The 72,089-nt window shown below is 42.7% G+C and overlaps 2 protein-coding genes across 7 annotated transcripts; one reads left to right on the top strand and one right to left on the bottom strand.

The window, feature by feature from the left end:
• Positions 1–154: 154 nt before the first annotated feature.
• On the top strand, positions 155–1,340 carry LOC147622024 (uncharacterized). Its single transcript, XM_086823087.1, has 3 exons — positions 155–312; positions 566–720; positions 943–1,340. The coding sequence occupies exons 1-3, from the start codon at positions 228–230 to the stop codon at positions 958–960; spliced, it is 258 nt and encodes an 85-aa protein (XP_086679213.1). The 5' UTR covers positions 155–227; the 3' UTR covers positions 961–1,340.
• Positions 1,341–38,298: 36,958 nt separating this feature from the next.
• LOC147622023 (eukaryotic translation initiation factor 3 subunit F-like) lies at positions 38,299–69,739 on the bottom strand. Of its 6 annotated transcripts, none has more exons than XM_086823083.1 (8): positions 69,593–69,739; positions 41,352–41,634; positions 39,995–40,074; positions 39,677–39,906; positions 39,454–39,575; positions 39,231–39,344; positions 38,987–39,081; positions 38,299–38,906 (listed from the first exon to the last, which is right to left on the bottom strand). In XM_086823083.1, exons 2-7 carry the CDS (start codon positions 41,568–41,570, stop codon positions 38,992–38,994), a joined length of 855 nt encoding a protein of 284 aa, XP_086679209.1. In that variant the 5' UTR covers positions 41,571–41,634; positions 69,593–69,739; the 3' UTR covers positions 38,299–38,906; positions 38,987–38,991. The 6 variants fall into 6 exon arrangements, with proteins under 6 accessions (XP_086679209.1, XP_086679210.1, XP_086679208.1 ...); XM_086823084.1 differs by having other exon boundaries at positions 38,299–38,879; XM_086823082.1 differs by having other exon boundaries at positions 38,299–38,813.
• Between the last annotated feature and the right edge of the window lie 2,350 nt (positions 69,740–72,089).

The following is a 72,089-nucleotide window of genomic DNA, read 5'->3' as shown; positions in this document are numbered from 1 at the left end:
AGTCAAGAATGACACTCGTGTACCTAGATTCCATATGATCTTGAGGCCTCCGAATTTACATATCTAAAAATCAAAATAATAATTATAATAGCTTTAATAATACGAAAAAAGGCTAACCTTATTGTGTGGTCTTGAGGCCACCGAATTTACATATCTAAAAATCAAAATAATAATTATAATAGCTTTAAGAAAGGCTAAGCTTAGTGAGAGAGAGAGAGAGAGAGAGGATGGGTGCCACGCAGCAGATCGCCAAGCGCATCCCCAGAATCAAGTTCCCCGTCCGTCGACCGTCTGCATCTTCACCCGCACCAGGTAACACATCTGTAACATCTGCTGTCGTAGGAAATGGGCGAGTTTAATTAGGGTTTGTCTTGCTAACCCTAGATTCTTTACAATTTCCCTCACTTCGGCTCGCTAAATTTTGTTTTAGGTTTTGCCTCCCTAACCCTAGTTTCTGAACACTCCTAAATACGACATTATTTGTTATTATGGGTTAGGTTTAGGGTTAGAGTTAACCCTGTTTCAGGGTTTGGGTAAGTCTAAACCTATTTTAGGGTTCCGATAGGTCAAGCGCAGGCGGCCGAGATCAATGCCTCAGCAGCAGCAGCACAACATGTATCCGATGTGCCCGCATCCCCTCAGCATCAAGGATCTGGTGGGAGTGCTTCCAGCCAACCCCACCGCACCCCTGTCACTGACAGAGAGATTGAAGCCGTTATGGTAAGGCTTCCCTCTTTTGTTTTTTCATTACTGTTCATCCATGCCCTCACCACAAGGTCACCATACATCACACAAACTTGCCAGAGGCAAACCCTCTACCACTCCCTATGTTGGATATGAGGCCGGCCTATGTGCATGTCTTCGGTCCATTGTATACTAGTGATGGCCAGGATATGCAAGTTTGGACATACTGTTTGATTGTTGCAATGTATGTTTGTGTAGCTTGGTGGCGTTTTCTGACGACGCAGGGCAATCGACCGATCAGGAGTTTTCTGCCCGAGAGGCAATGCTATCGACCAATGAGGATCAGAGGATGGTAGTGTGCTTGCAAGGTTTGATTTGTGCGAAAGGAACAAGAAAGGAATGGTTTTATCTGAAAAATCCACCCAGCTTTTCAACTCTGGATTATTATTATGGTAGCAAAGCCAATATATAAAAGCTTGCTATCAAAACTTGTGCGTGCCTTAATAATATTGTGTGTGGCATGCACTCATCTGTTTTGATTAAGTCACAAGGTCACTGGAAGGTGTTAAGTCACAAGGTCACTGAAAGGTGGTGTTTTATATAGAATGAAATGAAGCACTAGTCCAACTTAGATGGGCCTGAATTCTACTTGAAAAGGTTTTGCAAATCCAACTAGAGGACGACAAGGGTGCATGACACTAAAGTAGTTCAAAAGCAATTACTGCCATCATGCATGTATGCGTTTTTGTATGCAACTTGATTTTTCGACTCGCGATCTTTGAAGTGAAAGTTGAACACATGGCTTATAAATCACAATAGGTCAACTTTTGGTTCTCATATTGAAAGAGTAGTGGAAGCACCCTCTGATTTTGTAGTATGGCATGCTGTTCAGTCTCAACCTCTTGTGTGTGTGTGTGTGAGAGAGAGAGAGAGAGAGAGAGAGAGAGAGAGAGAGAGCTTAATATCATTGGGAGGCCATAGTGGCCTTTGAGATCAAAGTGGTACAACTTGTAATATGTGTGCAAACTGAATGCAAATTGAGATCAATTATGATTAAGGATCAAAATCAAGTGAAATGTGAGGCCAGATGATTCATGATTGGTCTTGGCTATATACTCCTCACAAGGAGAGTTTTTCAACACAAGGTTACAAAGATGCTTGAGAAACCTTGTCTTGTAAGGAGTCGTGACAGGGGTTTGCTTGGTCCACCCCATCAAAGATCTCGTAAACACATACCTAATCCATGATTAGTCCTAACTAAGTGTCGCAAAGAAAAGCTAACCACATGACCAAAGGCTCTACTCCCTAGAGCATCCTCGAGCCTAGGGTCTAAGGCTCTAGTCCTCATAGATCCATGCTAGTCAACCTTAGCATCGTATACCATGAGGGTTTGCCAAAAGCTTACCTTGACAGGTCTCTAGGGGCTTGTATGGCTGGCCAGCAGGGTCTATGCCCTCCTAGAGTTGGTTAACTAGGGTCAATGGTCATTGTTGGCTCCTTTTGTGGTCCCTTTGGTGGCCCATGGGACATGTGCAACCTATGCTAGGATGACCTACATGGATTGATTGTCCTCCAAGTGGGGGAAGTGATAAGACTCTGATAACTAAGTCTTGGAAAGACCTATATAGCTCGTGCTTGGCATGTCTTATGACAAGTAATCCTCTAATTTCATACAAGTATAGCATTGATGATGAGCTAGTGTCACATGGCACTCTAGTGCATGGGTGCATGTGACAACATCAACAAGTTCTTGAGATCATATCCTTGTTGCTTTGTTTCTCTAGGAATCTACTCACGTAGAAAGGGGGGATGAAAACTCACATTTGGAGACAACTCTAGTTTAGAAACAACCTCACCAAATTTTTTTAGAACCATGAGAACTTTCGGTGAACGCTTACTATAACCTTAAAGTTGAACCCTATCATGAGTTTTCTTGATAGTATCTCTAGCACAAATTAGCATTTCTTGTATGTTAACCAAGCATCAATCTAAATACCCTTAAGATCTAAGGTCAATTGATATCCATACATATGCATAAAATAGATTGTAACCAATAGTTGAATGTTTAGTATTGTTGTAGGTAAATTGCTTCTCAGTTGACCTAGTCAATAAAAAACCAATCTCCTTGGTTAGTTAATCAATAACTACCTAAATAGAATCATGTCCTTTGTTGGTTCAAGGTACTCCCACTACAAAGGAAGCACTCCCTACTTATTAGATAGGATTTTCAAAGGATGTAATAATCCTCAACTCTTAGACACCTAGAGCGCAATCTTATTTACTTGACACTAAGGACATTTTAGCGCACAATCTTGGATTTTTTTATATATCTTAGCTAAATATAGCATACGTTTTTCCAATTCATAAGTTTGTTGTATCCTTAGATGATCCACTGCAAGAGCGTTATGACACTCGAACAATATCTACCTCCTAATCTCAACACTATCCGATACACAAACATTCTCATCTTGGAATAGCAACTTATTCCAAAAGGCTATCAATCACTCTAATTGAGGTATATTCTGTAAGTAATGGTCTACATTAATAGAGCTAGCCCATTATACACACCTAGGAAACCTTATATGTGGATATAGTTATCGTGTTGGATGCTTAAACAAGATTACACATGGCCACTTTCCTTCCTTATGCTAGGATTGTGGGCATGGTCACACATATACAAAGATTATCCTTTGAGGATAATTGTAGCTAGTAGTGTCACACCATCTACACATGCAGGGACATGTACTTCTACCTTACTCAAGTTGTTTAGAGTGCACATCAAAGCAATTCCAAGTTGCCAATGATTGAAGAGATAGAGGAGCCCAAGAAGAAAGAAGAGTTAAAGAAAGAACTGAAGTTGCTTTTGAAAATCATTCCCCAACTTGGACATGTTGACAATACTAAAATGCGAGTTGTCACATTGCCTTGTGAGGGAACTTCTCCTCAATCGTTTGCTACAACTAAAGGCTTTGGTAATCAATTAAGTTTTTCTTCATCCCCGTTGACACTCTCATACTCTTAAGATTTTGGATCTTTAATAATTCATATTCTTACGTCAAAATCATCACACCAGTTTCAAAGATTACGTTATCATTGACTTAAAGGGATGCAATTTCAGAAGGGAGACTAGGTCTATTTGCAGCTCAGTGCGATTGGACCCCATCGAGTTCAACATCAAGATGTGGTTGAGCACCATTGGAAGAGGAATCTAATAGGTTTGAAGGAATCAAGGCATGATGGGTTGGTGTCCCTTGTACAACATGTGTACTCAGCAGTAGATATTTCATTGTGGCTCGAACGACACACTCCTCTTTTTCCTTGTAATTGTATGGATTTCTCTCTAGTAGGTTGGTTTACATGGGCTCTTGTTTTTAACCTCATTTTGATGGGTTTGTTTGTTTTCATATATTTTTCCTTCCAACTTCATTAAGGAGAGCAGCTTGTACAAAGCTTAACAAGGACATTCTATGTCGTTCATGCTCATATAGGGGATGGAATACTCTCCAACATTGTCTCTTCTTCTAACCTTGCTCGTCAGAAAGTTTTCTTCTACATACACAACTATGTAGTGCTCACACAGACCAACGGGTTTGGTAAGCTTGAAGAAATCCCCTCCCCTCCTCTCTCTAGCACTGAATGGCCAACACTTGATGTTTGGACTATGACTGCTCTTAAGGAAAAGATGGCTAGTGATATACAAGCCTCTTTGAAGTACACCAACGTCTCAAGAGATCAGTGGGTCTTACCTCTGGGAATGCCCTATGCATGTGTATGCCCACATGTTTCAGGCCTCTGAGTGCACACAAACGCCCACCATGTACATGTGCAAGGTTGTGGGTGTTGAAGAGATGGTCAATTTACTTAGCCAAGGGTGGAACTTGTGGAGGGGGAGCACAAAAGGGGAGCACAAAAGGGGAGAATTCAAAGTGCAATGTAGTACAGTCCAGTGTCTCCTTTCGATTGCGAGCACGTGCCACTTTGTGCATTCGATTTTGTTATGAGCAGTGGATAAGAAAGAAGGGAGCATGAATTCCCTTATAAGCTCAAGAGGAGGTTGCAGAGCCCATAGCTCTCTCTGCATTGTGGATCACGCAAAAGAGCTTGGGGGTGGCTTAAAAAACTTGCTCTTATGGCGGTAGTGTTCCAGAGGTGACTCTGGCCGTTTGGGCTCTTTGGGAGTCTCAGTGACCTCTGACCACCGAGGAGAGATACGACCTCTAGGAAGAGTCTTCAAGGCTACAACGGTGTGTACTGGAATCTCTATGTGAGCCCATGTGGACTCCCCCATCGGCATGTCGTCCTCTAACTCAGTCCTCTCCAAAAATCAAAGTCACTCCTTAACATGGTGTCAATGCTGTTGTTTTCGGTGTCGTCGCTCATAATCCACAAGCACCCTCCTTTTATTTTTACTAATGGAGGCGTTAAATTCCTCCATGATGTCCTTGGCAGCTGCTTCCCTCCTTCTCATCTCCTCTTCTGTGACTTTCTTCACAATCTGCTTAGTACGCACACCATGGTCTCAAATGTATAAAATGGCTCAAAGAGGAAAATCTCTTTATACAAAGCTCAAAAAAAACATCATCATTGCAAGAAACCCTAATTTTAGGAGGCATTTCACACGGGCCAGAAGGGTGCAAAAATTTCTAGTCCAGGCACCTCGCATAAGGCATTTTCGCACCCTTTTGGCCCACTTTTTTTTGTCCAAAAACTCAATTCTATAATACTTGACAATCTCCCTCGCTTGATAATCCACAATTTTGACATTAAATAACACTTGGAAAAATAAAAAACAAAAATTATAGCAAAATGACACCTGAATCCATATATGGCAAAAAACAAAATTCTCATTTATTGGTATCGTGTTGCATAGAGGGTAGAAGTGAGTATTACAAGCCAAAATTTGGCATCAAAATTCCATCCCTTACAAGATCCTAACTAGGGAAATAGATCATTCGGAACAAGCTTAGAGCTACATTTTGTATTTAATTGTTCTTAAAATAGCAAGGAACTCCAGTACTTGGACAATGTTATGCACCATAGCTTCTTGGTGTTGTACAATGTTTGTGGCAAAGCGCAAGGCCAAGGCTTGGTCTTCTTTTTGCAGCACTGCCGGGGGGGGGGGGGGGTGGGGGTCAATGGGGGCTCTACCACTTGTGAAGTGGCAAAATGCACTTTGGTTTACATTGCAAACCTGCAAAACAAGTTTTTCAATCATCAAAAATTTACACCATGAAACAAATGATGCTCTAAAGCTCTTGCACATTACTTACCCAAGAAGTATGGCCAATGCAGCCACCAAGGTTTTGCAAATCCTGGATGTGGGAAGGCAATCTCCCTCTCTCCAAGCGTGCTTCCTGGAATAGGGAGGCGGCCTCCTCTTCAGTTAGAATGTGTAGCTATAGGTCAAGCAAATATTGTGCAAGCTCCTCAATGCTCTCGTGGTATTTATAAGCATTGGAAGAGCCAACCCTATAACCTAATTCCTAGACCCTAGACCATATAACCAAAACCCTAGACGTCAATAGGGGTCCAAACTTTTCCAACTCTCCTTCGTGTTATCCTCCATGTAGCATGGTGTGTGTGGGTCATGTCCCCGCCCTCCACCGTGGTGCTTTCTTCCCTTTCCTTGTCCTCTTGGCAAGCTGTGCCAATTCGGACCTTTGAGCCCTCTCCCTTTAAATATTTCTACCAAAGGTGTATCGAAAGAACCAATCAAACATTTCCTTGAGATAGTTTGTGCGAGTTTTACCGCCTCCATGTCATGTGTTCTTGAAGTACACTCCTCTTGCACAGTAACGACTCTTCTCCATTTCTTGGGTACTCCACAATCAAGGGAGCCATATGTGTTCATTGGGTACTCCATATGTCAAGGGAGCTATATGTGTTCATGAACCATGCACCATGAGCGTACAATATGTGCTGTAGCCAGAGAACAAAACCACATTTCTGTAAAATGCATTAATAGAAGATATCCTTAGTGCAAAAACCTTAGAAATCTATGGAATACCATGTAATGCACGATATTCAATTCACCCCATGTGTTAACCACCACTTTAATGAAGCTTTGCAACTCCTCTGAAATTGTTTGCGTTGTTCCTTAGTTGTGCTGCTTAGATTCATCAACCGCACAACCTTGTTGAAATCTTCCCACACCTGCTCATGCAAGACAATAATATTTACATCCAAGAAGTATAAGGTAGTGCAAGAACAAAGGTCTTTCCATAGCTCCCATCTCTTTGGAGCTATGCTTTTCACACCTTCCCTGTGTGCATTTGCTAGAACCTTCTTGCCTGCATTTGCAGACACTGGGGAAACCTTCTGGCCTTTGTGCCACTCATTGAAACCTTTTGCACAACCATAAGAGAAGCTCCTAAGGTCTTTTGGTTCACTCGAATCTCCATGTTACCACCATGACAACCAATATCATACTTTTGTAATCGCCTCATCTTGTTGAGCTTTGCCAAGCATAGTGAAAGCACATTTTATGTGATACTTTAAGAAGCGGTCAAAGATATGCATGAAAGCATGCAAAGTATAAAAGTGAACATTCTTGAAAGGAAAGGAAGAATGGGGTTCCAACTATTATCTCGCAAATCCCTCGTTTGGAGGCGCCAACATAGGTGATGAAAGTACACCACCATCCCATTCACCGTCGCTGCCCATTTTGTCATATTCCTCTTCACCAACGTCCCTCCCCTTTCCTTTCTTCTTGCCTTTTTGTTTCACTCCACGCATGCGCACCAAGGGCATGGATGAGCAGTATTTTCACCTTGAGTGCAACCAAGCATACACTTGATTGTCTTCAAGTCCCCACCCAGATCCCAATCAATGGCAAAACGTCCTAGACCCTAAACATCGAAGTGCTCCCCCTATATTTGTGCCTTGTAATCTCTCAAAGACCCATGCTAACACCTTGTGCATCTCCTTGGGAACCTCAAAGGCTCCCAACCACCAGATTTCTTTCTCTAATTGAACACTAGATGAAAGGTTAGTGTTTTTTCTACTCTTATTACCAGCTTCATCCAGTAGCTTCATCACTAGCTCCATTAATATCCCCATCACCGGCTCCATTACTCTCTAGCTCCTCTCACGACCGTCGCCAGCTTTAAAGGCTTCTACCACAGCGCAATTCATGAGTGTAATACTCACTCTCTCTAGCCTCCTTCCCTTCACTATTTGTTGACACTCATCCAACTTCAAAACGAATGAGACTATTTAACCTATGAAATCTACAAAAAAAAAACACAATGTTACGCTCTTAGCGAAAACGTGCACACGAACAAAAACATTATAATGTTACAAACCCCACTTACATCCTACAGGCAATCCATAGAATAATATCATAGCCTTTTGTAACATCTGCAAGTCCACAAATATGTTGTTGAATTCGTTATAAGAGAACGAAACCATATCATGTGTGGTCTTCTTTTTCCCCCATGCTGTATGGAGAGGGTGTCGTGGATGTGATAGTACTCTCACCAATCCTGCATTTGATTCATTGCTCACTCCCTTAGCTAATGATACCCTCTTCTTAGGCGGCGGGAAAAGGTTGTGCGTGATACCTTTCTTGGGGCGAAGGTTGTCACCTAGCAACTGATGAAGTGCCTTATAGTCCTTGGTGCTAATGCCTATCTCATCACACACATTAACAACTTCAACACTGCTAATAGTTTGAGCTGCTTCATGCATGATATCATTGGCCACCGACGAATGTAACATCTTGGAGGAATACCCTACAAACCAAAAAGATAGCATTGACATTTCAAACTTGAAAGTACACTAACAATGCATCGACATTACGAGTGGAATGGTTAAGAGCCATACCACCACACTACATGAACTCTTTGCTTATTATGAGCCTCCCCTCCCACAGCAAGTGTTTCAATGTGGTTGAGTGGCCACTTACGCTCCTCCCTAGCTCCAACAAGGGTTCTCTTCATGTGGTCGATGGTTTGCCTTAGCTTTTCAATGCATGTTGCACCCTCTCAATTTGCATCCTCGAGCTCCTTAACCTTGGCATGAGACTAAAGTAGGGCTTGGTGCAAACCACCTATCGTACCTTGAAGAGCATGGAATTGCGACGACAAGTAGAATACTCTACCAGCGTCACTTGTTGATAATCTCTTGCAATACCCGAGCATCCCATTGTTACCATCTCCCACATAGTGAATAAATAAGGGCAAGTCTTTGAGAGTTGGTGGGTATCATGCAAAAGGGTCCGTTGGGTATAGATTTCCATCAACCCATAGATCACATTCGTGTGACCACCTTGTCTCTGTGCATTCTTCTCTTGTTCTAAGAGATGACCCTTGCCCAAAGATGTATACTCTTCCAACACTCGAACATGCAAATCCACCTTACATCGTTGTGATGGCACATTCGTATTGGTGATTTCACGCAAGGCCATGATTCTACTTAGGTGACAAGTCGCACAATCGGACGAGCTCCAAAGTGGAGAAAAGAATTAATAGGCCAAGTAATGTTGGATTAACAACTCTATGTTGATGTTAAGCCATGAAAGCACAGTTGAGAGAGAGAGAGAGAGAGAGAGAGAGAGAGAGAGAGAGAGAGAGAGAGAGAGAGAGAGGGAAAGTGAGTATGCATGCCATAAGCTCACAATAGAGAGAGAGAGAGAGAGAGAGAGAGAGAGAGAGAGAGAGAGAGAGAGTTGATAGTAGAGAGAGGGAATGTGTGTATGTAGGCCATTAGCTCACAGTAGAGAGAGAGAGAGAGAGAGAGAGAGAGAGAGAGAGAGAGAGAGAGAGGGGGGGGGGGGAGGGAGGGAGGAAGTTGATAGTAGAGAGAGAGACTATGTGTAGGTAGGCCATTAGCTCACAGTAGAGAGAGAGAGAGAGAGAGAGAGAGAGAGAGAGAGGGGGGGGGGAGAGAGAGAGAGAGAGAGAGAGAGAGAGAGAGAGAGAGAGAGAGAGAAAGAGAGGGGAGGCTGATTTGGAGGAAAAAAGGTAGGGTAGAGATGGTTTAAAGTAGGAGAATTCAAAAAAGATGAAAAAAATCACTATTTTTGGCCCCCACACCTAGTTGCAAGAATGATGATGTGGAAAGTGACAGGATAATTTGGAGGCATTAAATGAGGGTGATTTGGTGGGAAAGTGAAGGCAATAAATGAGGGAGAAAAAGATGTCACGTTTAAGGGGATAGACGAGGTTTTGGGAGAAAATGGAGGTTAAAATTTGATTTATATATATATATATATTTTTATATATTTATATTTATATTTATATTTATATTTATATTTATATTTATATGGGTCTCGGATAAGTTTCAAAGCCAAAAAATTTGCTAAATGAAAAAAAAACTATTTTCGCCCCCCCCCCCCCCTTAGTTACGAGCTTGGTGATGTGGAAAGTGCTTACTAGAAAGAGATGTGAAGAGAGAGAAAATGACTACTTTAGACCCTAAATTTTTGGTTGGAAATTATAGGCCAGAAAGAGCAAATTATAGGCTCCAAGTAGGCCTCTTTATTGCCCGTCTCCTCAAGAATGTTCAAAATTACCCTTAATCCCTAAAAATTAGGAATCCTTTTACAAGGCCCAAAAGATATCCAAAGGCTACCTAATGTCAAAGTTGTGGAATCTTTTGAAGAAGTGGATGAATAGAGACACCTCTTTCCATCAGAAGATGAAACACATACCCCAAGTAAGAATCTACTTTTACATGTGTCTCTACCCAAGATCAATACTCACAATTGGATGTCCAAGCCACTACAAACATGTATGTCTAATTCAACACACGAACACGTGAACTAGGGAACATGAAGGGGTTTGTTGGCTAGCATTTGCCACTCAACCGTAGGCTCCAAAAAAGTACACACGTTATGGTAAGCCACCTAGAGGTCAAGGGGCAACCCAGGCATGCGTATCCCATACCACCCACCCCCAATTCTCATGACCATAACTAGTGTCACTAGCTAGTGGGCATCACAAGTTGGGTTCCTTGGGAAGCCTCACTCTTAAGACATAGTCTCCACAAACCCAACTATATAGCCCTATGAGCAGTTCATACTACATTAGCAACTATGTCCAGTTGGCCTCTAATACTAGCCATGTTAACATTCTCCCCTTGCTAATGAGAGGAAGAACGGGAGATAAAACCCAAATATTTGTGTCAAAGTGAAGCAACATTCTCCCAAGTATTGTCTTCATCCATATAATCCCTCCATCTAAACAATCACTCATGAATAGTCCTATTCTCTTAAGGGTGTGATCCCTACAATCCATAATAGCTATTCTCCCCAGTATTGTCTTCATCCATATAATCCCTCCATCTAAACAATCACTCATGAATAGTCCTATTCTCTTAATGAGAGGAAGAACGGGATATAAAACCCAAATATTTGTGTCAAAGTGAAGCAACATTCTCCTAAGTATTGTCTTCATCCATATAATCCCTCCATCTAAACAATCACTCATCATGAATAGTCCTATTCTCTTAAGGGTGTGATCCCTACAATCCATAATAGCTATTCTCCCAAGTGTTTTCTTCATCCATATGATCTCTCCTTCTAAGCAACCACTTAGTAAAGCATGTGATCCCTATGATCCACAATAGCTACTAGTTCATGGGAAACATATACATATAGATCCTCTTTAAGTTTACTAAAATGAAAGATAGGATGCACATGTATAAGCAATCTCATTAATCTTTTTTAAGATATCAAATAACATTTAGCATTGTTGGTTTCCCATTATCATCAAATTGGAGTCTAAATTAGCATAATTACAACCCATATTCAATGGTAAGACACACTGAACAACTTTTTGGGATAGAGCACTGACTTGGGCCACCCTCCCATACCATAGCTAACCCCTTATCTCTATGCTTTCCTCCCTAGGGAACATAAGCATGATGGTTAAAAATATTACCAACTTAGTAGGTTCTAATCTTTCAAATTACAGATACCTCATCACATCCAAAGGTTTCCATGCCAACTATGGCAAGTGCCACACCAACTATGGAGGAGGGTGCCATGTCACCAAGGGGTTGGCATCTCAATAGGAAGGAATATGTGCATCTTGGATTCATCAAAACATTGTTGACACCTTCTCAAAATCCACCTCAAGCATCACACCCTTTGTAGTCACAAAAATCAACCAAGATGTTCCAACCATCATAGGCCATTACACCAGGCCCTTTTGTAGTCACAAAAATCAACCAAGATGTTCCAACCATCATAGGCCATTACACCGGGCCCTTTCAAAAGCCACCTTAAGCATTGCACCTTTCTTTGTAGTAGCACAACACAACCAAGCTACTCTAGCCATAGGCCCTTTACACTAGCTTCCCATACCCACCTCTCAATGTTGAGTGCCACATCATCACTTAGCCATCATAGGCCCTTTACACTAGCCCCCTTATACCCCTTTACACTCCCCTCATACCCCACCTATCAATGTTGAGTTCCATATCATCACTCAAGGTTGAGTGACACATCATAACACAATGTTAAGTGCCACATCATAACATACCCACTCCTCGGTGTTAAGTGCCGCATCATCACTCAACATTGCGTGATGATGTCACTTAATGTTGAGTGACATCATCACACCCCCATCCTCAATGTTTGAGTGCCACATCGCTCAACATTGAGTGACACATCATCACTCAACATCACTTACACACCCATGCACACACATCACCCAAGTTGCAAGCAAGGAGTAAAAAAGCCTATTGAATTTAACACTCAGATTCCTTTCAAGACCATGAACACTTGTGCAAAGAGGAATCCAATGATGGACTAGCCTTAGTTAGAGTACATAAGAACAGGAAAGAAATTGTAAGAGTAAGGTAGGTAGAATCTTGGTGTTGGTACCCCCCCCTCTTCAAATCTCATGCTAGCTCTTCTAGTAGGTAATAGCTAGAAGAGGGAAGAATGGTCAGATCCAACGGGTTGCCTTAGGCTCTTCCCATTCCACTATTGGAGTGGAGACAAAGGTAGATACACACACATATGTAGCAAGCAAGGAGAGATAGAGTGAAGCACAACACTCAGAGTAGATTGATGTGATAATGAGTGAAGTACAAGTGAAGAGTGACATGATAAGGTTACTTTTATAACAGTGTGCACATAGGCTCGGGGGAGGGGGGAACCTCTTGAAGAGGGAAAAAGTGCCCAAGCAAGCATGCCATAATTTTGCATCACTCATAGCGCATGTGGCAAGTACTAAATAAGCATTATGTGTCAACTCACACATGTCCAACCTGTAAAGCCCATGACTTAGAGTATTGTATACCATAGTGATATCTCCATTACTCTAATTATGAATATTGTACACAGGTCATATGTGAAAATTTTAACTATATGTTCGCACAACATATATTTAGAATTATATGGAAAATCAAATAGAAAGATACGCATACTATTTAAATGGTTTGAGTATACAAATTTTTTATTACTTTTTAGTGGTTTGACATACAAATCCAATTGTAAAAATGAGATACCGCATATCAACTAGTGTGATTGGAGGATTACATATGCCACATGTCAAAATTTAATTTATTTGGAATAGATAATGTTATTCAAAATTCTTATCATGCACCATTACATTGAACCTTTGTAATGGTCCAACCTACCAAAGAGCAAGTTTTTAAAAATATATATATACAATTGAAGTTTATATGATTTTTGATAAAAATTTAAGTTTCAAAGTTAGCTTTTTGGGTTTCAATGGATATATTAAGCACATATGCACCCAATTTTGTAAATAATCAAAAGTATTACGCACATTTTTAATAGATTTTTAAATTTGTAACAAAAAACAAACGAAAAGAAAAACTTAAAAAATGAATGCAAAAATAGAACAAAATGAAACCTAATCTATGCAATAACACCCATTGACAAGGTTTTTCATACATTTATAATGATCATAATCTTCAATGCAAAATAAACAACACAAAACGAAGCTTTCATTCTTTTATAAACACCAAACGGATTCTTTTTTTTTTCCTAAGCACAACCACCATGCTTACAAGAGTCATGGGCAAGCTTCACATACCTAATGAGCTAAGCTAGCAATGTAAAAGAGGGAAGGCAACAAGTCGTTCCCTAAAAATGATACCCAAGATATTATTTTTCACTAAAACCTAGTCTAGAGTGAAAATGTTTGTTGTTGGAAACATGCTTGTTGAGAATCATAACTACTACATCCTTAAAGTGACATAAAAAATAAAAATAGAATCATGACTATATGAGTGACATAAAAATTAAATATATAGAGTCATTTGGATACACAAGAAAAGGTTTTTAAGTATAGTCTACATACATATAGTGTATACATGTACAATAGACCTATTCATAGTAGTGTCTTGTGTGTATATTGTGCATGCTAAGAATCCATCCCAAAACTAGGTATATATTAAGATATTATTTATGTAATTGTGAAAATACACCTATTTTTATCACCCTTTGCTCAAATGTGATATGGAAGCTGATCTTGGGTTAGCCAACCTGATGTTGGGTTTAGGGGGCCCTAGGATTAGGGATGCAAGCTAATTTTAGAGGTAAGGCTCATAATTGATAAGCTCATAAGTGATGGCTATTTAGAGCTATAGAATCCACTATGTTGGTTGTGGAGTGAGAGCGACTCTTGCTAGTGCGTAGCGTGATGCAGACAGCTTGCCGAAGGCCCTAGCAGGCAAGCCCTCATAGTATCGGATACCAATGCTAACTGACATAGATCTATGAGGATTGAAGACCGTAAACCCCTAGGGTTGAGGGCAGCCTACCATGTAGACATACGGTTCGGTGGTGAACTTTTGCATGCTACACTAATCATGGATTTGGCTTGTGTTAAGGAGATGGGTATCAAAGTGCCCTAAACCAAGAGGCACACAACCAAGAGACAAAGTTCTTCACCATTTTGGATATTGTAACAGAAACCAAGTATTTTTCTCCATCATATTATTTGCTAGGGTTTGATTTTGGTTAAAAGGTATGATGCTCTTGTTTCTAATACGTATGTGGGTTCATCCAGGGAGGAAAGGAGAGAGAGGAGAGAGGTGTATGTGTTTTGAGTGTTGGCCCACAAAAAAAACCCTTGTTTTCCCAAAATTTTGAAAAACCCTAATTTTTATGTTATTGACCCTAAGTGAGTATGCATGTGGGAAAATAAGTAAGACTATATGCTAGTCGTACAAATCTAGACAACAAACACGTGTACTACTACAACAGGCTGCTGTACAATGAACGGATGGATTATAGACAGGACATACATCGTACACATCGTATGAGACTTGGGTAACAAGTTCATGCAAGTGCACACTACACAGCATGTGGAAAGGGTTGTGCAGAGTGTTGTACAGCATATGGAATGCCACATGGCAGCCATACAGAGACAGGGGTATGTCTCGCCATACAAACATAGGGAAGTAGTGCTCGAAAAAATGTTTTTTTCAAAATCAAAGGCAATGCTTAGGCTTAACCGGGATTTAGACTTAAAAATTGCTAGAAATCATACAAATTCTAGGATTTATAATTAAAATGTATAAATTTCATCCCTTTAAATTAAAGGCAACATGGAATTCTAACCGGGATTTCTGAATTCCAGCCGAGAAAATTACACTATAGGTTATGTGAGCACTAAGGGGAAGGTCCGTAAAAGGCTACAAAACAAACACACATAAATTTCAAGAAGAAGAAAAAAAGGTGGTGCTTTTTTAAAAGATCTACACTATTATTTTTTAAGCATACGCTTCCAGAAAAACAATTTGAAGGGAAAAGCGACTATTTAAAAAAACGACTTGAGCTGAAAAGATCTCATTGGAAAAACACATTTTCTTTTTTTTTCCTTTGCCCTTATAAATTGTAGCCCCTCTCTCCCATACCTAAATATTTGAATGCGATCTCCAGTTGGTCATTATCCTTGAGATGTGGATCTCAATCTCCAGTTCCATCAAATTTAACTGGGATCTCCCATTCCATCAAATTTGGTCATCATCCTTGAGATGTGGATTGGCTTTGTTTTGCCCAATTCTGAACCTTTGGGTTTCATGTTTGTGGCAACCCCCTTTCCCATTTCAAACTAGGGTTCCGGAAAAGATATGTTCGACTTAGCCTAGAATTTGTTCAGCTTAACTTTTCAAAATTATGGAAGAAGGAAAAAATAATCTTCAAAATTTTTACGATTGTCATGTTTTGGTGAAAATATAAAGAAAATGGTTGCTCAAAATGATATTTTCCTTCTCAACCATGGATAAAAGTAAGGTTCAATAAAAATAGTTCCCTAAACATTGTTTCAAACACCATCCTAAGCATGTCTTGTACATATTCATGTAGCGATGGAATGTAAGCAAAAGGTTGCGAAAAACCTCTATCTCAAGGATTGAAAGCTGGGGTTAGATTGTATGTTTCTAATGGCACTTGTCCTATGCTAGCCTAACTTGGAGGCTGTATAAGCATATTGCCGCTAAGAACACATTGTTTGTTTTCTCTTGTTGATCCCATGGGTTTGAGGTAGTCCCTATCATTGGCTCTTTACCCTTCCCGTGTTTTGTGTTCCTTGGTGGAACAAAGAGGAACTGAAACTTTAAACAAGGTTATTATTAAGAATAGATATCCCCTTCCCATAGTGAATGGCTTGATTGAAAGGTTGCATGGTGCAACTTATTTTACAAAGATTGATCTACGTACTCAGTTATCATAAAATATAGATTGCTGTCGAAGATGTCTTTAAGATAGGTTTTCATGCACGTTTACAGGCACTACAAGTTTCTCATATTACCTTTTGAGCTCACGAATGCTCCAACCACGTTTTGACATATGATCAATGATATCTTTAGGTAAATTTGTTGTGGTATTCTTAGAAGATATTTTGGTCTATAGTCGTTATTTTGAGGAGTACGAAGAGCACCTCTGTTTCATCTTGGGGTTTCTGAGGCATGTATGATTATTTGTAAAACTCTCTAAGTGTGAGTTCTTTTGTAAAGAACTTATACTTGGCTCATAGAATTTCTAGGGAGAGCATGAGCATAGATTACGAGTGGATACAAAAAGTATTATGTTCCTCGGACTGAGAAGAAGCAAATTCGTTCTTTTTTGGGATTCATTGCCTTTCTTAAAAAGTCAATGAGTGACTATTATAATCTAACCATTCATAGTCCTATTACTTGGAGGGAGAGACTTCGTGAGGCTTTTCGCACTCTCAAAGGTGAAGGATTCACCTTTAATGGCCTTGCCAGATCATGGTAAACCATTTGTGGTTAAGACTAATGCCAGTGATTACGTGAAAGCAAGAAGCTTACATGCATTATTGTCAAGGGAAAATGGGAGGTAGAATTGGGGTTCTTAGTGGAGCTACCATCACTCCCCTTAGATAGGCTTCACTAGCCCTTTGCAAGGTCTCTTAAAACTGAATTGGGAATGTTGCAAACCTTGACTAGAGCTATGGGCTTCCCATTATTTTGTATCAACAATTTTGGGTGGCACCTTGTCACAAATTTGACGATAATATCTCCTAGTGTTTGGGGTGCCATGCGTATTTGCCATATGATGATTCCTACTATAAATGGTACACCAAATAGCATCATGCTGCAACTGAAATTTAGAAGGGTGGTCACAATTAACCTTCATTTGAGCTTGCATCATGGTGACCATATCCTTGGCTGCGTGCATCTCATGGTTCCTCTTTCTCCCTGTGAACTTGTGTGCAACAAAACAGCTCTGCTAGACCTTAAAGTAGGATGAGGCTTCATCATCACGGCCTTGCCATGTGTTCAGCCATGAGGTTTTCTTCTTTCCAAATTAGTGCTTGCTCTTGAATCTTGGTTTGATATAATATTGTTGTCTAAGAGAATACCTCTAAAATATCCCATAAGAGGTGGATTATGTGAACCTTCCAACGGTGGTCTTGATGGGCTTTGAAGATTTGACGTGGGTCTTGGTGGGCTTTGAAGTTTCGAACGGTGGTCTTGGTGGGCTTTAAGGTGGATTCCCTTTTGACAGTGGTCTACGTGGGTTTTAAAGTCCCACAAGAGGTGGCCTCTGTGAACCTTCCAATGGTGGTCTTGGTGGGCTTTGAACTTCTGTTTGTCCTAGTGAGGTGCTTACTTAGTGACTTTCAAAGTCCCACAATGGGGAAAGTATCACACCTGACCTTAGCTTACCAGTGGTCCAAGCTGAGGTCTGCAATTCTCTAATAAGTATCACACCAGACCTTAGCTTCATGCAACACTTGAATTTTACTTGAGGTCTTGTGATAGATTGAATCCCTCCTTCTACAAAGAATTTGGTACACACCTGACAATACCACCCAAAGGTTTATGAACTCGATCATCGTGGGCACACAAATGTCTTTCTTGGGGCTTGTGAGACTACTAGCCATGTGAGTGACTACTCTATCACATCATATATAATTCCAATGCCATTATAATAGTCAAGATTTCATTAAGTAAAAGTAAGATACAAAACACGAATGGGTGGATAAGACCATGTTTAACCAGAGTAGTTAACCTACCCCTCTTCATAAAGGTGAGAGCACATCCTCATGTCACCAAGATTAGGTGGTGAAGATGCTGCCAGTTCTCAAAGGCGATGTGTGCATGGTCCAACGAGTCTAAGTCATAGTATAAGGGACAAATCCATAGTATGCAATAGGACTTATCAAAGATAGAATTTGGGTAGCCCTTAATATAGATGCTTGTCGCGCGATGGCATGTGGCTACAAATGCAGGGTTTGGGATCTTGGCCTAGTATTGGTCGCGTTGAAGTGTAGTCACATCTCCTATTGCTATAAGTGGGCCCTTCAGAGGTAAGGAAATATATTAAAGGGACCCTTGCCTCTCATTTGCCAAATGTGAACAAAGACCACCTATGATTCATTGGCATATTCATGGGGTGGTGGGTCGGAGGTCCTTGATCACAATAGCGTACTCTACCCACATCTCAGGGTTTTGAAAAGAATGAACTACCTCTCTTCACAATGGAGAGCTTTCGGTGTAGATTCTTCTTGATTCAACGATTGGTATAATCAAAGAAGAGGGAAACTGAGAGGGCAAGAGCTATATTCTTTGACGATCTTGGAGGTTCTGCACATTTGAGCGTTATCCAATGATTATGATTGGCTAAAGATGTGTGTGTGAATTGTGAATCCCTTAGTGGATATTGTAGGTGATGTGCATGGGTTGCGTGTGGGATGCCAATGTGGCATGATATGTGCTACTTCTATTCCTTGCATTTCCTCCTACTCGTGTCTTGGCACTCTACTTTCTTTTTAATGCTATTTTCTTTAGTATTTTCACATCGCACGTCTACTTTATGTGACTCTTTTTCCTCCTTTCCTCAAAATACGATTGAGGGGCATATACATGAAGAAATTGAAGGGGCTAGTTGATGGTCAAGGCTGGGTTGGCAAATAGAATTGTAATGGGATCATTGAGAGGACAATCGATAATTATTCTTGTATCTTTCAAGGGAATCAAGGTGATGGGTCATAGCATAAGCCCAGCCACCACCATGGCCCCCCCATCCAAAGACATACCTGGATGGTTATCGATGAGATGAGGCTTTGGTGCAGGCAAACTTTTAGTACTTTTGCATCTAGCAAGCAACTATGTCCTTTGGTTGTCTTCAGAGTCTCTACAAATTGATTATGGAAATCCATGAGCCTCTTTTGTGAAGTGTTTTTGACTAATTTTCTTCTAGCATCATCAATTTACATGCATTCCACGTATGTGTGGGTTATGTCCTTAGCTGTAGGTGAGTATACAGATGTCTTACATGAAGTACTGGCTGAGAAGTGGACCTAGGTCGACTCAAGTGTAAGTAAAAATAAAGTGAAGAGAAAATTGATTTATGGAGGGCATGAGATTAAGAAATTGTGTAAGAACATAAAATTATGATGATGAAAGACTCTTCTTCTTCTTTTTCCTCTTTCATCATGGTCTTGGGAAAATAAATCCCAACCATTGAATCAACAAGCTTTGTTTTTAAACAATGCACCATAGGATATTGACACATCAGGCAGCAGTGGGAAATTTTACTCAAATGAAACCAAATGAGTTGATGACATATAAGCAGTGAGTATGTTAAAAAATATGTTGAAATATATTATGTGTACAAGTGATAAAGGGTGAGAGAAAGAGGTCATGTAGGTGTGAACATAGCCCAAATAAAGTGGGCATGTGGGTGGAAAAGGGATCTAGGGTTGGCCCAACCCTAGCCTTTGGTGAACCCTATATAAAGGGCACAAGGCCTCACTTTCTGTAACAAAATACTTAGGTGAAGGTTAAGCCAACTTTGCAGTGGTTGAAATAGAAGGTAATATAGAAGCTTTCTATACATCTTGCGTTCTTGCTCTCTCTCATATATGTTGCTCTATCTTGCCATCAACTGTTGCTTCCATTATGCATACTCCCCATAATTTTGACATGGTATCAGAGCCTTGCAAAGGCTAAGTTCCCCTTTTCTCTCTCTCTCTCTCACTATCATCATAAGCCATTCACATCCTCATCAAGAAAGACGGTGGTAGAAGAAGGTGAGAAGCAAAAAGGCATCAAGAAGAAAGGCAACAACAGAGCTTGAGCTTCCGTCGTTCATCAACAAGCTCTTAAAGCTTGGAAGAAGAATAAGAAGACGATTCTCATCATCAACAAGAAGAAGAGGAGGAGGAGGAGGAAAAAGAAGAAGAAAAAAACACAAGCAAATTGGTAATTTTCTGGTTTTTTTTGTCAAAAAATTCCATCATCAATCTTCTTCAAAGATTTCGAAGGTGCATGGGAGCTTTGTGATCGGTTGAAGGTGTGGAAGGTTGTTTGGTTTGATCAAAAGGGGGCAACATCATCAGCACAAATTTTTCAAATCTGCGTTTTTTCAGGAAAAAAAACGCATTCCTCTAACGTTTAAAAAACTTTTTTTTCCACATCAATGGTTCTTTTTTACAAGAAAAAAAACCACCCTTCTTATCTAAGGTTTTGTTTTACAACCTTTCTAAGATTTTGTTTTATAACCTTTCTAAGGTTTTGTTTTAAAACTTTTCTATCTAAGGTTTTGTTTTTAACCTTTCTATCAAAGGTTTTCAACCTTTTTTTTTTAAGATTGCCAAAGGATGTCACTCATCCTTGCTCATCCAAGGGCACGGTAACTTTTTCATGAAATCCGACCCTAAATTTTTTGCTGAACTCATGTGCATGCAAGTTGTCTACCGTATTGTAATGGAGTTAGACATTGCCCTTGTGTTGATAAACAAGTGGTAAGACCTCTCCTAAACTAATGTTCACATTGGTGTATGTATTTATGATGAAGTGGAAGGTGGAAGCAAGAAGCACATACATCAGCTATTAAAACATAAGTGGTAGCCATGTGTTAGTCTATGTGACAGCTATACTAGGAAAGCTAGCATGATTAGAAGGAGACATGTATGCATGAGCATGTCTACCACGAGAAAAGAATGGAGAAGCACGAAGATGCAACCAATGAATCCAATGTAATAAAGAATGGTACATCCAAATTCCAATAAAGATTGTCTTTTGCAAAAGAAGATGATTTCATCAAAGCAAAGGAGCAACAATCATGGTGCACAAAGCCACTTTGGAAGAAATGGTACTAAAGATGTTACTAAGGTTGAGGGAAATTAAGTAAATTCCTCAAATGTTCCAGATAAGCAACTCTTCTAATTGGAAGCATGTTTTCTAGAATTGGGAATGAGCCACGTTTCTCTATAACTTATCACTTTTGTAAAAGCCTAATTTATAAAGGCTACCTATCTTGTCATCTATCCTATGGTTGAGAGGGGGTCATTTTGTTCTTGTATGTCCAATGCTCACCTTGTTCCATGTTTGGCATTGTCCCATGGTGGCATTGAGAGGAGGGGGTGTTGAAATATATGATGTACAAGTGATAAAGGGTTAGAGAAAGAGGTCATGTAGGTTTGAACACACCCTAAATAAAGTGGGCATGTGGGTGGAAAAGGGATCTAGGGTTGGCCCAACCCTAGCCCTTGGTGAACCCTATATAAAGGGCAGGAGGCCTTACTTTTTGTAACACAACACAAGTAACACAATACTTGAAGGAGAAGGTTAAGCCAACTTTGGAGTGGTTGAAATAGAAGGTAATATAAAAGCTTTCTATACATCTTGTGTTCTTTCTCTCTCTCATATATGTTTCTCTATCTTGCCATCAACTATTGCTTCCATTGTGCATACTTCCCATAATTTTAACAAAATAGAAGGCCAATAAAACCCTGACACATCAACACAAGGATTGTTAAAAATTAGAGATTTGCCACATCAACAAGGAGAATTTAAAAAAATTGTTCCACTCCCCAAGACCATGATGGTTGGGAAAGGCCATGGGTTAGCCTTTTCCTAGGAAAATGGGTCACTCGCTAATGCCAGCTCCCCATTTTCCTCTAGGGAAAGGCCTCCCCCTTTCCCTACACCTTTCTTTCCCTTCTTTCATTTTCCTTCTTTCTCCTCGTTTCCCTTTCTTTCTTTCTCCCTCTGCTTCTTCTTCTTCGCTAGTGATTTCTACCTTTGCGCTTACGTAGGCTAGGTGACAGGGCTGGTGGTGGAAGGGGTGTGTGCATTGAGTAGGAGGGTTTGCGTGGCGATGTTGATGTGGGCCATGAAGATGTAAGGCCTATTTGGGTGGTGTAATTAAGCGATGGTGCATGGGCATAAAGATGCATAGGTCATGATGCATAGGCCATGAAGATGTAAGGCCTATTTGGGTGGTGTAATTAAGCGATAGTGCATGGGCATAAAGATGCATAGGTCATGGTGCATTGATGGGGCAACCAACAGTGCATGTGGAGCGGGGCGTGACGATGGTGCAAGTGTGGGGGGCAACGGGACATGGTGTGTGGAGCAAGGGTGGGGTGGGCAATGGTGTGGGTAGGCACTGACCGTGGTGGTGCTAGGGTAGGCCATGGCACGTAAGACTGGTGAAGGTGCATCCGAAGCTAAGGATCACTAGGGGGGGAGGGGAAGGGGAAGGGGAAGGGGAAGGGGAAGGGGAGGGCAAAGATTTTAAAATGGGGGTCGGTGGGCCTCGTGACTCTATGACACACCATGTTTCAAGAGGGATCCCTCCTCAAACATTGGTGTGACACATAGTCACAAGGGTGCCTAGGGGCAAACAAGTTTAAAATGGCCAGGGAGGGTTCAAAGGATCACTACCTTTATTTGTGCCCCTTTGGGCTCACTTAAACCTCTTACGCTAGTTATTATGGCTACAACACAATCTCAATTTGCTAGCTAAATTTGATTTCTCTCCTTTTGCAATTCTTGTTGCTAGTTTTCTGTCATACTCCAGGTCCCTCAAGGTAGTATCTGCTAGTTTTCTATCATACTCCAAGTCCCTCAAGGTAGCATCAACCCTTAGCTCTAAGTCCTTAGTGGAATATTCCTCCTCATGGATAGGGTCGTCTACTGTAGGAATCATAACAAGTAAATTTAATACTCTCTCTATAAACTATTTGGTGGTAATTGGTGAAGGTAGTATGATTGAAATGCCTCCTCCATGACTACATATCCTTGTTACGTATCTCCTCTTTTATTTCTTTAATCCATGGATTCCTCCCTAGATGACGTGTCTAGAAATTCATGTCATCTTCATCTTAGGCAGTAACATACTCCTCTCGGTCTCTACATAGCTTAATCTTGCTAGATTGTTGGATACACTATCGTCTAAGTGGATATTGTTTCTAAGAATTTGTTTGGTTCATAAATTTAGTAATCAGACTCGTTCAAAGTTCAACCAATCCCCATGCAAGAATTCCATCCTTTCTATGCTCCCTAGATATACCCAAGTTTTAAGAATTTTACAAAAATTTTCAAATTTCACTTCCTATCAATTCTTTGTTTTCTACAACTATATATGATCGTTTAAATTGTATGTTGTACCATTGGTTTTGTCCAATGTATGCTACGACGTACACTTGAACTCCAAATAAATTGCACATATAGATTTTCAAAATTTTAAAGATCATGAACTTTCCCTTTAGATCAAATGTAAGTGTATGACATGTTTATAATCACTTGACGTACTAAATGTAAAAATACACTTACCATTCAAATGGTAACATATGGATGAGACTATCAGACGTATTTTTGGATGGTTCAATGTATAAAACTCATTGTACAAATAGGATGCCATGTGTTAATTAGTGATTGGAAGATCTAATGTGATTGATAAAGTTTGATTGACATATGAAGATTTCATGTGATTGGTATGTGAAAAAGTTTGATTTATCCGGAATAGAAAATATTACATAAAAATCTTCACTTATAGTTACAACTTTACCGTACATATACGATTGGAATGGTATAGATGCACCATTGTAACTTTTTCACATAAAATTATAGGCAAGATTATTTTTATGAGTTTTGATATAAATGAATGATTCTAAGATGGTTTTTGGGGCTCTAATGAATAGATCAATTATGTATCCAGTTTTGCAATATGTAAGCAATTTTTATGGATTTTTTGAGCTTTTGGAAAAAATTAAACAAAACAAAACTCTATAGATTAACATAATTTCACTTGCATGACCTATTGTAAGGCACTTTGCCATCTTCCTTGCTCGAATGAGAACTTATCTTTTGTAAGATGGCGATGGAACATATAAAGCAGCCTTACCTTGAGCTTAATTTCAAATAAGGTTGACCATTTTGAGTAACAATAGAATTAAGCCTAATCCACCACAAAACTCTAGTAGCCCATGACCATTTTGCATAACAATATAATTAAGGATCATCCAAAACTCCATTTGTGCATATCTATCTTCAACTCTAAACTCACAAGTCGCTATGATCAAAAGCTCTCTAATGAAAGGGGCATACACGAGCACCCATAGTCGAACAACCAAGCACTCTATGCACGTGATCAAAGTGGACCCACATTCTCTCCAACTCTCCTTTCAGCCCCCTCTTGTTCACCAAATATAAACCACTACCAGGTCCCAAAATAGACATCTTAAACACATGAGGTTGATGCTTAACCTCTAGCCTGCCTAGGGAAAAGCGTACTATGAACAAATGGGTATTTCAAATTATTCTTTAGATTCAAAATGGCCTCCAGAACTTTTGCATTGTACTGTGAACATCTCCTTGTCTCCTCCATACATCTCTGGATTCTTCTTCTATAGACAAGGGCATGAACAACTTCAAAAGATCCAACATCTCTAAGTCTCCAAAGTCAAAGTCACAACTCTGTGATTCTTTAAGTAGCATGTCCATCATCATCTCTTGGGCCACCTGAGACCTCAACGTGTTTTGGTGTTGCAAAGGGTGTAGCTCTAGCATATGAGACATTATCTTATCCTCAACCATTCTTTTGACCTCTCTAGATGTTCTCTCTCCAACAACAGGGTGATCATGGCTCCCCACATGGACGGCACATCTAGTAGCGGAGTCATGGTCTCATGGAATGAATAATACATAATTGTTGGGCATGGAGTCATACACTCTGGTGTTTGTTTACAATGCATGCACAAAAGGGTTCCCATTTTAAAACCAATTACTCCTGCAAGTGGTTGATTCCTTAGTTTTCCAATCCATTGTTTTTCATTAGCCAAGGATACACGACCAATGTAATGGCATTCAAGATTTAAATATCTAAAATGTCCACTACATCTACTAAGGCGTTCTATTCTTGGAAAGAAATCTCAGGAGTAAGTTATATAGTCTACCCATACATGGCCATCATTCTTGTGCTCCATTCCCGCCAATTGTGGATTCTCCTTTACAAGGAGGAAGATCGAAGGTAACATAACCATCATATGTCACAAAGGCAACTCGGCAACCTTTATTGTGTGTTAAGCATTTGCTAGAGTTGTGTGTGGACTGATGTTCAAGGGAAGGCTTTGAATAATGTCGATATGGCACTACATAGCTTGATCTTGCTATCTTCGATCTCATCTCTCACAACAAACGAACATGCATTGATCCCTTCCTCAAAGCAAACCTTGTAGAATGTGTTCATATGAGAATCCAATATGAAACCATAGTCCCCACTTCAACCTTCACTTCCTCACACCCTAATGTTAGTGGACGAAAGACAATTCTTTGCCCTTCCAAGCCAAAGTGTTGAAGAATACCTTGCTTGGCAACCTCACAATATCTTGAATCATGGCAATAGAGGAAAGAGTACAAGAAAGAAAGACACCCACACTCAAATGGAGAGAACACAATGCTTAAACACAGTGGAGAATCAGAGAGTACTCCGTGTAACCCAGAACTCCAATTTATTTAATTTTATTATTTTTAAAATAAATTAATAATGCATCCAATGTAGACTGGTTTCATCATCATGCCACACATGAAATTCTAATTAATTATTGAAGAGCAATAATGTCATCTAGGAATAACCATTAACGGCCCCATATGTTTTACAACAATTTGAAAACTAACATAATAAATAATATCTCTTAATCCATGATGAGTCAACAATATTCTTTTCCTCATAATAAAGTCATTCATTTCCATCTATTTTATCAACGAAACACACCAAAAAGGATCGTTTTAAAGGACATCCTTTAAATTATTTATAGTATCCAAGAACGTCCTTTAAATCATTTACAATATACTGAATTATTAAGTACTTTAAATAATTACTATGAATAAAGAACGCAAAGAAATCAAATATTTTTAAACAATCAAGCCGTCTTAATAAATGTCAAGATCACTAGAAAATCTAGAATATTTGAATATATCATATATAAAAGAATGACCAAAAATTAAAAAAAATCTTCGAGCATATATTCTAAAAGATTAGAAAAATACTTGTATAATTTATGTCCCAATGAAATGTTTAAAAACCTAGCATTCACTCATATTTTAAAAGTATTAAAAATACTTGTATAATTTATGTCCCAATGAAATGTTTAAAAACCTAGTAGTCACTCATATTCTAAAAGTATTAAAATTTTTCTCCACCTCTTCTTTTTCACTCTTCTTCTCCACCTCTTCTTCTTCACTCTTCTTTTTCACCTCTTTTCCCTCGACCCTCCTCTTGGTGGCGTTCTCATTGTCAACCCTCCTTCCCAGATCTATGACATGGCTCCACCAAAAAAGCCCAGGTATGTCAATTCTGTGTGGGTTGCCCTAATTTTTTTTGGAGAGAAATTTGTATTTGAATTTAGAAGAAAAACCTCCAACCTTGTTCAATTACTTGTTCGTTTCCAACACTTCATCATTTTGCAGGTGTTTGTGTGCATACGTTTGTGCGTGTGTGTGTGAATATGTGTGTGTGTGTGTGTGTGTGTGTGTGTGTGTTTAAAACAAAACAAAAAATATGCAAAGAAACCCCCCACATCAACACAAGCTGCTTTGCATATTTTTTTCCTTTTTTGTTAGGATTGTACAAGCTGCTTTGCATATTTTTTTCCTTTTTTGTTAGGATTGTACGTGTTTATATGTGGGTGGATTTATGTGTTTGTGTGTTTGTGTGTTTGGGTGTGTTTGTTTGTGTGTGTGTGTGTGTGTGTGTGTGTGACGTCCTTCGATGACTCCCCGCCAGCTATTACAACGTAAGCTCTCCTTAGATTAAACAATAAGCCAAATGCTTCCTCCAGCATTGTGGCATAAGACAGTCCTTTACAAAAACAGAGTTTCTATGCAAGTAAGATTTTTCCATTGAGTTTGATTTCCTCTCACGAAAAGCCATTTCATGAGAAAACATTTCTAGTGTTGATTTTCACAAGACCCTTTTTTTTCAAAACTCAGACTTCCACAATGGAAATCACGAATCTCGTATCTCGAGTGATCCATCCATCAATTACAATTTAAAATGAATTTCTAACTTATTTCTAGACGACTTCGGGTCTTAGGAAAAATTCTCTAAATCAGACGGTTATCCTTTCTTCATACTGAAGAATGGGAGTGGTCACAAGTCTGGCTTAATTTACGATTCAAGATATGGACAAGCATCTTACTGACCCACCTTTCTCACGTGGTCATGGTCTAGCACATAATTACTTGAATTTATTCCTAAAGATATTTCTTAAAGGGTAACTTTGTATCCAAAAATATCTCAAAATTGTATTACCTCTCTCTAGAATATTTTCTCTCTCTAAGTTAATTTAAGAGAAAATGAACTATTTCAAAGATTAAAAATCAGAGAAAAGTATACACTGATGTCTTAACCTTCTAGATACTGAAAAGGAGGAATCTTACAGCTAGAGACATTCATTGTGCTTACCTTTTGTAGCCAAGAAGAAATCTTTATTAGATACGAGCATATGCTAGAAGCCACTCAGCCATACAATTTAATAGCAGTTCAATATGATACTGAAGATATGAAGGAAGGATGCACAAGATCATCTAAAAGATAATGTCATAGGTGATAAAAAATCTGAAGAGCAACCCATGTCGACAAGGGTTGCTATATATTTTAAAAAAAATTATTTATATGTGTATGTTTGTATTTTTATGTTTGTGTGTGTGTGTGTGTGTGTGTGTGTGTGTGTGTGTGTGTGCGTGCATTTTTTTAGGATTAAAAAAATATACAAAGCAGCCCGCATCGACCTGGTCTACTCTACACATTGTTTTTTCTTTTTGTTTGGATTATATGTGTTTGTGTGTTTATGTGTTTGTATGTGTGTTTGTGTGTTTGTATATGTGGGTGTGTTTATATGTATGTTTGTGTGTTTACATGTGTAGGGTGTGTGTGTGTGTGTGTGTGTGTGTGTGTGTGTGTGTTTAAAACCAAAAAAAAATATGCAAAGCAACCCACGTCAACGTGAACTACTTTGCATACTTTTTTCTTTTTGTTTGGATTGTATGTGTTTGTATGTGTGGGTGGTTTTGTGTGTTTGTGCGTCTGGGTGTGTGTGTCTGTGTGTTTGAGTGTGTTTGGGTGTGTGTTTGTATATGTGTTTATGTGTTTGTATGTATGGGTGGGTGTGTGTGTGTGTGTGTGTGTGTGTGTGTGTGTGTGTTTAAGATTTCTTTTAAAAAAATATGCACAGCAACCAACGTCGATGTGGGTTGCTCTACATTTTTTTTCCCCTTTTTTTGGCAAGCACTAAGATCCCCTCATTGATTCTATGATTGTCTCTAGGATGGGGTGAGGGATTGGCTCATACATGGTCAATGGTTTGTACTCGACCACTTACTCAAGTACTAGCTCTAGTTCAGCATGTACCTTCCTCACAAGCTCTTGGGTTTGTTTCATTCACTCTTTCTCCAACATAGGGTTGAAGTGTCCTCTGAGTTTTTTCAAAAGATTTTCGTAGTAGTTATTAATAAGTTTCTTCTCCTTAGGAAGAGTTGGTTTGAATGGGAGATCGCTCATTGTGTCATAACAAGGGAGGTTGCTTTGGAGATATTGTCTGAACCACTTTCAATGGTCACAATTCCATTGCCTTTGATAATTGACCATGCATTACGTTTTGCGTGCTCCTTGAGGTCTTCTTCTTCTGAATCTCTAGTTTTGCTTCATTATCCTTTTTAGGAGTTATTGCTTTGGGGCTTGTGACTTTGGCTCTGTGGCTATTGGCCTTGAAGTTGAAGCTTGACCTTTCTCCTTCTTTGTTACCTTGGATGTTGACCTCCACTTCGTTTGGAGCTTTGTGATGGAATTATACACTTAACAAGTTAAGGCTCATCAAAGTAGCTGATGATCCATCCTTGGGGTGATTTTCATTTTGTTAGGATAATCCTTCAGGCATGTTGGAATCCACACTTATAACATGTGCCTCCTCTATATGAAATGATATTAGGGTTTGGCACTAGATTCGAGGATACAGTTTGGCCGCTAGGTGTGATGGTTTTATGAGGATACTCAACAATGGTGTAGGCCCTTATAATCGAAACATTACATTGGTGGCTTATGTGCCATTGTTGGGTTCGAATAAAGAGGTATAGTCTATGGCTACTAGAGGTTGCTCTAGATATCTATATGAATCATATTTCTCATATGGCTCATAGCTCTCATGTTCTTGACTCTGTGAGTCTGCTAGGCAATGTCACCTTTCAAGGAGGGACCAGTTGGCGTAGTAATACTGGAGGTGGGTATAACATTGATGGTGGTCTATACATCCCTCTAGGTATAGGATTCTGATAATTTGGAATTGGATTATGTGTCGATTGAGAAGCATTTGGTATGGGCAGTAGGGGTAGTGCTTGCTTTGGCACTGAGAGCATAGGTTGCGCTGTTGGGTTTCCTTGGTACAAATAATGAGTTGTGTCATGATTCTTGTGGAACTAGTAATCAGCACAATATTGTTGTTATCTAGGCCTTAGCATTGGACACTCTGTATACTTGTATGATTTCAGCAAAAACTTACGCACCAAACCATATCTCTTCATGGAAATACATGTGGGTGTTCCGCTTGATGTGCTAGCTAGGGCTGGGGTTGCCCTTGAGGTTGACCCTGCCACACTACTAGCTAAACAGTTGAGCAAATTCTCTACCAGATATCCATGCTCATGTCCTTAACTAGGACTCTAACTCGTGCTGGTTGGGCACCCTTGGTCGTCGATGATGAGGCTTTGGATGATACATCCCCTATCTCTTGGTTGAAGTGGATGACTTCCATCAAATTTGTTCATCATCTTTAAATTGTGGATTACCTTGGTTTTGCCCAACTCTAAGCCTGTAGGTGCTATGTTGCTCACAACCCCCCCCCCTTCCCATTTTGAACACTATCCTCAACATGTCTTCCACGTATTCACATGGTGGTGGAACGTAAGGAGGTGGTTGCGCAAAAACCTGTATTTCAAGGTACAGAATCTCTTGTTCTATGGGTTTGGGCTACACGATTTCCAATGGCACTTATCCTCCGTCGACCTAGCTTTGAGTCTATAGGCATACACGCGTTTTGTGAATATCCTTGTGGATTCCTTTGTGACAAGGTAGTCCCAAACATTGGTTCTTTACCCCTCCCCATGTTCCCTATTCCTTATCCAAATGGAGAAGAATTAGAACTTAATTCCATGGTAAAGGCACTTCTAAAATGAGTTGTTCTGGAGAGGGGACTCCTACTTGCACTGTGTGTACTTATTGCTGGGTGTATAGTGAAACACTTATCCCTAGTGGTATTGCAAAAGAGATAAGTCTCATTTGCCACTTATCCCTAGTGGTACAGTAAAAGATATGTCTCATCTTTTGTAATTACAGTTACTAGGCTATTCACTAGTCATGGTCAGCTTGCGATAAACCTAGCTCAAGATCAACACTAAATGTTTGAAACATTGTGGCGTAACATGGCTTAATCGCTTCCTCTGGGAACGAACCTTGAGGTTCTAGGTTCTTCTCACTAGATGTGCCTAAAGATAGAGGGTTAAACGCCTTCCTCATCTAATTTAAGGCGATCTTTACAGAGCTTGTTGGTAAATTTGGAGCTCAAAGGACTGTAGCAACTTCTATTTCCAAGGGTTCCCTAATCCTTCACTCACATCCGTGTTTTGTTAGCTCATTTCTTCCTAAAGCTCCTTACTACAAAAGGAGTTTAGCCTTCTTAACAAGGGAGCGCTCTGCTTAGTGATGGTCATTTAATGGGATCAAAGGTTTAGCGGCTTTGAGGAGGTGTGGTTTGATGCAATACAGTTAACTATATTGTCATTTCCAACAACTAGTCTAGATCAGGTTTGCATCAAAGGTCCTTGTTGTTTGCATGTCTGAGAATTGTTTCAAACAAGTTTTGTTTTAACCCTCTCTTCTTTTTTTTTTGCTAGGCTCATATGTCCAGTTTTGCGCCTCTATACTCACGTCTCTTCGCCCACATGTCTAGATTCACACCTCTAGGCTCACGTGTCTAGGTTCACACCTCTAGGCTCACGTGTCTAGTTTCACGCCTCTAGACTCACATCTCCAAGCTCACGTATGCAAGTGCACGTGTCTAGGTTCATATATGCAAGTTTACGCTTCTAGACTCACGTCAGCATGCTCACATTTTTTCTTCGTCAACACAACTCACATACTTCCCTTGTATGAAATGAGCCTACTTGGGACACCAAAATCTGAGACGAAAATCTAAGAACTTGGCCTATGACATAGGTTGGTGAGCAATTATTAGTGACAGGGTTGGTAAGCAATTATTGTGGGAGCCAACATTGAGGTTCTAGGTCCTTCTCCCATTCCTTGACTGGACATGTGCCATGTCTTCTTCATAAAATTTAAGGCGATGTTTACAAAGCTCGTGTAATCTGGAGCTCGGAGAATTGTAGCGGTTCCTATTTCCATTCATCCATTCACATTCGTGTTTCATTGGCTCATCTTCCCGAAGCTCCTGGCTAAAGGTGGATCTAAAGGAGGTTAGCCTTCTTAACAGGGGAGCGCTCTGCTAAGTGATGGTCATTTAATGGGATCAAAGACTTAGTAGGTTTGAGGAGGTGTGTTTGATGTAGTTAGATGCATCGTTTTTTCTAACAACTAGTCCAAATCGGATCAAAAGTCTCTGGTGTTTATACAAGTTTGAGAATTGTTTCAGACAAGTTTTTATTTTTAACTCTTTTTTTTTGTTACTAGGAACACATGTCCTGTTTCATGCCTTTAAACTCACGTCTCTTGGCTCACGTGTCTAGATTCACACCTCTAGGCTCATGTCTCTCAGCTCATGTGTCTAGGTTCATGCCTCTAGACTCACATCTCCAGGCTCACATATGCAGACTCACCTATCTAGGTTCACATATACAAGTTCACGCCTCTAGACTCACATCTGCAAGCTCCGTTTTTTCTTTATAAACTCAACTCACGTACTTCCCTTGTATGAAATGAGCCTACTTGGGACACGAAAATCTAAGAACTGGGCCTATGATAGGGTTGGTGAGCAATTATTGGGTAGTAAGTGTACTTAGATTCCCAATATTTATGAAGGAAAAGAATTTTTCTTGGGATTTGTAGCTAGTATAGATTGTATGACAAGCAAATCTTCCAAGGACATGGTAGGTGCATCCATAATGAGTCTTTGGCAAAAATAATTAGTACATACTATATTAAGTATATCTACCTCCACACTCATGTCTTCGAGCTCATGTCTACAAGTTCATGTGTCCAGACTCATGAAACACATGTTCAAGCTCACGTCTATAGGCTCACATGTCCATACTCCTGCTACGCGAGACTGTGGGCTCACATCCCCTATCCGAGAGCTAGTTTGGCCTAGTTTTGGTTGGATTTTGAGATTTTTTAGACTTAATGAGGTGATTAATGATCCTAATCCTAGTTAATAGTTATGATATAACTAATTACATATTGTTTTATTATTTTTCAATAGTTTACCATGCTTCTAATCTACCAATTCCAATAATGCATGAATAAATTATGAAAAAATATAAAATGTATGAACAAAATTTGATAATTTCACTCCACCTAATGAAGCTCAATGCTCATATTTTCAAAGTGGATTACACACTTAATCATAATTTCTAATCTAATCCTTGGATCAAAGCAATGAAATATAAGTCTCTTGAGCTTCAATTTCATACAAATCACCTAAAAACCAAGATTTTCCTCTGCTAATAAATAAAAATGGAATGCCCTAATTCAAAATGAACTCAAAATCAAAAGCAAACATACAAACAAACACATTCAATGCTCTAAAACCATATGTTTTTTGGAGTGTGATCTCCTGATCAACATCAGGCAATATTGGGTAATCCCAATAGCTTAGAATGGACCAAAAAAAGTGAACTAAGCCCTAAGCTAGTTTGCAAACAGAGATGCCAAATATGTTCCAATCAAGATCTTACCTTACAGTTATCGAAGCATGTGTCGCTGGGTCTTGAGCCACAAATGTAACTTCACATTGTGTGTGCACTAGCTCGTCACGTCGTCGCATACTAACTCCGTTGTCACAGTAAAATGCTCCTTGCCAAAGAGGCGACGGGAGAGTTGTCAATGCCTAGATGGAGGCAAGAAGAGATCCATTGTCTCATAGTGGTTCTCTCTCACAAAAACGCAATGGAAGCAGAAGAATCTATTACAAGAAGAAAACCTACAATCAAACCTATCTAGTATGCATCCATCCAAGTAAGCAAGATTCAATAGCATGCAAGGAAGCAAGAAGAGGGAAGAAGGAGAGCTCACAAGAAAACTATTGCAAGGGAATGATTGTGTATTCCTTATGGTCAAAAATGACTTATATACAAATGACAAGTTTTCACACTAGACTGGTCAAACTTCAAAATGGTCTGGTCTCTACTTACTAGTCTTAAGTAACCATATACACGAAAGTCCGTAGACTTTCTCTATTTGACATTAAACTCATGGTAAGGTTGCTTTATATGTTCCAATGCCGTCTTACAAAAGTTAAGTATTCGTCCGCATGGGTAAGATGGCAAAGCGCCTTATAGTAGGTAGGGTGAGCAAAACCACGTTAATCGACAAAGTTATTTAACACCCCGTGTGTGGATTGTTATCAAGATCAATATTTAAGATTATGTCTCTTATACAAAAAGTTTTTATTAGGTGAAATCTCTCCAATTATAGTAGTTGGAGGGTTGTAGTAGCAAGTTAAGTAAGGTAAAAATGGTGAAGTAAAAAAGAAAAAAATGATTTTGATCGAATCTCTGTGGCTTGAACTTAAAAACTTGACGAATTCACTCCAAGTTTAGAACTAGCAGAAACTTGTTGTGATCTTTTAGATCATGCACTTCCTCTATGTGCGTCCCAACGGATTTCAGCTCTCTGAATGACTAATCGACATTGCATCTTATTTAGTTAATTAAATTTACACTTGATTTCAAGGCCAGCAACAAAATTTCCCGCTGACTTAAGCCTTGAGTCTTCTCCACTAGCACAATTTGGTAGATCTTACATCACTATTTTTAACTCTAACTCTTTGTGGATGACGTCTCTTTTTTTCTTCTAAATTGACAGTTGTGATATGCTCCATGACTTTATTTGAAGATCACAAACTATGAGAATTTATTAGAGTGGTCATTCAAGCTTGCCTCTCCTACTTAAGCCTAGAGTGTCTTCTCGGCATATCTTTTCATACCACCCCTACATTTTTATTTTGGTCTTCTAAGTCAAGGCTTGACCAAGATCCTCTTCATGTTACTACTTGTGAATTTCTTCGTAAGTATCAGAGAGAGTAATCGCTAGGTAGTACTATACTTCTTGCTTAGGTCTTTCATTCTTTTTTCCATTTAACACCATCAAATCAACCAAATTAGTCAACGAGCTCTGGCCCGAGTAGTCTAGGCTGGGCCATCTTACCCTTCCCAAACGAATGGACCCGGGTTCAAACCCTGACATCTGTGGCGTGAATGAGTGGTGCAATGCTTGCATTGCATCCCACAAAAAAGGGCTTCCAAAAAAATGGCCAAATTAATAATCCTAGTTATGCATGGGATCCTTGTGAAGCTAATTTAAAAGTTGTAGCCCTCATAGAATAATCCTTGAACATGTAACTAGATCCAAAATCTCTATAATGTTGTTAAAGTTATCTTAAACCTTACCTTGTTGTGGCACCATGCCATCTAGGCAAATCGTCTTTAATGGGAATAAAGTATACTATTGATCATGATCCTCAAACTTGTCATAGTGAAACTCTTCTCAAATGGGAATGACGCATTGGAGGAGGGAGAGAGGTGCTTTACAAGGATTTGGATATATACCTTGTGGGGATATTGCTCGTTGGACCAAAGTGGAGGTTCTTGGAATTACATTATTTGGTCATTGCCGTCCTTCATATAAAACTATCGTTTGCCTCCTCACTGTGTACAAACAATTCTCTATGTTGTGATTCCTCACTCTATTCCGTATATGGAAATAGTACCATAGAGCAAGTGTACTGATTTATAGTGTGGTTCCCAATGGAGTATGTCACATAATTGCATTCAAGGTGCAACCTACATAAGTTGGACGCTTGATCATGGTCACCTCTATTCCTCACTCTATTCCATTTATAAAAATAGGACCTTGTAGCCATAGATCAAGTGTAGTCATTTACAATGTGGTTCCCAATGGACATGTCACATAATTGCATTCAAGGTGCAACCTACATAAGTTGGACGCTTGCATCATGCCATCACATCTTTGAATCTTGTCGCTACACCTAGATGGTGAGAAAACTCACTCATCAACCATGTCCTTGTCATAATACCATAATCTCTCTCTCCTCCATGTTCATGAATCTTTTGAAGCATTCAACCAAGACAGCTATAAAGTCTGCTTCAAATTTTTGCACTTCCTTCTGGACCCTTTTCTCTTCAAACTTGCAATAAAGCACTTCTTGAGATCATTGTCTTGTTTCTTCTCATTCTATAGGCATGTTGCATACCCTTGTGTGACCTTCTCGCTCTTTGTAATTCAAGGATAGGTTGGTCTCACACAATTGATCAAATTGCACTAGCTAGAATCTATTGATAAGTGCCTCACACAATTGATCAAATATTTGTGTCGATAAATCCATGTACCCAATCTACAACTACTCTTGTTAGGCACATTCAAAATGTGCAGTCCCATTCCTATAGAGAGAAGTAAAGCCACCACCACTAGTGTAGAACTCGTCTCTTGAAATGTTCCAAGAACTTTATGACATCACCATGCTCTTTGTATTTATTGAGGTATTTGCAAATGGTGAGAAACTTTGGAAATTTCCTTTTCATTTAGTGTTCTTCTTCTTCCTCGAAGTCCATGCATAGCCTTATAGGAGAATCTTTGTCCACAACACTCCATAACTGGTCTCAGATGGATTCTACTTAACCTCCTTCGCTATTGCAAAATAAATGCGTCCTTTCCTTGACATTGATGTTGTTCACTGGTCCATGAAGAGGTATCAACCTCGGGGGTTCATCCTTGGTATCATGCAGAGTAAACAGATGCACGAGACCTACTTAATAAGAACATGAAAAGACTTCAATAGATCTCTTCACCTTTAGTTCTACAAAGGTTATGCAATACGAGGTCAAACACATTGGATGAGGTGGGATCCCAATGAGGCGAGAGCTGGGGAAGACTCTAGGAGACAAAGACTCAATAGAGCGACAACACTACAAGGACAAGATGGGGGGTTCTGCTAGTAAGTTGAGAAAAACCAAGATAAGGTTGTGCCTCAATTGAGCAAATCCTCACTACTAGGTGCTTTAGCCAAGTACCTGCGTGGTCTTAGCCTCACAATATTACAATACTCTAGAAACACCATCAAATATTTGTTCACTAAATCAATGTAGGCTCACAAACATCTTTTCTAGGGTAGCCAACACTAGTTACATGGAACATCCACACTTATGCACTAAATCGTGCACCCACCTATTCATCATCCATCTACAATGTTTGCTTCTTCACCAACCACGCCGCTACAGTAGCTTTAACCTAAACCAAATACTCATCTAACCACGATCTTATTAATTTACCACCAACAAATTTGACACTTACACAAAATTAAGCTCACTCCTCAAAATAAGGAATTCTTGTTTTGATGGAAATTTTCCAAGGTGGAGGCAACTCATTGGTAAGTTGACAGACTTGCGCCCGAGTTGGTGGTATCACTGATGGACAAGTTATTGGAATGTTGTTTCTTCCTACAACGAACTTCCTGCTCTTCGAGCACATCGACCCTCATAGTCATATTCCACTCTACACAAGGTTGCACTCAACAAGAGCTCATGAACTCGCAATCCCCCATTTAATCCTTGCACTTTCACTCCGTTAAATTCTCAATGCTAGTCAATTCTCAATGCTAGTCCAAGCCCCGCCCATTTTCCATTCCTTCGTGTATTCTACTAAAGACTGGTGCTTTAATTAAAAGGGAAACCCCTGAGACATAAAGGCAGCACTTTCCTAGTATTTTCTACTATGCATGATGCTTCTAACTCAAACAGAATGCTTCTTCTACCTCACAGCCATAGGACAAAGACTATCACAAAGTCCACAATAAAGATCTCAATAGAGAGTTAATCAGCTCTCAAAACTTTGTGGAACCTTAAAACATAACAAGCGCATACCACAAAAAAGTAGCAATAATCAACAGCAAGAGTTAAGAGCCCATGACAAGGCCTTGCCATCAAAGTTCACACTAACGAGCTAACTACCCTACAGCCTGAACTATTAACATTCCTCACTCTAAAGTTTCTATGCATGGAAACAGAATGTAGCAAACGGAGATGATGCAACCTATCATCTTTAAGCTTATGACAAGCAACCAATTTACAAATCCCCCTAGTTCACATGCAACCAAAGGTAAATCACAGCCTTCTAGGAATATTTTCAAGGATGAGATCTCCCTGCAAGCATAAAATAGACAATGGAGTACACTAGATGGAGAGCGTATCCAAGTGCTGGAAATGGTTGGGGTACAAATGGCAAGCTGGACTACTGCAAGAATAAGGATATACGCCGTTCGAGAACATATGAAGAAATGAACATTGGTGGAAGGTAAAGATGCAATGGAGAGCATTGCCGAATAGTGAACAAATAAGCAAAGGGCAGCAGGTGGTCAAAATCCAGGAATCCACCAAGAAAAGCCAATTGAATTGCACATCTACTGTCTGCAAAGGCAGACACGAGATGCTTTAACCCATCAAGCAAGCCACTGAATGCTTATACATGATCACTACAAAACCCATCAAGCAAGCCACTGAATGCTTATACATGATCACTACAAACCCATCAAGCAAGCCACTAAATACCAAAGATGCCGTTGCTGCGAATACATGATCACCACAATGGCATGACTGAAAATACAGAATCACAACGGCACCAGGGAGGGCTGCAGGCAAGATGCTTCATAATAGCAAAAATAAGATGGCAATGAAGAAAAGCCAGAGTAACAAGACTACTTGATCGGTTGACAACTATGTACTGTATCTTTCATGGCAAATCTTTTTACGAGTTGAAAGCCTTGGTAGTATGGGTAGCCAACTGGTGTCCTGACCAACGGCAGTTACCAATATGAGATGCTGGCCTACAGTCACAACCACCCTCGTCTCTACTCTTCTATGCCTTAAATGTCAAAAAGTTACAAAACTGTCCAGCAAACCTCAGGCCAAGAATAAAGCTGAGCCAGCTGGATTACGAGAGAAGTTAAGAAACCGAAGTTTGCTTCTAAAACAAATCCTGACAAGAAAAAGTGCCGACACTTCTACTGCAATGTGCATCACACAAGCACGCACCCACCATCCCTTTGTTCTGCATGGCATTCACAATTCTCATCACCGTCACTCTTAAGCATACCATGACTCATGAGTACAACAAAGTGCTTGCAGCGGCAGCAGTAACACACTACCTAAATGAGGTTCACATAGTAGGTAAAGCATTAGATCGTCATTAAATGCATGACACACTCTGGTGCCTGTGGCAGCCCATTATACATCAAAGCCTATCACCAAATGGCAATAATAATTACTACTACTGAGAGCTTTTCAAAAAAAAAGAATGAAGAAAAACAGCCTTATTTACCAGATCTAGAAGATTTGAGCTGCAGAATTCAGCTTCTTTGCTAAAGATAGTTGCGTTCTTGTCATATTGGCCAGATAAAGTACCAAAAGAAGATCCTGGACATCAGAAGAACACTGAGGTCAGCACTGGCAACTCGAAGCTTGACTTTCATCATTACCAGTGTCAATAGGCCACTCGGTGTAACTTCGAAGCCTATATATATCACAATAGAATTCTTGATGATGACCAAAATAAAAGAGGTTACCTGTACACTGTCATTGAATAACTTATCGAAGGCATCAGGGGAAATCTTTGGTATAGCTGCTATTGTATCTGCAAGATACCTTCCTACCACCTTGTCTGGAGGAGTCCGGCCCTCCTGAAGTGATGACGCTCAGAAATTGAGCTAAATCAGTACGTGGCATTTCAATAAAGGAAAAACACTTCTTAAGCTGAGCACTGGTACTTCATTAAGATTAAACACTCACAAGCACATCTCCAACGTAATTAAAAACTGTATTGATCATGCTCTGCAGCCTTCCCATGGATGTCTCTAAGGCCTCAAGGTCATCTGGAAGTTTCTCCACAATAGTTTTCTTCAAAACCTCAACTGCCAAGCCAACACACCAAAACAGAATAGGTCAGAAGTTGAGCTTTAGCAAGAGCAGCCTCCAGATAGAAAAATCTTCTGTCCTGCATAAATTATCGTACAGCCAACCCTTTCTGCCTCCACCATCCGAAGATCAAGCTGAATTTCATTAAATTGAGCTGCAAGTTGTCGCTCTCCAAGTGTAAGAGTGGTGGACACGTAAGCCCTGATACTCGTGGTTTCATCTTGAAATGTGGTATCCACTGTCAAGTAGACAGGATTTGTTGCTTCCCTTGCATAGAAATCCTGGATCAAAGCATCACTGCCACTCACTCCAGCACTTGTAGAGTACCTATTCAATAAAAGAGGAGGTAAGAATAGTATTCAAAAACAAACAAACAAATCTAGCCTCTTTGATACATGAAGAGAAGAATGCTTACCAGCCAACTATCACTTCTTTTGGATTCACTCGCTGATGCAGTTCAAACATTGACCTGTGATATTCTATATCCACGGCAACCTGCTCACACATTAAGAAACTTATCCCTCTCTCTCTCTCTCTCTCTCTCTCTCTCAAAAAAAAAAAAAAAAAAACAGCAGGGAACTATTCATTATCAGCTTAAAATTACCCCACCTCTGTAAGAATTGGGGCTTTGTCAACATTAGCACTATGTGACCATATAAGCAGTTCACCAAAGAAGCCAAACCAAAGAGTCAGACTTGTAGGCGCACTAGCAACTCAAGACAGTTATGAAAGCGATCATTCTTCTGAAGGAAACCCTTTACGAATTCAGGGATTCCTACAAGAAGTCTCTCCCATAAGAAAATGACAGTCGCAAACTGCATCACCTTCCCTCCTAGGTTGAAGGCACAACTCAGATTCTAATAGATTTTCAAGTTGGGTAACTCGTGGAAACACAACAAGTTTTATCAAAAGGTTTTACTTGCAACCAATAAAGGCCTTTGGAGAGAAATGGCAACACACTTTGAACATACCAATTAAGACAGTTGAGGCTTGCAGATTTCAATCCTAACAATCAGTCCATATAACCTGCAGCTTGAACTAAGCATGTCTTGGTTTCACAAGTGATCACTCAAGAACGCACACAACCTCAAGGTAAGTGATTCCATTACAACTGGAGTGTGCTGTGAGATCTGAAAGGAAACGTTTGTGAGGTCTACAAGGAAGCACTTGTTGAGGCCATAAGGAGACACAAACTCTCAGACGGACATGTTCAATCCTTTGAGATGTAATGATTGCCTTGGACAACCACAAGATTCAAGTCCAAATGGAGGCAATGGCACCTGACCCATAGGAGGTAGATTGTTCTCTGCTTCTTGTGATCTCGGCCACAATGCTAGAACAAAAGACTGACCAATAAATGGCAGATCAGTAAAACACACATATATGTAGCTACCAAGTAAACGAGAGCTTGAGTGAGGGGAATATGAAGAAAAACCATTATGATCCCCTGTGCTAAGTCATGAAAGAGAGTGCTCTTCAAAACGTAATCATGATTTACTCAAGAGAAGCAAAAGTTTTAATAGCACAAAAAGAAGCCGCAGCTCCTATTCCTTAACTACATGTTCCTCCATTTTGTCACTTGGAAGGACTTACAGAGAACTTTTAAGAGGTCAAATACAAACACTAATTCAATCCTAAATAAAGCGGCATGCATTGAAGCAATACATTTTATGAGTTTTTTAATAGATCAAGCTCCGCAGACAGCTTAACATCAAAAAGCACAAGACACTCCACAAACTTACACCAAAACAAAATGATTAGTCTCAATTTACCTGTTCAGTCGATTCATTGTGCGGCACTGCATAAGAATTACGGATATCGACTGTGCCATCAGAAGATACAGAGCCTAACAAAGTGCCGATGACCCGATCTGTTTGGTCATTCCGCCTGATGTAGGAGTCACAAATGTTGAAAAGTACTGTAGGGTGGAGTTTGGCCACCGTGCCAGTAGGACCTGAAACCAACTGCAGTATTGTGCTCCCCATAGGCATGATTGCACTGTTTGACAAAGATAGATTTTCTTGAAGGATGTATGCTTAATAAAGCCTGCAAAATCTACAAGCATGACATAGATTCAAATCAGTTGGCCATATGGATGTAAGTTCCAGCTTTTATAAATTGCCAACAAACCATGTATAAAGGACACCCAAACTTTTAATCATGCAACCCAACAGTGCATATATATGTGTGCGAGCATGTGTGTATCTAATACATGTATGTACGTATCTATGTATGTGTGTATAAATATATATACATACAATTTATGATTAAAAAATCTTCAATGTCACAAGAATACATGCACAGAAAGTTTATAATTGCAAGAATATATATGTGTGTGTGACAGTGTGTGTGTGACAACTTTTTTTCACACAAAAAAAAAAAAGCATGTGTTCCAACTTCAAAACTTGGTGTTCTCCCCCCCAAAACTTGGTGTAAAGATGTTATCAAAGATGCTCCTATCCTGGATGAAACCTGTCTGCGTACCCTGACATCTAGGAGAGAAAGATAGAGGCGTCTCTTGATGGCTTTGGCGAGGATTTGCTAGGTGATACCCACTAGTGTCATGGTCTCCGCGCCCAATCGCGGTACCCACCCCAATCAGTACCCACCCCACCTCCACCTGTTTGGGGATGAGGTGGATCAACCCCCCCTGAAAGCCACTCGGGCATGTCTCCGATCACCATTATCTCATTGAAGGCATCAATCGACTCCTTTCCTTGAAATCCCCATGCCGCACGAAGAAGAAAACCAAAACGCCATTATCACCTAGGCACTTCCCTCGAGGAAAAGCATAAAGAGCTTCCCCTAACCCATCACTAGAAAAATGAGAATCCAAGAAAGTGCTCACGGCGGTTGGCACCACTGCCCTCGTCTACAACCATACACTCTCGTGTGCTGTGTCAGGCGCCGCGGGGGGGCGGGCGAGGAGGGGGTTGAGCGAAGGCCCAAACCACAAATGAGTCCAACTCCACTCGACCGTCAGGTTCCTTGATTGAGGCTGCACACACCATCCCATCGATGGTGTAGTCATGTGATCGAAAAGGAAGTCACCCTTCAGCTCTCTTTTTCTTGTGAATAAACATAAAAGTGGATTGCTTCATGCTCACTAACATAAAGATATAAAGAAGTTCTTGCTGTGTGTTACACACCACTTGCATGTTACAACAGGAGTAGGAGAGGCCTTTGCCGTAGCCTTGCCTCTACAGCAATTCGAACCTAAGCTAGTCCTTGGATTGGTGCACAGATGGCGGCTGCCTAGTGCCCTAGAAGACAGGAGATTGGAGTACAGATTATGCATGAGCTTGCTATTGGACCCACGGTAAGAGTCACAAGAGAGAATGCGAAGACAACACCAGATTGGGTCCAAATCTACCCACTCAAGGGCCCCCTCCTGCAAGGAGGAGCATTTGCTTTATTACTTTAAAGAACTTCTGTTACAATACAGAAAACTAACTGAGGATGATGACGGAGAATGCCAAACACAAGGACGATGTAGACCAAACATCTGTTTAACCATCAAAAGGGTTGCAGAGAACTTTGAAACCACTTCGGAGAGCCTTATGCACACCCAGATCTGGTGAGGGAGATGCACTACTGAAGGCTGAATGCTGAAACAAGCATTGGGCTCCCTAGGGTGTCACCATTTGGCCACCCAATTGGTCCACCCGTGCTTTCTTATCATGTATGTACATTGGACTGGTGTCCATGGCAATTGTATATGCCGGGGATTGATGCCACTCATGTGATACTGTGGACTTGGCTTTCCGTTGGGACTTGTGCCTCCGTGTACATGCCTGGAAATGCTTGGTGGATTGGTGTTCCACTGGTCAAGTACCTCGTGTACTTGCCTGGAGCACGTCTATTTTGGTATAGTCTCATGAACGGGGATTGTCCATACTAATGTTGCATTGCATAGCATCTTTATGTGCTTGCTTGCAATTGAAATTGCATGTTGTTTTCATGCTTGCTTGACCAGTGTGTAGTTCCGAGTAAGGGGACGCCCGCTCGCGAACTGTGCGTGTGAAACTCTCTGCTGACAGGCATGTGACAGGTGGTAAGTATTGGTCATAAACTTGGCCTTAGGAGTTAGCACTAATTTATAAGTGAGTGTGTACACACTTCATTAAGTTTTGGGCGACCAAAACTCACTTATAAATTATGACGGTGTTCACACACACCGATGTCCCAAGGTGGACATAACCCAATGTCCACCGCCCAGACCTTATCCCCTTTGTACAAAGGGAGTAACCAACCATGTGTCCACTCTAGCTTGCTCCACAAAGCACCTACCTGCCACCTACACTGGACAACTCACCACCTCTCTCCTCCTCTCTCTAGAGAGTGGCGCCTCCTTCATGAGGGCTGTTGGGTTGCATTTTCTGCACATTCTCCTTCCCAACTCCATTTCCAAGCTTGCTAAGGTGATTTTCAAGCTTCCAAGAGTGATTCCGGATGCTAATCACTCTCCTACATACTCCCAATGACTGAAATTCAGCAAAACAGCTCTCTTTATTGCTGTAATTTCTAGTCTTTTTGCTGAAAACCCTAATTTCAGCCCTCCTTTCTCAAGCTGAACCATAGGGGAAGCTTTCCCAAGGTTCCCTTCATCCTCTTGAAGACTTTTGTCGCGAAGAAAGGCGACAAATCGAAATTCTCAACATTCCAAGGACTTCCATCGCGAAGACTTCCGCTGTCATCGACTCTACTTGCTATTAGTAAGCTTTTACGCTTAAATATGGAAGCAAGTAGCAGGAGGGAGGAACCGGATTACAAGATCACATACCCTGTGTAGTGTTCTCTTGTCCTACCATGTATTGGTGGAACAATAGAGAGCAGATGGTAGGGAACATGGGCACTTGAGAGGGTAGTGTGGATTGCAAGTCTACAACGACAACCACTTGTTTGCATTACTGTATTCATATGCATTGGTATGGAAATCTGGTCAGAAATGCCCATGACACTATGTACTTGATTCTCCCAAGATCAATATACTTTATTTGAGGGAGGGGTAAGCCGTTCCGGCTCATTGTGTGTCTCTTGTCAATTCAGCAATTTACTTCTTGTATTTGAGCGAGTGTCCATCAAATCTTAGTGTATTTAAGTGTATTGATTAGCATTGTGTTCAACCAAGTTACATAGGGACTAAAGCAATAGGTGCTTTGGTTGAGAATGATGCATGCCAAAGACAAAAGTCTTAGGCATGCATGTTCTCCGCTTTTCTACTACTGAACTGGTTGAGGAATGAGATGACTTGAACAAGGAAGGTGGGGCTGCTTATATATGAGGCTAGGCTACTGGTTGATAGGAATAAACTGTTGTCGGCCAGTAGGAAATTCCCATGACTGCTGCATATTGGCTTCAAATGCCCAAAATCGCATCTTTGGCTTCACACGTGTGGTGTACCTGCTGAAAGATGATGGCCGACTACTGTTAGACCTAGCTGACTGGTGCCCTAAGCTCATGCACGTTGCCGACTGGACCTTTAAGGATTTATATGCCTCTTAGGTGTGGCCTTTGATGCCAACAAGTCCAAGGCTCCAAGGCTGGCCTAGAGCCTTTTCATCCTTTTGCTAAGCATCTTCTACATGCTCCTAAATGCTAGGATAACATGTATGCTTGACTATTCTCCAAGTGGGTTAAGTGATAGACTCTAAAACCTACAAGAATGACCTGTGTAGCTCATGCCTGACATGTCCGTGGACTAGGGCTCACAATGGGGTCATGGCATACGACAATCATCCCTAAAAGGTGCTACTTCAATATAAGTATAGCACTAATGATGAGCCAATGTGTCACGCTGCACCGAAGTGCATGGGTGCATGTGACATTGTCACGTGCATCCTGCACATGGATGCCACATAGACATATCTGTACAAGAAGGTGCAGGACCTGGGGTGGAAAACTCGTCCCATATGAGCCCAGTCCAGGACGAGTCAGCCAAGTTCCACTCCATTCGTCAGAGGTCAAGTGTGTTGGAAATTATTTCATCCCCAGATGGACTTTCCCATGCATATTCATGCTTGTATCTAGCTCCATATGAAGCCTTGCATTCGCATATCTTAACAGAGATTTTTCAGCATTTTTTTGGTATTTTTTAGGCATTTTATAGCATTTTTTGCTACAGCCATGCTGTCAACCTGCTACAGCTGGCCGACCAGCATACTGAGGTAGTATAAAAGGGCTGGCTCCCATTTTCCCTCATATCGTCTCTCTTTTCAGCTTCTACAGTGATAGGCAGCATCTACGGGACCTCCCTCATGCTGTGCTCCACATGATGTACTACCTTTTCTGGTGATATTCAGCAGTGATCTTCTTTTCTCCTTTGTTGTCCATATACAGTGTTGTACAATTCTTGCAACATTTCTTTATGGGTATCACAGCATAGTACCCATTCTTTCATGGTATCAGAGCGGGTAACATCTACAAGGACCTGCGTTTTCTATTCCCATGCTGCTGTTGACTGTTTACAGTATATAGGAGCTGTTCACTTGCTACGTTTTCTTCATCAGTAACCTGCGTTTTCCTGTGGAGCTGCGTTTTCACTCGGAACTACCTCAAGTGCTGCAATTTCTTCTACATAGCTGCTTTAAAGCCTTTACCACTAGAGAGACATTCTATTCTCTTCTCTTTCTAGTTCCCTCTCACCCACCCTCTCTTCTAGTCTTTCTAAAGGAGGCTTGGGCTCTTGGACGTGATGGCTTCTGAGATCACCATTCTCCCCTCTTGGGGATTCTCCTCTCTTCCCCTCTCATCCCTTTGGATGAGTATCTTCCTTCCCTTGTGCTGTTACATGCTGATGCTATTATTGCAGATTTTCTCTCCTCTCTTTCAGAGGAGGATAATGGTTCTTCTACAGAGCAGGTGGATGATTTTGTTGAAATATCCTCACATATGCTGGAGCTTCCTACTTTGGTGGCTTCTCTCCTGGCAGTTGCTTCTCCTTCTTATGTTTCAAAGGAGGCATCTTCCACTATTTTGGAGCCTGTTCCTACTTCGAACCTAGCAAATTCAGCCATCACTGATGATCAGTTTGTTCCAGTGGTTGTTTCAGTTTCTTCTTCTTCAGAGGAGGATTCTACTTCAGTCCCGATACTTGTTGCAAATGCAGAGGAGGTACCACATTTTTCGGAGCTCTCTATAGTTCCATCTCCTGAAAGGCTTCTCTCTTCAGATTGATCATGTTGTTTCGTCTTCGAGATCTTCTCGTGGCTTCTTCTGGAGACCTTCTCGATATTCACATGTACCATATCTTCGCGAGCTTTGTGCCTTTTATGAGGAGGTTGTTCCTTCACACTCTTTGGAGGATTTTTTGCAACGTACCGGACCTGGTCCACCCATCTGGTGCTGAAGAGGAGGTGTTGGAAATTATTTCATCCCCAGATGGACTTTCCCATGCATATTCATGCTTGTATCTGGCTCCATATGAAGCCCTGCATTGGCATATCTTACGAGAGATTTTTCATCATTTTTCTACCATTTTTTGGTATTTTTATAGCATTTTCTACCATTTTTTGGTATTTTTAAGGCATTTTATAGTATTTTTTGCTACACCCATGCTGTCGGCCTGCTACAGCTGGCCGACCAGCATACTGAGGTAGAATAAAAGGGTTGGCTCACAGAGGCGGCCACGCTGGCCTGGACAGCAACCCACAAAGGCGGCCATTCTAATCAGGGAGTTTTGGTGTGAAACGTAGGACTTTTCAGCATTAAATGCTATTCACCAGTCGTGGGGCTTTTTTCAGTCAACTTACTGGGGTAAAACCAGCCGACCACCATTAGAGAAGGGTATAAATACCCAGAGCATAATTCAGTCCTAACTATCTCATATTTCACCAAGTGCTGAAGCTAATCAAGGGGCCAGGACAGCCAAGGAGAAGCTAATGCAAAGGGGTGAAGGATTGAAGGTCAAGGGCACAGGATTCTCCTCAGCCAAGAAGGTTCAGGTTCAGTCTTTTACTTCAGTTTTGCGTCATTCTAATAAAAGCAAATACACTATCCGTGGTGGGGGCCCTACAGAGGGTATTTGGGACCCAATACTGTGTCCTCTTCTCCCTCCCTCCCTCCCTCCCTCCCTCCCTCCCTCCCTCTCTCTCTCTCTCTCTCTCTCTCTCTCTCTCTCTCTCTCTCTCTCTCTCTCTCTATTTTTCTGCACATCTATATTCAGTTTTGTGCGTTATTTTCGTTGCAAAAAGTGTGCTGATTTCTGAGCATTGAAGTTACTGATCTCCCCAAAAGCTTCCGCATGTTATAGTGGTATCAAAGCCTACTTCAAGTGTAAAGATTCAGCAGGAAACCAAAAATTTTTTCTCGCTCATGTGGTTAATTATCAAACTCCGGTGGACCACCCCTTTCGGAGTGACTCCTGTCCCTCAAAGGACGGTTGGTTTTCAGCCTTCGGAAGTCTCCCACACACATAGTGGATGGTCAGATTGCGCTCCGGAAAGGAGGTGCATTTTCCTGCTATGGCGAGCTTCGACGACGAGAGAGACCAAGAACCTTGGGACCAAAGTGCACCAGGTAGCCTAGCTAGGGCATCCGGCATGAGTGTTAAAGAGATGTTCCAACAGATGATGCGAGCAATCGCAGACCAAAGTACCAAGTTGGAAGCGCAGCAGGCGCAGATATTGGCTCTGGAAGAGCACCCGTTCTCCAGCTCCACGTTTTCCGTCTCCTCCCTCTCCTTCCGTTTCCCTGATTCCAGATCCTCTACACAGGGACCCTCTCGAAGGGTCACAACTGCAGCCGAGTTCGATGCTTGAGTTGCAGATGCGTGCATTGGAGATCCGACAACATGAAGACGATGCCATGCGACACGTGGAACATGAGCGATACCTTGCGGCTTTGGACGCAAGACTAACACCAGCGGCTTCCTCGAATCATTTTCCCGAGAAAATGAATTTCAGTAAGTATAATGGTAAACTAGACCCCACAACTCTTTATTCATGGTTGCATTTGTTTGAAGCTTACTTTGCCGCAGTTAGAAAAAATGATACATACAGAGTGATCTTAGCTAGTTGGTACTGGGAAGGTGAGGCCATTCCTTGGTGGACCCAGTGGGCTCATGCCTAGACCAGATTAGGTATGGCAGCTTATGTTTGGGACGAGTTTGTCCGCGACCTTAAGCAACGGTTTCTACCGCCCCATTACCTTGAGCAACTCGAAGATGAGTTTAGGAGAGCACATCAGAACGCGCAACCAGTCCTTCAGTTTGCCAACAAAATCTCAAACTTATGTTTGCAGTTAGGCTTATCTGATACGGACAAGAAAGCGCAATTCCTGTACGGTCTTCACACGTGGTTTCACAAGTTCCTTCTTGATGTCAAGTGGGACAAGAACACTTTCCAAATTAGTTGGAATGTGTCCGACGCCCCAGTGACCATTAAGTATGAGCCAAGAATCCCGAACTTTCCGCTCATGAGCCACTTGTAGGTAAATGAGCAATCAAGAAAGGCGTACATTGTGCGATGATTTACATCCAGATTGCATTGACGATGGCCAGTGCTTCTGAGAAGTATTTTACTCTCCATGAAAAGTTCCAAAAGATTTTTCTTCGGGACAATCTCCCTCCCCAGCTCCCCCCGTCCAAACCGGAGGACCACAAGATCGATCTCCTTCCAGGCTCGGAACCCCCGAGCAAGTTTCCATATCGCCTTTCCAAGGCAATGGAATCGAAGTTGGATCGCCAACTCCAAGAATTGATGCAATCTGGCTTCATCCGCCCCAACGTGTCGCCTTTTGCAGCACCGACCTTGTTTGTCAAGAAGAAAGATGAGTCTTCTCGTTTGTGTCGATTATCGTGCACTCAATAAGCTAACTATCAAGAGTAGATTCCCGATGCCTCGAATAGATTATATTCTCCAGAGGCTGAATGGGACTAAGGTGTTCTCGAAACTCAATTTGAGTGGGTACCACCAAGTGAGGATTGTTGAGGGAGACATCCCCAAGGCAGTCTTTCGTACGGAACGGACACGTTTAGCAGAGGGAGATGTCATGTGCACAGTGGAGTGACCAACAACACCGCTGGAGCCAAATATTCCAGCAATTTGGTGGTATGATTGAGTACCTTCCAGGAAGGGCCAATCCAGTGGCCGATGCTTGGAGCTGGAAGGAATAGGTAACGTTGATTCACACCACTAGACCCGACCTTGTTGGTATAGGACTAGACGACATGAAGCACACGTACGCGGATTCCGAGGCATTGGATGTTAGAAGTCATCTCCTGTCTATTTGTATACACCAGGGCCTCTGTTGTGGGTGTGCCCGCCCGTATATCATTTTTCCACACTCCCCGTATTTTTTCCCTATTTTTCCCATTTTTTCCTAGTGGCTGGAGGGCTGCCAGGTGATGCCAAGAGCACCCCAATGCTGGCCGACTCGACTTTCTTCAGTCGTGTGCATCTGGGCTGCTGGCCGACTTGTTCTGACCAGTCGTGGGCATCAGGCTGCTGGCCGACCGGTATTTTCTCAGTCGTGGGGTATTTTCTCAGTCGTGGGCACAATCTGTAGCTGGCCGACTGCTCACATGGAGATGTATATATTGCCCCTCAGCCCCCACCACTTTCTCATTCAGTTTTTCGGGATCTTGTGTATAGAGAAGAGTTTACACGCCTATCTCTCTGTGTTTCTTGTGCTGATTATTTTCTGCAGTCTACTTGCTCTTGTCTACCCAAGTTTGGTTATCATTTCCGCTGCATATTCTGACATGGTATCAGAGCCCTAGGCTCTAGGAGATCTTGGGCGTTTTTCTGAGCAAGAGGGGGAGCAACAGGTTGCTGATCGGTGGACTGTTTCGGGCTGAACGGGAAGAGAAGGTGCAAGAGGAAGGCGGGCAAAGGGGCTGGACAGCCACTTGCATATTTTCTGATTTTCTGATTTTTTCCCACCCACCCACCCTTTCAGGTTACTCTCCGAGATGGCAGATTTATTAGAGATGGCCGAGAAGCACGTGAAGATTCCGACTCTCCCCACGTTCCCAGTGGATCGTCAGTTGGACGGGTCCAATTATGGCATCTGGAAGGTCATGATGGAGTCAGTTCTGGAGTCATATGATCTTGCTGATTTTATTATCATAGGGGTGCCACGGTCGGAAGCTGAGGAAGGGGAGTTATTATCGACGAGGAAGGACCGAGAGGCACAGGCACACATGTGGGACCGTGTCAACGCCAGGGTCCGGTCGTTTATATTCCTCAATTGCACACCACAAGTGATCAACCATGTGAAGCACATGACGCTGGCGAGAGGCATATGGGAGCACTTGGCTTCTTTGTACAACAGGGTGTCACCCATGAAGCGGATATCCTCGGAAGTGCAGATGCGAGTTATGAACCCTGCAAAGTCTTCGACGATGCGGGAACACATTAACAAGCTGCAGGCCCTTCAGCAGGAAGTCCTTCAAGCTGGGAAAGAGATATCATCCGAAGATATGGCCATCACGTTACTTTCCCACTTGCCTGGTCAGTATTCTGCTTTCTATTCCTCGTTGATCACTAGTGGCAGGCTCAGCACCATTACTTGGGAGGAGCTTGTGTTAATGGTTTTGGACCAGGAGGAACGTTTCACGAACCCTCCTCACAGCGGAGGTTCGGAGGCCTTAACTGGCCAACAGTCGAAAGGCCGTAATACCAACAAGGGCAAAGGGAAGGCTTCACCGGAGAAGTCTTCCGAGAAGAAGCCTGATCCAGAACGAGAGAAGCTGAAGGCCGAAAGATCGTGTAATGATTGTGGCGAGAAAGGCCACTACTGGAGGAAGTGCCCTAAGCGGACAGGGAAGAGTGCTGATTCCTCAGCCTCAGCTGCGAAGACTCCGGCATTTGTGCACTTGGAGATGGTGGACTCCGATGATTCATCATCCTCGAGCGAGGAGGCAGTTGGCTTCACCGCGAAGGATACCCGGGAACGGATTCTCGACAGTGGTGCTTCCAGGCACATGACTCCATCCCGTGACTTCTTCCTGGATCTGAAACGGCAGGCAGGTCGTATTTTTATTGGCGATAACTCCACTATTCCGATACATAGTGAGGGCCGGATGGAGATTATTCCCGACGGAAAGGGAGGCAAGCATGCTTCCCGTGTTCTTTATGTCCCTGCTCTGGGCTTTCATCTTTTGTCAGTGCATGAGGTATGCAAGACTGGCTTTCGGGTGGAATTTGAGGAGCATTCAGTTGCTCTAAGGGACCGTGAGACAGGCAAAGTTGTTTGGGAAGGCGGTGTGGAGAACGGCATCTACAAGCTCTCTGCACTCTCCTCATTGACAGACTCTCAGGTCGGAGATTTGTGGCACTTTCGTTTTGGCCACTTAAATGTGGATGCTTTGCGGCGCGCCTTCCGGGACCAAATGGTGGTTGGCTTGCCAGATGTTGGTAGTAGGCAAGGACGCTGCAGTTCTTGCATACGTGGTAAGCAGCACAGGGAATCCTTTCCGAAGCAGGCTTCCAGGCGGGCTTCGAAACCTTTGGAGTTGATTCACACTGACTTGTGTGGACCACAGCAGATACCATCCTTGGGAGGATCTCTCTACTTCATGCTGCTTGTTGATGATTGTACCAGATTCACGTGGGTCTACTTTCTTTCCCAGAAGGACCAGGCTTTTGCTCGGTTCAAGGATTGGCACGTGATGGTGGAGAAAGAGTCTGGATTTCAGGTCAAGACTCTCAGGGCTGACAAAGGAGGTGAATTCTCCTCGACTGTATCTTTCCGGTTTTGTGCAGACCATGGCATCAAGAGGGAATTGGCCAATACAGGATCGCCTTCAGAGAATGGAGTTACAGGACTGTGGTAGAGATGGCGAGGACCATGCTGGAGCATCGTGGTCTTCCTCGTCCACTTTGGGGTGAGGCTGTGGCAACAGCTGTCCATACCATTAACCGCTCTCCGACGACTTCTGTACCCCATATGACTCCATTTGAGGCATATTTTGGCAGGAAACCCGATGTCTCACACTTCCGTGTCTTTGGGAGTGACGCGTATGTACATGTTCCGAAGAAGCAGAGGGGGAAGCTTGACTCCAAGTCCCGCAAGCTGGTATTTGTGGGATATAACTCTCTTTCCAAGGGATACAGGTTGTATGATCCAGAGAGGAACGAGATTGTTGTCAGCCGGGATGTGGTCTTTGACGAGCATGTTCCAGCATCCACTGTTGAGGAGCCGCCACTTCTTGGAGATCCAGAGGAGTCTGATGATGATTCCCAGTATACTACTCCAGTTGATCCACCTCAGTCATCACAGGAGGTTGAGCCCGCAGCTGGAGTTGAGCCCCCGCGATCACAGGAGGCTCCACGATCTGTTCGAGTACCTAGGTGGTTGTTAGACACCCTTCGGGAGTCAGGTGTCACGGAGCTACCCTCCGAGTGGACCACAGAGGACGGCCCTCGAAGATCACATCGAGTCCGAGATAAAAGCAACACGGCGGAGCTTCTTCAGGTGAACTATGCTCTGATGTCTCGTATCATGCGGGATAAAGAGCCCACTTCCGTAAAGGAAGCCCTTTCACAGGATACTTGGAGGGAAGCCATGCAGGTGGAACTTGACGCCATCGAGAAGAACAACACTTGGGAGTTGGTACCGAGGCCGTCGAAGCGGTCAGTCATTGGTGTCAAATGGGTCTTTAAGACCAAGTACGCGGCTGATGGGTCGGTGGACAAACACAAAGCCAGGCTCGTGGCTAAGGGTTATGCTCAGCGGCCAGGCATCGAATACGAGGATACCTTTGCACCGACAGCGCGGATGACCACGATTCGGACCGTTCTTGCCCTTGCTTCTTCTCAGAGGTGGCCCCTGTACCAGATGGATGTAAAGTCTGCATTCCTTAATGGTGACCTGCAGGAGGAGGTGTACGTTGAGCAACCTCCAGGCTTTATTGTTCCAGGATCGGAAGGGATGGTTTACAGGTTACGTAAGGCCTTGTATGGTCTTAAGCAAGCTCCGCGGGCTTGGAATCAGAAGATTGATTCCTTCTTCATTCGGACTGGATTCCAGAGATCGGTTGCAGATCCGAACCTGTATCTCTTTCGGGAACGCGGCATGGTCACACTCATCATCCTTTATGTGGATGATCTCATTCTCACCGGCGGTCATGTGGAGCACATTGGAGCGACGAAGGCTGCCTTGTCAAAGGAGTTTGAGATGACCGACTTAGGCTTACTCCACTTCTTTTTGGGATTGGAGATCTGGCAGACCCAGAGGGGGTTTTTCGTCTCTCAGCAGCGGTATGTTCATGAGTTGCTTGAGGCCTTTGGGATGGAGAACTGCAAGCCTATTACTTCGCCGATGGACCCGAACACAAAGTTAACCGTTACAGATCCTTGTGAGCCAGTTGATGCCTCGCAGTACCGGAAGTTGGTTGGTTCATTGATTTGGTTGCTGAACGCCAGATTGGACTTGAGCTTCTCCGTGGGGCTGTTGAGCTCGTTTATGCAGACGCCATTGAAGACTCATTGGGACGCAGGATTGCGGATCTTGCGGTATCTGCAGAGTACGAAGGATCTGGGACTCTTTTACACAGGAGGGAATGGAGTCAAGCTCCAAGGTTGGAGTGACTCAGATGGGGGAGGAGATCCAGACACGAGGAGGTCTACTTCAGGATACACTTTTACCCTCGGCTCAGGAGCGGTTTCTTGGAGCAGCAAGAAGCAGCCAACTATTGCCCTTTCTTCGACAGAGGCAGAGTATCGGACTGCTTGTGGTGCTGCTTGTGAGGTTGTATGGCTGCGGAGGCTGCTAGGCGAGATGGGGTTTCCACAGAGGGAGCCCACAGTCATCCAATGTGATAACCAGAGTTGTATAGCTATTGCTCGGAACCCGGTTTTCCATGCCCGGACCAAGCATATAGAGATACAGTATCACTTTGTACATGAGAAGATCTTGGCGGGTGACATCTTGCTACTTTATTGTTCGACGGAGGACAATGCGGCGGACCTCTTCACGAAGTCTCTACCTCAGGCTACGCTCAGGCGTCACTCCAGCTCCCTGGGGATGGTTTCACAGCCAGGAGCTGAGAGGAGTCATCTCCTGTCTATTTGTATACACCAGGGCCTCTGTTGTGGGTGTGCCCGCCCGTATATCATTTTTCCACACTCCCCGTATTTTTTCCCTATTTTTCCAATTTTTTCCTAGTGGCTGGAGGGCTGCCAGGTGATGCCAGGAGCACCCCAATGCTGGCCGACTGGACTTTCTTCAGTCGTGTGCATCTGGGCTGCTGGCCGACTTGTTCTGACCAGTCGTGGACATCAGGCTGCTGGCCGACTGGTATTTTCTCAGTCGTGGGGTATTTTCTCAGTCGTGGGCACCATCTGTAGCTGGCCGACTGCTCACATGGAGATGTATATATTGCCCCTCAGTCCCCACCACTTTCTCATTCAGTTTTTCGGGATCTTGTGTATAGAGAAGAGTTTACACACCTATCTCTCTGTGTTTCTTGTGCTGATTATTTTCTGCAGTCTACTTGCTCGTCTACCCAAGTTTGGTTATCATTTCCGCTGCATATTCTCACATTGGATGCCACAAAACCATGCCACTTTTTAATACGCGATGGTTGGCTTTTCTACAAAGGCCAACTATGTGTCATGAAGTCGTTCAAGGCAGCTCTTCTCCATGATGCCCTTGACGCCATTACTGGTGGTCATAGGGACATGAATTCAACTTTGGAGAAGTTAGAATGGCAATACTATTGGCCAAAGATGAGACGAGGTGTGTTTTCATATGTACAACACTGTGATATTTGTCAAAAGGTGAAAGCTCCTCGTGGGAAGAAGATAGGGTTATTACAGCCCTTGCCAATTCCTGCTTCTTAGGATATTTCGATGGATTTTGTCACGAAACTGCCTCTGAGTCCGGGTAAGCGTAATACTCAGTGCTTGACTATAGCTGATAGATTTAGCAAATTTGTTATGCTTATTCCATGCAGGGCCAATGTGACCGCCGAAGATGTTGCCCATTTGTTCATTCGGCATTGGTATTCGATTGGCGGGATCCCTAGGACCATAGTGTTAGACCGAGATACCAAGTTTACGAGTCATTTTTGGAGGGCATTGTCTAATAACTTTGGTACTAAATTGAATTTTTCCAATGCATTTCACCCACAGACGGACGGCCAGACAGAAATCTACAACCAGTTGACCTTTGATGTGCTGAAGTGTTATGTCCACGATCAGCATGGTAAGTGGGAATCTTATTTGCCTTTAGTTCAAGCTGTTTTGAAAGATTCTTTTTCTTCAACTAGTGGCAGTACTCCATATGAGGCAGCGTTTGGAAGACCATTCCAATCGCTATATTGACCAGAATCTCGTCTTCAAAACCTAAAGCGAACAAATTTACGAAGTCTTACTAGGAGATTATGGAGTCAGTAAAAGACAGGTTGGCTAAAGTGCAGCAGGCCTACACTCGACAAGCCAACAAAGGCCGAAGGGATATGAAGTTTTCGGAAGGTGATTGGATGTATCTTCAGATTATGAAGAAAAGGTTGAAACAAGTGGGCAAGCGATGCCCAAAGTTGTCATTCAGGAGCTTCGGACTTTTTTCCATCCAGAGAAAGATTAACGAGATTTCAATGAAGTTGAAGCTACCTCCGAGTTGGACTATGCACAATGTGTTCCATGTCAGTTGGTTAAAACCATACGTAGGTCCGATCCCTTCAGAAGTGAAAGACTAAGCGAACCAAATATCATTGACGAAGTTGAAGTGATGGTTCTAGAACATATCCTTTTGCACCGCTTCAAGCATGGCTCAAGCCGAAGGCAAAGACAGTTCCTCACAAAGTTTCAGGACCGAGGGACCCACGAAGCGGTATGGCTTCACAAAGAGTTCTTCGACGACTATTTGACGTTATTGACGGATTATTTGGAGGCTATGCAACTTCCGTCAAGTTAAGCAAAGGGGATGTCACGTGCATCTCGCACTTGGATGCCACGTAGACATATCTTTACAAGAAGGTGCAGGACCAAGGGTGGAAAACTGGTCCCATGTGAGCCCAGGACGAGTCAGCCACGGTTCCACTCCATTCGTCCGAGGTCAGGTGTGCATTGTCATGCACATGCATCTAAGGTCAGGTGTGCATTGTCTTGCACATGAAACAGTGCCATTCCGCGCTGTGAGTCTCCCTCTGGAATGACGTCAGTTGTTTTGTATGTTTGGTCTACGACGACCAGATGTCAGACGGCTGTGTAGATGTAGGTATGCATCAGGTTTGTGCACGGGGAAGGCTATGGGCCACCCCAAGGGGGCCAGGCAAGCCCCAAGACTTGCCCACCAGCCCAAGGAGGGGTTGGGCAGGCTGTCGGCCAGCCCAAGAGGGCTTGGCATGGCAGCCGACTTGCCTTTGGGCAAGCCCAGCCAGGACTGCAGGCAGCCAGTGTCAAGGGGTTGCCCAACAGCCTACGCTGGCCTGGACAGCAGCCCACAGAGGCAGGCAAGCTAATCAAGCAGTTTTGGTGTGAAACGTAGGACTTTTCAGCATTAAATGCTATTTAACCAGTCGTGGGGCTTTTTTCAATCAACCGATGGGGTAAAACCAGCCGACCAGCATTAGAGAAGGGTATAAATACCCAGAGCTTAATTCAGTCCTAACTATCTCATATTTCACCAAGTGTTGAAGCTAATCAAGGAGCCAGGACAGCCAAGGAGAAGTTAACGCAAAGGGGTGAAGGATTGAAGGTCAAGGGCAGAGGATTGTCCTCAACCAAGAAGGTTCAGGTTCAATCTTTTATTTCAGTTTTGCATCATTCTAGTAAAAGCAAATACACCATCCGTGGTGGAGACCCTATAGAGGATATTCGGGCCCCAATACTGTGTCCTCTTCTACCTCCCTCTCTCTCTCTATTTTTCTGCACATCTATATTCAGTTTTGTGCGTTATTTTCGTCGCGAAAAGTGTGCTCATTTCCGAGCATTGAAGTTACCGAGCTTCCGCATGTTACAGTGGTGATGTCATGTGCACACATCTACATGCTTATCTCGGAGGCTAAGCCTAAGGAGGTAACAAGATAAAGAAGAAAAGATCAGAAAAAAACCAGATTTTTGGAGCATATTCTGTGGAGCGTCTTGTGGAAGGACACAGGGAATATTCCTGTCGGCTATAGCATTTATGAGATTTATTTGTCCAAGAGCTGGCCGACCAGTAGTCGGCCAGTCCATGAGGTGTTCTCAAGCCTATATAAGGCTTATGTGCTCATTGTTTCATTCATTCAACTCCTTGTTGAGTTGGGTCTAGACATAGACTAGGGTTAGGGTTTGTTTACCTTTTCCCTATGCCTATGCCTGCAGGGAATTATGTACCTTTTTGTACCATATGAAATACTAAATTTCCAATTATACCTCTCTCTATTCTCCCTTATGTCTGTGTTTTTGCATCAGCATGTTCAAGATGGTGTTTAGGGCTGAAAGAAGCATACCACAGCTTCTACATGTAACAGACATTCTCTCCTGCTTAGTGTAATATGCGGAAGCTTCGGAGAAGGATCGGTACTTCAAAACTCAGAAAACAGCACTCTTTTCGCGACGGAATTAACGCACAAACTGAAAGACGATGTGCAGAAAATAGAGAGAGAAGGGGGAGATGGAGAAGGACACAGTATTGGGTCCCAATTACCCTCTGTAGGGCCCCCACCACGGATGGTGTATTTGCTTTATTAGAATGATGTAAATCTGAAACAAATACAAAGTACTTGACCTTTTCTTGGCTGGAAAACCTGCCCTTGACCTTCAGTCCTTCACCCCTTAGCTTTAGCAAACCCTTGGCTGTCCTGGCCCTTGAATGCTTGATGCTCTTGGTGAATTATGAGATGGGATGAATGAATTATGGGCTGGGCTTTTATACTACTCCCTTCATGCAGTCGGCTGGCTTCAGGACAGCCCACGACTGAGTATTTTTAATAAAATACTCACACACTTTAATAAAGTGTTTTCACACTTGTAATCCCTGCTGTCCAGCCTGCGCATGCTTCTGGACAGCACCCTGGCTGCTGGGCATGCTGCGCATGGGTGTGGGACTGCCCCCCACACCTGGCCGCCTGCTGTTTAGGGCTTTAATCTCTGTCGGCTGCCTGTCCAGAAGCTCTGGAGCTGGCCGACAGCCCCTCCAGCCCTTGCCTTGGCTGGTGGCCAATATCTTGGGCCCTCCTGGCCCCTTGGGGGTGGTTCTGCACCTCCCCCATGCCCAGACTAAGTATGCAAATGCAAATCCTTGCCCTGGGGTAGCCCTATGGGCTGGCCCCATCTCTACATGCAAACTACATGCCTACAGAGGCCTGGCATCCAGTTGCAAACCAGATACTCAGCACATCTGACATCATTCCAGAGGGAGACTCACAGCGCGGACTGGCACTGCTTCATGTGCAGGACAATGCACACCTGACCTTGGACTCATGTGCAGGACAATGCACACCTGACCTCGGACGACTGAGATGGATCCCTAGCTGACTCGTCCCGGACTGGGCTCACATGGGACCAGTTCACCATCCCAGGTCCTGCACCTTCTGTACAGAAATGTCTACGTGGCATCCAAGTGCGGGATGCACGTGACATCCCCTTCTGCTTAACTTGACGGAAGCTGCATAGCCTCCAAATAATCCGTCAATAAAGCCGGATAGTCTTCGAAAAATTCTTTGTCGAGCCATACCGCTTCATGAGTTCCTCGGTCCTGAAACTTCGTGAGAAACTGTCGTAGTCTTCGGCCTGAGCCATGCTTGAAACGGTGCAGAAGGATCTGTTCTGGAACCATTACTTCTGCTTCATCAATGATGTCTGGTTCCGCTTCGTCTTTGACCTCTGAAGGGGGTGGACCTACATATGGCTTTAACCAACTGACATGAAATACATCGTGCATAGTCCAACTCGGAGGTAGCTTTAACTGCATAGACACCTCATTAATCTTTTTCCGGATGGGGAATGGTCCGAAGCTCCTGAAAGACAACTTTGGGCATCGCTTGCCCACCTGCTTCAATCTTTCCTTCATAATCCGAAGATATACCCAATCTCCTTCCGAAAACTTCATGTCCCTTCGGTCTTTATTGGCCTGTCGAGTGTAGGCCTCTTGCGCTTTAGCCAATCTGTCTTTAACGGACTCTAGGATCTCCTGGTAAGACTCCGTCACTCTGTTCGCCTCCGGTACTGAAGACGACGTCCTGGTTAACAACGACTGGAAAGGCCTTCCAAACGCTGCCTCATATGGAGTCCTGCCAATAGCTGAAGAAAAAGAGTCATTCAAAACAGCTTGAACTAAAGGCAGAAACGATTCCCACTTACCTTGCTGATCGTGGACATAACACTTCAGTACATCAAAGGCCAACTGGTTGTATATCTCTGTCTGGCCATCTGTCTGTGGGTGGAATGCACTGGAAAAATTCAACTTAGTACCAAAATTATCAAACAATGCCCTCCAAAAATGACTGGTAAACTTGGCATCTCGGTCTGACACTATGGTCCTAGGAATCCCACCAATCGGGTACCAATGCCGAATGAATAGCTGGGCAACATCCTCGGCGGTCACATTGGCCCTGCAAGGAATAAGCATCACAAATTTGCTGAACCTGTCAACAATAGTCAAACACTGTGTATTACGCTTACTCGGACTGGGAGGCAGATTTGTGACAAAGTCCATCGAAATGTCTTGGAAAGGACCCTCAGGAATTGGCAAAGGCTGTAACAACCCTATCTTCTTTCCACGAGGAGCTTTCACCTTTTGACAAATGTCACAGCGTTGTACATAAGTAAACACATCACGCCTCATCTTTGGCCAATAGTATTGCCGTTCTAACTTCTCCAGAGTCGAATTCATGCCCCTATGACCACCTGTAATGGCGTCATGGGCATCATGGAGAAGAGCTGCCCGGAATGATTTCATGACACACAGTCGGCCTTTGTAGTAAAGCCAACCATCGCGTATCAGAAAATGGCATGGTCCTGTGGCATCCAATGCCTGTTCCCACTGTGTACCGAATTCCTCAGAATCCGCGTACGTGTGCTTCATGTCTTCTAGTCCTGTACCAACAAGGTCAAGTCTAATGGTCTGAATCGCAGATACTTGTCCCTTCCTGCTCAAAGCATCGGCCACTGGATTGGCCTTTCCTGGAAGGTACTCAATCATTCCACCGAACTGCTAGAATATCTGACTCCAGCGGTGTTGTCGATCACTCCACTGCACTGGGAATCGTCTGAATCCAGCGCAATGCCTGATGGTCAGTGCGAACCTCGAAGTCACGGCCATACAAGAAATGTTTCCAATGTTTCAAGGCCTGTATAACTGCTAGGAGTTCACGATCATAGACTGAATAGTTCTTTTCGGCGGGCAGTAACTTACGAGACATGTAAGCTACTGGATGACCATTCTGTTGCAATACACCTCCAATTGCGATGTTACTCGCATCGGTGATCACCTGAAATGGTTCGTCCCACGAGGCAAGGGCTAAACAAGGCGCTTCTGACAAAGCCACCTTGAGGTTCTGGAATGCCTCCAACGCTCGTGGAGTCATTCGAATCTTTTGCCTCCTTGTTTTCACTCCCTTTAGCAGATCGGTGAGGTCTGCCGAGAGATCAGAAAACTTGTCAATGTGGGTGGAATATGCCTGGCATATACCCACAAATGATCTAATGTCATAAGCGGTCTGAGGTACTTCCCAGTTAACAATCTCGGCCACTTTAGCCGGATCAAGTCGAATGCCTTCGGCACTGATTATATATCCCAAGTAATGTACCTGGAACGGATAAAATTCTGACTTCTTTTCATTGACATAGAGCTCGTTGCTTTCCAGCAACTTAAGGACTTTCTCCACATCAATGTCATGCTGCTCAACTGTAGCTGAAAATATGAGTATGTCGTCCAGAAATATGAACACACACACTCCAATCAACTCCCGGAAAATACGCATCATCATGCGGTTAAATGTAGCTGGGGCGTTCGTCAATCCAAATGGCATAACCACAAATTCATAGTGGGCCCGTTCTGTACGGAAAGCTGTCTTGGGGATGTCCCCCTCAACAATCCGAACCTGGTGGTACCTACTCTTTAAATCCAATTTGGAGAACACCTTAGCTCCATTCAGCCTCTCGAGGATATAGTCAATTCGAGGCATCGGGAACCTGCTCTTGATAGTCAGCTTGTTGAGTGCACGATAATCGACACACAACCGAGAAGACCCATCTTTCTTCTTGACAAATAAGATCGGTGCTGCAAATGGCGACACGCTAGGGCGGATGAAGCCAGCTTGCAACAATTCTTGGAGTTGGCGGTCCAACTCCGATTCCATTGCCTTAGAAAGGCGATACGGAAACTTGCTCCGGGGTTCCGAGCCTGGGAGGAGGTCAATCTTGTGATCCTCCGGTCTAGACGGGGGAAGCTGGGGAGGGAGACTGTCCCGAAGAAAAATCTTCTGGAACTTTTCATGGAGAACCAAGTACTTCTCGGAAGCACTGGCCACCGTCTGGGCTGTCTGGACGTAAATCATCGCACACTGTGCGCCTTTCCTGACTGCTCGCTTAGCCTGCAAGTGGCTTATGAGCGGAAAGTTTGGAATACCTGGCTCACACTTAATGGTCACCGGGGTGTTTGACACATTCCGATCAATCTGGAACGTGTGCTTGTCCCACTTGACATCTGGAAGAAACTTGTGAAACCACTGGATACCCAAAATTATGTCTGCTCCTACAAGAGGGGCAACCATAAAGTCACGCACAAACTCTATGCCCTGAATCACTAACTTAGCACCTAGAGCTTCATACTTGACGCTCGTTGTCATACCTGTGCTAAAACCCTCAACCTGTTTGTCCACCGGAGTCAGCTCGAAACGGGCACGCCTAGCGGCCTCTTCCGTGATCACATCCTCCGTGCTGCCGCTGTCAAACAAGACAACGACTCTCTGGCCACCTATGTAGCCAAAGGACTTGAGCAATTCGTTGTGCTCATACTCCTGGTCATGGACGCCCTTCTGCTTATCTTCGAGCTCCCGGCTAATAATTGCTCCAACTGAAGCACCGGGGGTTGAAGAACTAGGGGTAGCCACTGGGGTCTGTGTGGGAGCTGTGCTCACCACGAAAGCTGTGGAGGCGGCGGCGGCCTTTGGAGGCTTCTTCGGACAATCCCGAGAAGTATGTCCTTTTGTGTGACAAAAGTAACATCTACCCTCCTTCCTGTACTGAGCAAGCTCCTCAGCACTCAACTTGCCACCTGTCTTGCCTGCCTCCACTTTCTGGTCTGGAGTAAGCTTAGACGCATTGTTCGAGTTCTTGGAGCCAGAGGCTCCCGGGCTCTGTCCTGGGGAAGACCCCGTCTGGTTCTGGCTTTTGCCCCCCGAGGTGTTAGCCTTGGGAGAAGCCGGCTGGGAAGTCTTGGGCTTGCCACCATTGTGTTTCATTTCTGCACTCTGCGCAAGCGAGAGTGCGTCCTCAAAGGTGGCTGGTCTAAACATACGCACCTCCCATTGGATGTGCGTGTCCAGGCCATACAAAACTGCCCTTTCTTGTCCGCATCAGATAAGCCTAATTGTAGACACAAGGTCGAAATTCTATTGGCAAACTGAAGGACTGGTTGCGCATTCTGACGCGCACCCCTGAACTCGTCTTCGAGTCGCTCAAGGTAGTGGGGCGGTAAAAACCGCTGCTTAAGGTCACGGACGAACTCGTCCCACCCATAAGCTGCCATACCTGATCTGGTGTGGGCATGAGCCCACTGAGTCCACCAAGGAATGGCCTCACCTTCCAAATACCAACTGGCTAAGATCACTTTGTCAATATCTGATTTCCTAACTGCGGCAAAGTAAGCTTCAAATTGATGTAAGCATGAATACAGAGTAGTGGGATCGAGTTTACCATTATACTTACTGAAGTTCATTTTCTAGGGAAAATGATTCGAGGGCGCCGCCGCTGTCAATCTGGCGTCCAAAGCTCGGAGGTAACGCTCGTGTTTCACTCGTCGCATGGCTTCGTCTTCTCGTTGTCGAATCTCCAATGCACGCATCTGCATCTCAAGCAAGGAGCTTGGCTGCGGCTGTGACCCCTCGAGAGGGTCCCTGTGACGAGGATCTGGTATCTGGGGTACGGAAGGAGAGGGAGGAGGAGATGGAAAACGCGACGCTGGAGAGTGAGAACGCTCCTCCAGAGCCAAAATCCGCGCCTTCTGCTCGTCCAACTTGGTTGTCTGGTCTGCGATTGCTCGCATCATCTGCTGGAACATGTCTTGTACACTCAAGCCGGGTGCCCTAGCTGGGCTGCCTGGTGCACTCTGGTCCCATGGTTCTGGTTCTCTCTCGTCGCCAAAGCTCGCCATAGCGGGAATATGCAATTCCTTTCCAGAACGCAATCTGACCATCCACTATCTGTGTGGGAGACTTCCGGAGGCCTCCGGAGGCTAAAAACCAACCGTCCTTCGAGGGACAGGAGTCACTCCGAAAGGGGTAGTCCACCGGCGTCTAAAAACCAACCACACGAGCGAAAAAATTTTCTCGTTTTCTTTGCTGAATCTTCGTCCTTGAAGTAGGCTCTGATACCACTGTAATATGCGGAAGCTTCGGAGAAGGATCGGTACTTCAAAACTCAGAAAACAGCACTCTTTTCGCGACGGAATTAACGCACAAACTGAAAGACGATGTGCAGAAAATAGAGAGAGAAGGGGGAGATGGAGAAGGACACAGTATTGGGTCCCAATTACCCTCTGTAGGGCCCCCACCATGGATGGTGTATTTGCTTTATTAGAATGATGTAAATCTGAAACAAATACAAAGTACTTAACCTTTTCTTGGCTGGAAAACCTACCCTTGACCTTCAGTCCTTCACCCCTTAGCTTTAGCAAACCCTTGGCTGTCCTGGCCCTTGAATGCTTGATGCTCTTGGTGAATTATGAGATGGGATGAATGAATTATGGGCTGGGCTTTTATACTACTCCCTTCATGCAGTCGGCTGGCTTCAGGACAGCCCACGACTGAGTATTTTTAATAAAATACTCACACACTTTAATAAAGTGTTTTCACACTTGTAATCCCTGCTGTCCAGCCTGCGCATGCTTCTGGACAGCACCCTGGCTGCTGGGCATGCTGCGCATGGGTGTGGGACTGCCCCCCACACCTGGCCGCCTGCTGTTTAGGGCTTTAATCTCTGTCGGCTGCCTGTCCAGAAGCTCTGGAGCTGGCCGACAGCCCCTCCAGCCCTTGCCTTGGCTGGTGGTCAATATCTTGGGCCCTCCTGGCCCCTTGGGGGTGGTTCTACACCTCCCCCATGCCCAGACTAAGTATGCAAATGCAAATCCTTGCCCTGGGGTAGCCCTATGGGCTGGCCCCATCTCTACATGCAAACTACATGCCTACAGAGGCCTGGCATCCAGTTGCAAACCAGATACTCAGCACATCTGACATCATTCCAGAGGGAGACTCACAGCGCGGACTGGCACTGCTTCATGTGCAGGACAATGCACACCTGACCTTGGACTCATGTGCAGGACAATGCACACCTGACCTCGGACGACTGAGATGGATCCCTGGCTGACTCGTCCCGGACTGGGCTCACATGGGACCAGTTCACCATCCCAGGTCCTGCACCTTCTGTACAGAAATGTCTACGTGGCATCCAAGTGCGGGATGCACGTGACACTTAGCTTGGCTGTAGTTGCATCGCCTCCAAGTAGTCCGCCAATAATTGGGGGTACTCCAGGAGAAATTCCTCATCAAGCCAAACACCTTCATGAGTGCCCTGGTCTATGAATTTTGTGTCGAACCGTCTGATTCTTCGACGGGAACCATGCTTCCACTTGTGGAGGAGAATCTACTCGGGCTCAATGATTTCTGATTCGTCGACCATTTAAAGTTGCTGCTCATTCGGAACCTGTTGTAAGGATCGTCCAACATGTTTCAGCAACAAGTCCCCAGATCTTCAAAATCTGCACCAATGGTTTCAAGAGCTCTTGACAGGTACAAGCCTTCACAACAAACTTCACAGCTTCATAGGACCTCCATAGACTCCAAGCACCGAGCCGATGTCCATACTTCAAATTCTAAGTGATATGGAGCTTCTCTTTGCCATAAAACCAACAAGTTCAACAGCTAAGATCAGCCATACAGCCGATACAGAATCGTACAGCAGGTACAACACCTTACAGCCGGGTCCTCGAACTAGGCCTGAATGATTGACCAGCAGCTCTATATATCATAAGAACACCTCAGCACAGAACCAACCTGCAGCTAACGCTCTGTCCAGGTGTTGCCCTACAGCCTCCAACCCTTACATAGCAATGATAAATAGTCGTACAGGGTAGAACAGCAAGAAGAAACAGCCGTACAGGATGGTACAGCAGGGAAAATGCTTGGAGAAGAGCCGTACAGCAGATATGTGGGCATTGGAAGCACTCGTTCCACATATGGTTGTCCAAAATTGTACAACGGAAGAATGGTATCAAAAAGATCCTATGAGCATACAACTTGTTTTTTTGCATGAAATCATGGGCTGAACTGAGTTTTTCACAAAAACCACATCTCTACTCACCAAAATCTGCCGAGAAGCAGGATAGTAGGGACGGCACCCTTTACTCTCTGCACTATAGCCCACAAAAATACATTTCACTGCATTGTCATCAAGCATGGTATGGTGTTGCTTAGGCACAAGAGCTTAAGCCAAGCAATCGAAGACACCCATATGAGCCACAAGTGGCTTTCTATCATGCGTGGGTGGTGAGCTAGCCTGCACCCCTCTTAGGGGGTTTCGACTAATCACTTGTGTTTTGCATTTGGGAGATTCGTGGGGTTGTAACACTTGGTATCAGAGCAACCTAAATGCAGAAGGTATCGCGATGCACAAGAGAAGGTCTCAATAAGCTTTTCTGTTTTGCTTTCCATGGATTCGCAAGAACCAGGTATTCTCTACGCTTTTGTGCTAAGGTTGATCTGATGGCAGTTGTACATTGATTTGTCTCATAGGTCGAGTTCGACCTCTAGTAGACATTAATACAGCTCTCTCTCTCTCTCTCTCTCTCTCTCACACACACACAAGGTGGACACACATATACATATATATACCTAGATGAAACCAAAAACATGCCCAAATTCACCTTTTAGGAAACGTGCATGTTATATACTCATGGTAGTCAACCCACAAGACTATAACTATCAACTCCATTATGCATAGTATGGACTAGATACTACGACATCCCCACTAACGTCATCAATGCCCAATAGTGGGTGTAGAACTCTGTATCAAGATATGCTCTCACACACGCACTCCACACACACACACACACATAAGAGCATATATTCACACAAAGCCCTTCGTACTAAGTTTCTGTCAAACCTCCCGAGATGCAGGGCAGACTCAGCCATAATAAAGCCTAGCACTAAGGGAAGTAGCAAATAGAAAGAATTAGTGCAGCAAATAAGTAGTTGATAGGGCAAATGCACCGCTAAAGATAGAAAGAATTAGCACAATATTAATTGGCAAACTTCACAATGTGAAATTTGCATGTCCGCTAATACGGCTGAATTATATACCTAGATGAATCCAGAAACATGCCCAAGTTCACCCTTAAGGAAACGTGCATGTTATATACTCATGGTAGCCCTTTTGGAGGCAGTCACACACGAACACATATACATAGCCCTTTTGGAGGCAGTCACACACGAACACAAGTGAGTACACAAACTCGGGTACATTCAGTAGACGGACAAACATACGAGCTCCAAAATACTCAATAAACCCCCCTTTGCAACAAAGATAAAAATGATATGAGAATACTTTAGACATATCCAATGATGGCCTCCAAACTGCATCATATCTCCAACTAAACATGTTTCCTATGCCAACTCAACGGCTAAGTCTGAGCATGGCTCAAAGGCTCACCCAAGCATCAATGTCTTGCGTATGAGCATGGCTCAGAGGCTACAGGTTGCACGGAAACTCAACGGTCTAGGGCACTATGACACCCACATCCTAGAACTCACTTTCTCGGTCTGATTTATGGGAGCTCCATCCATAGCAACGACATACATCAATCCTCAACCCCCCCCCCCCCCGCACTAAGACGACTTTCGACATGTCCTATGATGGTCTCTAAACTACATCATATCTCCAACCACACATGTTTCCTATGCCAACTCAACGACGTAAGTCTGAGCATTGCTCAAAGGCTCAACCGAGCATCAATGTCTTACATATGAGCATGGCTCAAAGGCTCCAAGTCTAAGCATGGATGCACAAAAACTCAATGTATGACACCCACATCCTGAAACTCACTTCCTAGGCTTGATTTGTGGGAGCTCCATCAATAACAACAACATACATAAAAATTCCCCCCCCCCAACTCCAAACAGGATTAACATAGGAGATGGAGCCTTTTGTAACATTAAGGCACGCAAACAAACACGAAAACACTACTTATAAATCTTTTTCAGGAGACATCTAGGATAGAGGACCAACTCGAACACATAAAAACAGAGAAAAGTAAATTTTTGGAAGTTTGATAACTTGTGAATGAGCATGTGGTCGTGAAGAGTAGCCTTTTTCGGCCTCGTACACACATAAAATAGAGAAAAGTAAATTTTTGGAAGTTAAATAACTTGTGAATAAGCGTGTGTTCGTGAAGAGTAGTCTTTTTCGGCGTCGTTTCCATGCTACTGCTTCACCCATGGCACAATGGGAGCTTCAATGCGCTGTGGGAGACTTCAATTTTGCCAAATTTGGCCCAATGTCGAAAAAGCCCCTAATTAATAATCATATACTTGCAATGAGCAAGTGAGTAATGTAAGGGCGTGGAGCCTCTACGTCTAGTCTCTCTTGGTTAGATGCATTGTTGGATAGAAACTATATTTGTTTCATACATGCGTATGCGCATATGCACATAGAAACACACATACACATACACACATGCATGCATATATATTACATACATACATATATATATATATATATATATACATATATACATGCATGCATGCATCATACATACATACAAACATGCATACACAAGTGCATGTATGTGTACGTATGATGCACGACGGATGCATGTATGTATGTATGTGTATGTGTGCATTGTATGCATGCATACATATGTGTATGTACGAATATGTACATTTGTGGAAGCCTTCAATACCTCTCCTTAGAAACCCATTCAAAACCCAAACTATTATAATGTTTCTAAAGGTTCTGACGACCTTGGTTGGATGTACACTGTACGAATGTCCCATTCTATGCCATAGTGGTCAAGGTTGGGCCTTCAGAGATAACTCAAGCCAAGAAGCTTGGAACATAGTGACAAGAAAGCATGGGAGTATTAGGGAAATCAAACACCAAGGGAGAGATTTGAAATCTATGGTGATGGACGTTGGGACATTGAGAGAGAACACAATCCTTAAAATTGATTCATGCACATGAACATTTAAATGGCCTAAGTTCAAAGTTTATTTGATTGAAAATTGGTTAATGTAAGTTCATAAAGGAAGATGTAAAGGAGTAGAGATTCTTCACGTAAGGAATGATGGAAAATTAATGATATCATGGACACATGATGTCACATGAATTGATGGTGAGAATTTAGGATTGACTAAGAGATATTGAGGATCTAGATGCTTCTCTTTTGGGCTACAATATGTTATACTTGGAGTTTACACTTGTGGAAGGTATAGAGCTTGGTTTTGACTTAATCGTTCAACAAAACCAGCTGGACAAGGATCCCCTGACATCGAGGATCAAGCTAAGTAGAGTGTGAGATAATCCTCACTCTAAGGCATGCCAAGACCTACATCATGCTAATGATCCTTCTAAGCCTCCCTGATCCTTAAAACCCTGAACTTCTGAACGTCCATGATGAATTGCCACAACTCCATGATCCTGTAAGCCCTGATCAACTGGACATATTGTTAACCCTAATCTCCTGAACCTGCCTAATCCAGTTAACCCGAATATGCTCGAACTCCTTAATCTGCTGGTGCTGCATGATTCTGTGAACCTGTAACCCTATATTGCTGAACTGAAATCCTCAATCAACGAATGCGCAAACAGAAAAGTCTGAACAAACAGAAAATTGGATGATTGTGTAGCAAATAAAGTGCACTTACAACGCGTTCTGTCTGTCGCTGGCGCCTGCAGATGACCCAAGGTCTCTGATGGTTGCAAGCGAGAGGTTGGCTAGGGTTTTGGGATACAAACCGTGGATGATGTTTTTAGTCCCCTTTCACATATGAAGGAATAGCACCCAGCCCAGACCGTGGGCGCTTTCGCAGCGTAATGTTTTTTGTCCGCTTTCACATCTGAAGGAAGAACGCCCAGCCCAGACATATAGCTTGTGGTATTGCTTTTATTACTATAAGAATGATTTTGGAAAGCAAGCAAGCAAACACATTTTACACGTTTACACTTGGCATCAATTTTGCCATTTGTCCTAAAAATAGTGTCCCCTCTCTCTCTCTCTCTCTATCTCTCTCAAATTCAATGCAACATTTGTTGCTAGTGTTCACGAAAAATCTTATATAAAGCAAGCTATCAAAACTGTGAACTTGAAAGTTAAGGGTTATATGTACAAGTTTACAAAGTAAAAAATTCTAATATTTCAAATTCAAAGAAATAAATTGCAAATTTTCAAATACATGTTTGAAAAATCACTTAAAAAGAAAACTTTTTGAGATGAATAAATCAATTTTAAAACTAAACTTTCATAAGATGTTACAAAAACTTAAATTTACCAAAAAAAAAACTCTCAAAGATACAGGTCTAAAAATCTTGAGTAATTTCGATGATATGTATTCGAGACAGGAGTTATACAAAAAAAATTAAGTCTAACATACTTCAAAACTTTCAAGTCCAAACCTATTGCTTTTGAATCCCATCTTTTAGGGATTTCATCCCATAACTGGTAGAATATACAGCTAATTTATGTTGGTTAGAAGTTGCATGCACTCGAATTGCACTCAACTGAATATTTGCAGATCCACATGTTCCAAACTCACTTCTACATTTTTTAATTTTCTTACATCAAAGTATGCCCATAAATAAATATACATAATAAGAAATCTCTCTCTCTCTCTCTCTCTCTCTCTCTCTCTCTCTCTCTCTCTCTCTCTCTCCCCCCCCCCCCTCGGCCCACAAATCTCTTTAGGACTTGCTATAATGAAATAATTTAACCTAACAAGGTTTAGCACTTTAGCAGTTACCCCAAAAAAAAAAAAGAGAAACAATTTATTAAAACAGAAATATGACCAACATATCAAATCCATGTTTTGGCTTGCACGTTGATAAAGCTTTTTAAGAAAGCCAATAACCTTCTATGAATGTAGATTATGGACAAACAAGACATTGTAGAACAAATAAGACATTTTATTCCATGCATAACTCATATCTCAAACATATATTAATCTCACTTACATTAACATGCATATTAATCTCACTTACATTAACATGCAATATTAGAATGCTAAAAAGATCTTATCATCCAGATGAGCTCTTGGGCTCGGGCTCTTGACCCCCGAATGGAAAAAAATAAACATTTATGTAGGGTTTTAAGCTACCGTACTAGCCCATGCTCCCTTTGGAAACAACAATAAACGCATGTATGCTCTTGGGCAAGACTCAACCCATAAATGATAACAGTAATGAAAACTTATATAGGAATATGAGCTATGGTTTCCCTCATAAATAGGTGCCATGTTTGCTCATGGCCCCTTGTCACACCATAGCCCTACACCAAAACATAATAGCAAAGAATGAAAACACTAACAAAATAAAACCCATAAGAGCCTTCATGCAATGTCCTACAACTACATATAATGGCTTTGATGAAAATAGATACAACCATAATGATGAAAATAGAAGAAGACACCATCAAAACCTCATAAACAGGGACCATGTTTGCTCATAGTGTGACCATAGCCCATAACACTCTTCATGCAATGTCCCACAACCACATAAACAGGGACCATGTTTGCTCATAGTGTGACCATAGCCCATAACACTCTTCATGCAATGTCCCACAACCACATATAACAACTTTCATGCAACTAGATACAGCCACAACAATGAAAATAGAAGATGACATCAACAAAACCTCATAAACAAGGACCATGTTTGCTCATGGTGATGACCATAGCCCTATACCAAAACATAACAACAAACTTGCAAAGAATAACAATAGTAACAAAACAAAGCACATAAAAGCCTTCATGCAATAACCACCCATAACAACTTCCATACAATAAGCTACACCCACAATGTTGAAATTAGAAGAGGAAAACATCAAAACCTAAACCTTGACCTTTGGGCATGGCCGAGCAATTTTTTTAAGGGTTCGAGCTACGGTTCCCTTATGAGGAGAGATCGTCTTGCCCCATACCCGTCACGATTCACAATGGCAAAGGGTTAAAGAATACCAAACAACATCCACGAGCACACAGGCTCAAGGGTTGCAACAAGTGCCCCATGTATGGAAGCTCAAGAACACAAGGGCAAGGCAACTGTAAGAGGTAGACATTCCAATTTGCAACATGTAGAGGCTCAAGGTCCCAAGGGCAAGGCAACTGTTAGAGGTAGACATTGCAATTTACAGCATCAACACACAGCCAA

This window comes from Cibotium barometz, chromosome 29 (assembly GCF_041138505.1).
Source record: "Cibotium barometz isolate CiBa-2024 chromosome 29, ASM4113850v1, whole genome shotgun sequence".
Lineage (NCBI taxonomy): Eukaryota > Viridiplantae > Streptophyta > Polypodiopsida > Cyatheales > Cibotiaceae > Cibotium > Cibotium barometz.
The sequence above is the reverse complement of the archived record's forward strand: the minus strand, read 5'-3'. Positions and strand labels throughout refer to the sequence as shown.

Excerpts from the sequence above, each read along its gene's own strand:
- LOC147622023 (XM_086823083.1), bottom strand. The coding sequence starts at position 41,570 with ATGCCTATGGGGAGCACAATACTGCAGTTGGTTTCAGGTCCTACTGGC. Across the intron at positions 39,907-39,994 it reads AAAGAAGTGATAGTTGGCTG|GTACTCTACAAGTGCTGGAG; the intron begins GTAAGCATTCTT and ends TTTATTGAATAG. Across the intron at positions 39,576-39,676 it reads GGAGGCAGAAAGGGTTGGCT|TTGAGGTTTTGAAGAAAACT; the intron begins GTACGATAATTT and ends TTGGCTTGGCAG.
- LOC147622024 (XM_086823087.1), top strand. The coding sequence starts at position 228 with ATGGGTGCCACGCAGCAGATCGCCAAGCGCATCCCCAGAATCAAGTTC. Across the intron at positions 313-565 it reads TGCATCTTCACCCGCACCAG|GTCAAGCGCAGGCGGCCGAG; the intron begins GTAACACATCTG and ends GGGTTCCGATAG.